We start from the raw sequence: 72,089 nt of genomic DNA on the forward strand, positions 1-72,089 counted from the left end.
AATTTAATTAGTGCCTAGGGGGTCCTCTGAGGTTGAGGGCTGGTTGATTAGACCATAGTTCAGTGGATTTTAGCACTGCAGTGTTATAAGAAGAAGAGAAACAATGGAGAATTCACACCATCAGGGTGGTGATGTAAAATTACATGTTCTAATGCTGAGCAAGGCATCTAACCAGCCCTCTGCTGTGTTGCAACTGAGCTTTCTACTCCTCCTTGATGTCACAGTCTTCTGCTGCTGCTACCACTTATAGTTGAAAGGATACAAGTTGAGAGATTTGAAACTGAACACCTAGAAGATGGCAAGCCCCTATAATTGGCATTTGTTGTCAAAACTGCTAAAGGACTTTTGGTAACAAGAAGCCCATAATGAATACCTTACTGAAACAGAAACCCTTCTTTTTTAGATTTTTATTGATTTTACAGCAACAATAATAATTGGCTAATTCACTATGTATACTTTTATACCTACCTAATGACACTGCTCAGCACAGTTGATTATATATAGTTCAAATCCCTTAAGTTTTGACTGCCACTTTGGTGGTGTGCTAGTGATTTACATACAAAATTATCATACATAAAACTTTTCATAATATTCCTGAGGTTTCCCACATTAGCCTGCATGAAGATGTTAAACTTTCTTTAACAATAAACACCCATATAAAATAAAGTTGACTTTATCGAAATATGCTCTTGTGTGAGCATCTATGTAACTGAGTCCTTAATCCACACTTTACCATCATTCTATAAAATGCTTCAAAAATTATACTGGAGTCATCAACATTCCTAGGTGGAAGAAAATATAAAATTTTTCTATTTTTGTTTATGTTGTAGATGAGTCCATTTGATCAGTGTGGCTGAAGGTTGTCTTCAGTCCTTTTTAATTTTTACTTTAATTTAATTTTGTTTTGTTTTTGGTAAAGGACTGAACTTTTCCCAAATGGGTGCAGAGGCCAAGTGTGTGTGTGTGTGTGTGTGTGTGTGTGTGTGTGTGTGTGTGTATATATATATATATATATATATATATATATACACACATGAAAGAAGTCCATTTCTTTCCAATAGATCCCTGGTAGGCATTGGGTTTTCACCCTTAAATCAATTTAGCCTTAAGTTCAATTTTCCTCACCTGAGTGATCATCTTGATAAACTCCTTAGGGCTTGATCCCCAGAGAATTTTGTTAAATCTAATTTTATTAAAACTTTTTTGAAAACCTTGTTTGCATAATTATCCATGTTAAACATGTCTACCTGTTTCTTCAGAGACTTTACGAGTAAATGCTACAGTTTTGGGACTTCACCATTTTTCCTTGTTTGTCAGAATTTTAGGCTTGCTTTTCACACCAGGAAATTCCACAGTAAGAAAACAGCTTTTTTAAAATTTTTTTAAAGTGAAATTAACCAAGGCTGCACATGACAGATACTATGATGGATAGAGAATCAGGGTGTGGGTTAGTGCCACATTAGGCTAGAAATTTCTCTTATACTAGTGACACCTGTGTTATGAAAGCATGCACAGTGCTAGATAATCAAGAGATGATTTCATCTGGAAATATTTCTAAATATCTGACATCACCTATATTTAAAATAGTATCGTGCTGTTGTTCCATATGCAGCAGAAATCTCAAGGATACTTTTCCTTTTTCACAACTTATTCATTACATATCCTGATTGAAGCCCCCTCCCTCAATTTCTCCCGATCCCACCCTGTTTCCCTCTTTCCTCCTATTCCCTTTCCCTAGTCCACTGAAAGGGGGAACTTGAGGCTGCTTTTCTAAGCCTGGAAATAATGAAGCATCTTCTCGCTTGCTATGTGACAAACACCGAGATCGGGTCTTTGTCTCAGCTTTCGTCAGAGCAAGTGGACCAGTTTGTGACTCATTTCCTGAACTTACCAATTTAAAACTCGATGACCTGAAAACTAGTATGTCAAGAAAACTAAGGTAAGCAGGAGTCACGTTCCTACCAAACCTTCTGACAATGCCCCCCATTGTACACAATGGTAGTCCTGTAGAAGGTTGTGGTGTAGGTAACTGTCAATGAAGGCTACCATGTTTAGTTGCCTAGGAGGTAGCCGAGGCCCATCTCTGTCTGTGCCTGTGCCTGTATTTCCAGAAAGGATTGAGATGACGGGGAAAGGACTGAGGCGGGGAAAGACATGCCCTGAATGTGGGATATAGTAGGTAAGAGTGGATGTCCATGTGTAGCCATAGGAAGAGAGAAGGACCTCTGAGCAGAATCATTTCCAGCTGTGCTTCTCAGCTGCGGTGTAAGGCATTCCGTGGTGCTTTCCCTGCCGTGCTAAATCCAGTCCTCAGAAATGGTGCAAAAACAATCTTTCAAGCATTCAGTTGGTTCTGTCTAGTATTTTGATTGCAGCAATGAAAGCTAGCTAATCACATTATATAACTTTGGGACCAAGATAGAGTTTGGAAATTTTCAGGGTGGGACAGAAGACACACAAATTGACTGTGAATTCTTCTCTTTCTCATGTTGTTGAACTTTTTTGAAACATGAGAGCCACAGAACACAAATTCTATTGTATCTTCTCTGATGTCAGAGAAATGTCTCCCTTTGTGTAGAGAAACTGAAGTGAAGATACTTACGGCTAGTGTTTCTGGATATACACTCTAAATATCTTACCAAATGACAAGAATAGAATTATATAAATTATATTATATATAATACCATTGAGAGATGACTGAGAAGTGATGGAAATTGCAATATTTGAAGAAACACTGCTTAAACAATGTCTAGTAAGCCAATTGCCCTGGATAGATACTGATGCTTTATTATCTCTGAGCTCCATGCAGTGTGCCTTTCCTGATACCACAACATTGGTGTGAGGCACTTCTGGAGTCCCACAACAGTATTCTCAGGTATTCATTAACAATATTCAACTGCCACATTTTTAGCAGTTACACTGAAGGCCATGACATCCCTGCCAAATATCCTTCTATTCCTTTAGAGAGCAACGCCTGCCCCAGATCCAAACAAACTGTCACTATCACCACTGTGTATTGGCCCAAACCTTTCCAGGTGTCAGTTATCTGCTTTGAGATGTAAGATTCCATTAGGCCAGGAGTTCTTAAACTGTGAGTCATAATCTCCTTAGGGTCAAATAGCCCTTTCACAAGTGTTACCTAGCACAAACAGAAAACACAGACAGATGTTTATACTATGATTCATAACAGTAGCAAAAGTACAGTTATAAAGCAGAAACAATAACTTTATGGTTGAGGGTCAGCACAACATGAGGAACTATGTGGAAGGGTCACAGCATTAGGAATTTTGAGAACCACTGTACTAGAAAAAATGTCTTTGGTCACTGGTGATTTCCTGGGTACAACTATCTTTGCAGAGCATTTTGATCCTATCAGCTACTGTGATTTCCCATACCCAAGTGGTTTTCTGAACAATTCTTAACATTTTGGCATCACAGTTTATGATACAGGATTATATTTAAAATACCTTTTAATGAAACGTGCATGTTTGGTTTTCCAGAGTGCATGGCTAGTCTCTCCAAATTGTTCAACATCTGAAGAATTAAATGATGTTAGATTTTGGTTATAGGTCAAAATACTTTTCTTCAAAAGTGTGTACATGTCATTGCATGCACTTCTTTATTAGGAGAGTGCAGTGCTTTCTGGTGGATGAGTTGGAGTGAGCCTGTTCTAGCATTCAAATCTATTCTTGGACTAAGTAACTGAAGAACTATGAATTAACCCTCTCATACCTTTGAAATTCCTTGTTTTTTGATCTGCAAATTTAGGATTGTACATACCTTGAAAAGTCATCTTGACCATCTCTTAAGAGAATATACATCAAGGACAATTCTGTATAATGACTAACAACAACTTACATTGTTATTGTTGTTATAAGCTGGGTTTCCCTGAAGCATTTTATAGACCAGTTTCTGCTTGAAAGCAGATTTTCTGACTGCAAAGCAAGCAGATAGAATGGACATGTTCACAAAAATGCTCTCGCTTACTAGTATGGAGCTCCTTGGTAGCAAAACAAGATAGCAGTGGTAGAAAAACGTTCACTTTGAGGAATAAATAGCAGTGGCAGTAATCTGTGGCTCTGGCCCCTTCGGTCAGTTGGGTTTTAATAACATAGCTGATGTGATCCCTGGATGCTTTATTTGAGTAAGCTCAGCCTCAGAATCCAATTAGCCATCCCCTACCCCATCTCACCAGCCAGCATGGAAATGGGCCATTTTATTATAAACTAATTACTATTCACTTTTTATCAGCCAACAAATCGATTTGTGCAGCACCTTTTAAAATTCAGGAACTGCTCTATGAATTTGTTGAAACAAAGAGGGTCATTACCAAGTCCTATCACCCATCTTCAGCTCTCTCTTGGGTTTTAATTATTCCAGCCACAAGTAGATAGTGAAAGAAGGCAGGTCAATGGGGTCTCGCCAGTTTGAGTCCTCTGTACTTGGTCTTCCTAAACCTCTGTCAGCCACATGGTCTTTCTTCCTCTGGCAGGAGACCTGGAAACACTCTTCTCCTCCAGTCATCCTCAATTAACCATGGGTATACTCTCCTCTGCGCAGCGTGTAAAATCAGAGAACCTCTGGGGATAGATGCTTTGCTCTAGACCCAGCAGAAAAAAACTACTCCAGAACCTCTGAAGGCCAGACCTTGGGTTTATACCTGTTTGGTACCTCAGAAATAGAGGCTGGTTCCACCAGCACAAAAGGATTAGTGCACTTTCTATAAAGAAACCTGTAGGTGTTAAGATGCCACCCACCACTTGTAATATATAACTGCTTTATTGTCACTCGTGTTCATTCCTTCTCTTTTGTACTAGCATATAAAGACAAAAGGGAAAATGCATATCTTGTATTTTCCGGTATTTCTGCTAAGTGTCTGTAGGAGTGCCAAGGATTGTAATTTTGTTAAAAACTCAACTCAGCAATGAAAAATAAGGAAATCATGAAATTTGCAGGTAAATGGTGGGACCTGGAAAGGATCATCCTGAGTGAGTTGTCCCAGAAGCAAAAAGACACACACGGTATATACTCACGCATATAAACATACAACATAGAATAAACCCATTAAAATCTGTACATCTAAACAAACTAAGCAAAAGAGAGGACCCTAACTAAAAATGCTCAATCCCCATCCTGAAAGGCAAAGAGGATGGACATTAGAAGAAAAAGAAAACAGGAAACAACCTAGGAACCTGCTACAGAGAGCCTCTGAAAGCCAGAAGAAGAAAACAGGAAACAACCTAGGAACCTGACACACTGGGCCTCTGAAAGCCTCTGCTGTGCAGACTGTCAAAGCAGATGCTGAGCCTGATGGCCAACTGTTGGGCAGAGTGAATGGAATTTTATGTAAGAAGTGAGAAATAGTAAGAGCTGGAGAGGACAGAAACTCCACAAGGAGAGCAACAGAACAAGATTTTTGAACACAAGGAACTTCCCAGAGACTCATACTCCAACCAAGGACTATCCGTGGAGATAACCTAGAACCCTGACAATGCAGCCACTTCTGATGAGAACTGATAGACTAAGATCAGAAAGAAGGAGAGGAGACACCTCCCCTAGCAGTGGACTTGGGGAGGGGCATGCATGCAAAAAGGGGGGAGGGTGGGACCGGGAGGGGAGGAGGGAGGGGCTTATGGGGGGTACAAAATGAATAAAGTGTAATTAATAAAAGTTAAAAAAATAAAAAAACAGTAAAAAAAAAAAACCTCAAATACTCTTTTTAGATATGAATACTTCCCACTGTTCAAAACAATCAAGCCATTTAGTTATCTCCTCTTCTCTATTTTCCAAGTCTGTGGTTTATCATCTCTACACCCTTTATTGCAATGTCAATATAATAATGAAACATTACAATAATATTTGTACATCTGTCCACAAAACTATTTTCTTAAATGAAGAGTTTAATTTCCTCTCTATTTCCATCTTTATGGAGAGCCAAGGGCTGTGAACTTGCCATCTTAACTCTCTCTGACCTCTAGTCATTCTGATCATGTCCCTTTCTCATATTTGTAAGAACACCCTGTTGAGTGGAAGGTGCTTATCTTTGCCCATAAATGTCTGGATTATTCCTGTTGAAGTCAATGCCTTTCCTTTCTTTCGTTTATCTCTTCTCAGTTTTTCAGAAAACCATAGATTTCTCAGCCTGTAGCTTGAGCATATGTTTGCATTATCTTACTTAAGAGAATGTTCTAAGGATGTGGCAGTCAAGGCTGGGTAGAGGATGGAAGATTCTGCAGGGACTTCCTTGTAACGCCAAAGCTTCTGTCTTTTGAGGGCAGTGCACCTTTTCACACACAGAAGCACAGTGACTATGGAAAGAAAAGGCATGCTATTTTCTCAGTTGTGATTCTTTCTTAAAGGGACAGAAAACAATGGGAGTCTTTCCCTGCTGAACCTATTTGACCACCAGCGACTTGTTAATTTCAGAAACTGTATTTTCAGTTATTTCCAGATGAGTTGAACTCTTTAACTTTTAATGTTTTCTTGGAATTTCTATTATTTACATTTATTTAATGCAAAAATACTCTTACCGATGATCTCTGATAATCATTGAACAAAATGAAGACTCATTGTATTCCCTGCTTTTGAGTCTACATGTGTATTATTGGAGAGTCTAAGTCCTCAAATATTATATATAAATTGTATATGTAATACACATATTTATATATATATTGTATACATGTGTACAAATACATAGTACACACAGACCCCTATGTCATATGAAAAAATGTTGTTTTTTATTATATTTTACATGTTTGATTATTTACCTTTCTTTTAATTTTAGTAATTAATATGTATATTTATAGTAACAACACATTTTTGTTTCACTTATATTTTCCATTATTTTCCTATTAATACATATAAAGATAACTGTCTCTTAAGTAAAGAACAATACTAGACACTTTGTATTTTTAAAAGAAACTTAAGAATAGATTAGTTCTAAGACTTTATATTTCTCTCAATGGATAATAGAGTCTCTAAATGTTCAATTTATTAGATTTTTCAAGTGCTTAAAATTATTATTTTCAAATTATAGCTATTATGATAAAGTTAAGTCCTTCAGGAGTCTTAAACCATCAAAACACCTTGGATATGCATGCTGTCCTGCCATCCATATTTTAGGTGTTGTTTTGATTTGGGTTGTGTTTGGGTTTTTGAGACAGCTTGCGTGTGTGTGTGTGTGTGCACATGTGCATGCACGTGTATTCTTGGCTCACTTGGACTCGATTTGTAGACCAGGCTGGGCTCAAACTCACAGAAATCTGTCTGCTTCTGCCTCCCTGAGTGCTGGTATTACAGGCATGTGCCACCACTCTGCCTGGCTGCATATTTTAGTTTCAATTAAGTGCAATCAGACGCCTTCATTGTACAGTGGTTCAGTCTCTTCACAAAACTCTGTGGCAACTTTTTGAGTTGATTGCTACCATAAAGTGATCTGAGGATATATGTGAGTTGTGGTATAGATTGATTATGACAACCCTAATAATCTTCAGTGACTCAGATGCCATTGACTTAATTTTACATCTCATCCAATTTGGGAATGAAATGTAACTTGGTACTTCTGAAGTTTGGAATTAATGCAAGAGGAATACGAGCCTGCCTAGCAGTCAGAATGCTCATGAAATGGCTGGGTCTAGTAAGCTTTCTTGGACTGTGTGTGTTTCCTATGAACCAAAGAGAAGTTAAAGGTTCTATGCCACCTTTACTTTTCTGCCTGGACTCTCATGCCTTACCCTATCAATAGCCATTTGAGTTAGCTTTCTGTTACTGTGATATAACATCAAGGGGCTCAATTTATAGGGAGTAAAGGTACATTTTAGCTCTCTGTGTCATATTTAATTTTTGGTTTCCTGGCCCCAATGTTGTTGGGTTTTGGAAGCCAAAAGAGAGCAAGAGACTGGGTTATGTTGTAACACCCACTTCAAGGGAATGCCTCTGCTGGTCTTCCACTTGCCTTGAAGTCTGAAGGCTCCGCTGCCTTCTAACAGTGCCACAGGCTGGAACCAAGCCTGGAGCTCTGGGAAACAATACTAAACCAAAAGGACAGAATGCTTTTCTTTAGTGGGAAAATAACTACTGGCACAATTGAATTAACTAACCCTCTTTCTTGTTTTAGGTTTGTGGTAGAGCTGACAGTTTTTTTTTTTTTTTTTTTTTTTTTTTTTTTCTGTCTCCTAGAGGTTTTATAGTCATGCCTCTGGATATGCTGAATCCACTGACTTTAGATTTTGATTGTTTCCAAAAGTCCAGTGGAAGAATAAGAAACTAGTAGAGAATGTAGCAAAGCATAAGACTTTCTAATAATACGAGGATAGGACCTTACTCCTGTGGGGAGTTAAGTGGAGTGTGGTAACTATAGGGCAGGAACACTAAAGATTGTGTCCATAAACTGCGAGAACAGATTTGAAATCAAAAAATAGTATTTGTCCATTCATGTCATAGTCACTATGGATTATTTTTTTTTTCTCTGAGATCCTTCTAGGTCACTGGACTTAGGAAAGAAACTGTTCTTTGGATTTAAGCAAGAGCTTCAAGTATTATTCATTATATCCAGCAATACATGTTTTATGGTTCTCTTTATAAAATTATTCATGCAGACTTCTCTGTTTATATATAGCATGAATTTTAACAACAATATATTAATCATAAACTTATTGACTCAGTAGCTGTGCTGTGCTAGATTTTGTGCTAGCTACATTATGTTGGCTACTTAAAATTTTAGGGAAACTATTTTTTAATTTGTATTTTAATTCACTTTACACCCTGGTTGTAGCTCCATTCCACCTTGCCTCCCAGTTTCCCCTCCCTCCATCCCTTCCTTCCTTCCCCTTTTCCTAGTCCTCACAAAAGGAAAGTCCCTCTTTCCATCCACCCCAGTTCATCAAGTCACTTCCTCTAACTAGACAAGTCTCCTAATAGAAGGAGATAACCAACATACATACAAAACCTTTGACCCAAATATTACCCTGTCTACAAGATGTGCAAGGATAAAGATAGAGCATAGATGGAGGGAATGCCCAACCAATGCCTGGCCCAACCAAAGACTTCCTTAATGGAGAGTGCCAGCCCCTGAAAGTATGAATGATACTCAGGTAAGCGTGCAGATAGGAGCTTATCAGAGTTGTCCTCTGAGAGGCTCTATCCAGCAGTGCATAAAAACAGATGCTGAGATTCACAGCCACACACTGGGCAATGCATAGAGAATCTTGTGGAAAAGTGGGAGGACAAAGATAAGGACCTGGAGATGACAGAAGCTCCACAAGATGAATAGAGCCAACTGATTAGGGCCCAGATGTTCTGGCTGAGGGTGAAGAATCAAACAAGTACCATGTATGGACCAGATCTAGTCCCCCACATAAAATGTTCAATGGGCAGCTTAGGCTTTACGTGGGTCCTCAAGTAAGGAATGTGGGGATTGCATCTGACAAGGACTTTCCTGCCAGCTGTTTGACCAAATCCTCTTGGCAGGACTGCCTTGTCAGGCCACAGGGGGGAAGGACACACTCAGGAAAACTATTTTAAAATGGAAATATTTTCAAGTCTATATTAATTATACTAAAACATTATAATGCAAACTGTCCTGGTTACATTTTTTTTATCAACTTGCCATAACCAAAGTCATCTGGTAAGTGAAACTTGAATTGAGAAAATGTCTCCATCACATTGCTTATGGACAAAACTGTAGGGTGTTTTTCTTGAAAGGTGATTGGTGTTGGGAAGGACATCTCACAGTGGTCACTGCCATGACTGAGAAGGTTTTCTTGAGCTGTGTAATAAAACAGTCTGACCAATCCATGAGGAATAACCCATTAACCGGCATAACCCATAGACTCTTCTTTAATGTCTGCCTCCAGGTTTCTGCCTTGAATTCTTGTTTCCAAGTCCCTCAGTGATGGACCATTACCTGAAAGTATCGGATGTATAAACACTTTCCTCTCCAAGATGCTTTTGATCATAGTGACCACAGCAACAGAAACCTTAACTAGGACACCAGTGAACACACATGTAAGTTTGAGAAGCTATAGTTATCTCTAGGTTTTTCTTGCACACTTTCCTTGCCAGCACAACCTCAAAGAATTAGATAACTGCATCTTTATGAGAGCAAGTAAGAAAGGGCGTACATTAGGGTGGGTGGAGAATGGAAGAATATCTGAAAGGAGTTGGAGGAGGAAAAATATGATCAAATGTATTTTATTAAAACATTTTCAAGTAATAAAATGAGTAATATTTGTTCACATTTGATTCAAGTCTCTTTAGTGGTTGTTACATGGTAAATGACTAGATTTTTACAGTCTCCTCTAACAACGTATTGTAGGATAGTTTACTTTATGAGGTACATGTGTATGTGGACAAAGCTATCAGTACCCAGTGCGTGTGAAGGTAAATACATGTTTTAAAAATGAAATGTATTACCATGACCTTTGTATATGGTTGTATACATACATACATGTATGTTCATAAATATATAAGTATATGCATATAGTCATGTACATACACATGTGCAGACTCATATATACAAATATACAAATATGTATATGCATACATACGTACTGCCACAACCTAGCTAGTTGTAGTTTCTGAAAAACGGGATGCAAAATGGATTATGAAACCACACCAATAAGATTTGCATACTGGATCATTTAATTAGTGATTAACAAATAGATTCTTTTCAAATCATTTGCTTACGCCTGATTTTGTAACATTATATTTCAATCACTTGGGAAAATGTCTCCTTATTGAGCTTTTTGAATTACCAAAACACTGTCACCACTGATAGAACTACTTCTTCTCAGAAAAATCACTAAATACAGGGAAGCTATTTAATCCATGATGTCAGTTGTAAGCATTACAAAATTTTATTTTTTTTCTCAAAGCTTCAAATTTATTCAATGTCCAAATATATACTCTCAATTGTTTTCTTTAAAATATCAAGCTCCTGTCCTTTCCAGGTCTTTCTTCTCCTCTTTCTTTCATCATATACCCTGCACTGTGCCCAAAGTTTGGCTATGAGTCTCAGCATCTGCTTTAATACCCTGCTGAGCTGAGTCTTTCAGAGGTCCTCTGTGGTAGTCTCCTGTCTTTGTTTTCTCTACAAGGAGAACAACAGAAGCAAAAAAATCTGGGCACAGGGGTCTTTTCTGAGACTGATACTCCAACCAAGGACCATTTATGGAGATAACCTAGAACCCCAGCACAGATGTACCCCATAGCAGCTCAGCGTCCAAGTGGGTACCCTAGTAAGAAGAACAGGGGCTGTCTCTGACATGAACTCAGTGGCTGGCTCTTTGATCACCTTCCCCTGAGGCGGAGGTGGGGAGGCAGATTTACCAGGCCACAGAGGAAGACAATTCAGCCAGTCCTAATGAGACCTGAAAGGCTAGGGTCAGATGGAAGGGGAGGAGGACTATACTTACCAGTGGACTGGAGGAGGGGCACAGGAGGAGAAAAGGGAGGGAGGGCAGGATTGGGAGAGGACTTGGGAGGGGCTATAGCTGGGATAAGACATGAATAAATTTTAACTAATAAAAAGATAAATTAATTCAAAATAACAAGCTCATAACTGGATTTTGGCTTCTAAATAAGAGCAATTACACCTCCAGAGGACCCAAGTTTGGTTCACAAGGGTTATTTAGCACAGCTCACAGATAACCGCTTATAACTCCAACTCCAGGGTATCTGGTGCCTTCTTCTGGACACTACATGTGTGCACTTCCATGTATCATGCATATGGATTTCTGGGAAAAGATCCACTAAATATCTATGTTTGAATCACCACTGTTATTTATAGATGGTACAAATATTTTCTAAAAATAACATTCTACTTGAAAAAGCCTGATCACCTTCCCACTGAAGCAGTAGTAAAGGTTTTGTTGGTCAGGCAGCACGGTGTTTGCAGAGCAGATGAGGGATTGTGGGTTCATCTTTTCTCTTGGAATGGTGAGAAGATGCATGCACAAGCTGGAATTCAATACAATTATTATTTTAAAAATTTTTATATATGTTCTTCTTTGTTTTTTTGAGAATGAACATCTCTATGTATCCCTGGCTGTCCTGAAACTCACTCTCTAGATAAGGCTGGCCTCAAAGTCAGAGATCTGTCTGCCTCTGCCTCCAGATTCCTGGGATTAACGTTGTGTGCTAACACCTTGCTTTCCTTTGTACATTCTTAAGCTAATGATCTCTCCCTGGCAAATGTTTTGGGAAATTACACAAGCAGTTTGCCAGTCGTCATTCACACATCATTGGTATAAAACAAAACAAAGTTAAAAAACAAATATAATTTTAAAAGATACTAGTGCAAAGAGCTTTATTCTTCACTTTCATGGTAAAAGGCCTTAAGAACTTTTTGTGAGGGGTAGGGATATAATGTTTCAGCCAGCTTCCATTTTGCACAGTTACTTGTCCAAGGCCTATTGTGGCTTTTTTGATTTGGGTATTATATAACCATTGGTTAAACTTTATTTTTATTCATGATCTACTGTGAAATTATATAAGTCAAATTCTCATGGCATGCAGGCATCAAAGCTGCTCTGGGTGAGAGTTATCAGAAGCATGAAAACCCCAGAATTTCCTTACCCCTAAAAATAATTTCCAAATTTCTATTCAATGACAGCAGCTTCTGCCCATGACTGCTTTCTCCCTAAATTAGTTTCCCAAATGTAATAAATGCTTAATATTTTAAGGTTTGAATCATATAGGTTTGTTTATATCCAGAAAACTAGATTATTAAACATTTGGCTAAATTCTTTAAATAACAGATTTGCACTTTATTATTTTTAGTTTTTCTAAACATTTTCAATAGACCTAGATGAAAAGAGAATATGAGAGTTGGCTGACTTGGGAGATACGCACACTCTTTCCCATGAATACATTTTGGCTGAAAGGAATACAATTTTTTCAGAAGTTTCTTAAGGGATAGGTACATTAAAAAAAAAATGTCTATTTTGTTTTGCATTTTTTGGGAAAGGGAGTGTTTTGGCACTTTTCATAAAGAAACATATTTCTGTGGTTACCTGAAAGTTATGACATTTCTTAATTCCTATGAATTTCAACTGAAAATTAAACCAATTCTTTTTTATTTATTACAATTTATTCACTTTGTATCCCATCTGTAGCCCCCTTTCCCTTCCCCTTCCCCTCCCACACCCAACCTTTTTCCCTCTTCTCCTCCCATGCCCCTTCACCAGTCCACTAATAGTGGAGGTCCTCCTCCTCCCCTTCCATCTGACCCTAGCCTATCAGGTCTCATCAGGACTGGCTGCATTGTCTTCCTCTGTGGCCTGGTAAGGCTGCTCCCTCCTCAGGTGGAGGTGATCAAAGAGCCAGCCAAGATGTTTTTTAGATTCATTCATGCTGAACCTCTGCATATATTTCCTTCATATTACTTAGCTCCATCTTTATGTAAGTGAATAGATCCTACAAGGAATTTATTTTCTAAGAGATAACCACTCCAAATGCTTCCTGATTTCCTGGCTTTGCATAGCCTTCCATTAATCTTATTTCACCCCCTCCCACCTTCCTTCCCTCTATCTCCTCCTTTTTTTTCCTTGTGGCCTCCCTCTTTAAAATTAGTAATAACTTTAACACTTGTTCCAGTTTTATTTTCACTACTATGATATTATCCTAACAAAAAGCAACATAGGAAGAAAAGCATTGATTTGGCTTACAATCCTAGGTTAGAGTCCATCAACTCAAGGAAGTCAAGGCAGGAGTTTAAGTAGCTAATCACCTCACACCCACAGTCAAGATCAAAACGAATCAATGCAATTTTGATTCCTTGCTATGTTTGGGTCTATCTCTCTGCTATTACACAGTTTATCAAGGACTGACAAGGGCTGTGAGCAGCCCACTTACTGCTCACAGTGGGCTGGCTCCTCCCAGACAGGTTAAATTTAAGAATAATCCCTGTTGAAATACCCATAGAAAACCTAAAGTATTTAAAGGCTCATTGCCACTCTCTCCCCAGGTGATTCTAGGTTGTGCTAAATTGACAATAAAAGCTAACAATAACAATTTGATTATCCAAAACTTTTAAAAATTGAACCCATAACTTTTTCATAAAAATATGACTGTGTCTTAGAGTAGTCAACTGAACATAGAGAGTTATATTTCCCACCTACCCTGGCAAAGTTGTATACACTGGCACTATTTGTGAACTCGTGCCGAGGTTGGTTAATCTCCTTAGTATGGTTAAACCACTGAGTTCTGTCAGAAAATCGTTCAATTCCCTTCCTCATAAGATAGTAACATTATTTGGCGGGGGGGGGGGGGAATATGTGACACCCAGCCTGAGAGCTTTATAGCAAGCTATTATTTTTTTAATACATTCAGTTTGAGATGAGGCTGGGGACCCATTAATTATTACCTTCCTTCTCTCACCAAACATGATCAAATAAATAAATAAATAAATAAATAAATAAATAAATAAATAAAATGAAACAAAAACCATAGAAGCATCAGCACAGGTGCATATTTCACATTCAGGAGCTATTTATTCATAAGCAGTTACAATACAACTCAATTCCACAGTGGAGAAGCAAATTTCTTCCCGAGACTACCTTTCCTGTCTATTTGGTTGTTTACATTTTTAGCTTTCAGAAGAAAAAAAAAAACTGTCAGAATAAAACAAAAGGGGAACACATTTGTCTCTAAAACACACACATTTGTTACTTTGTCTTACTTATTCAGAACAGGTTGGCTGCCAATGTTCAGGAACCTGCTTCATCTTCATACAGGCCTTCAGCATTTCATTTTATTCTTGACATCCACACTGAACTCAGAAGAATCCCTTATTTATTTTAATGTGATTTTAAACACTGCTGTGCTCAGCATCTAAATTCGTATCAATCAAAGCATCAGAGTTAAAGTCTTAGCATGAAAGCATGTGCAAACATACACATATCTATCTATCTGTCACCTATAAATCGATCGGTCCATGCATCTATCTGTCACCTATCATCTTGACATCCACACAAGCATGCATGCATATGTATATGTATATATATGCATACATATAAGTGCATGTTTACATATGCTCATACACACATAGACATGCATATGTACCCTTGAGTTTGTGTATATCTACACACACATTGACATAAATATGCTAATTCACACATAATCATGCATGCATATATAAATATACATATACATGCACATATACATATATAAGCACATTTACATATGTATGTGTGTATGCATCTCCTTTTAGACATACATGAATTCACATGCAAATATACAAATTGATATGAGGCATTTGTTTTCATATATCCACATATACATATACATTTATATACACACATAAACATGTATATGTATGCCTATACTTATATGTCTGCATAAATTTCTGCATGTATCTTCATACATACTTAGACTATTATATATATGTACAAACACATAGATATGCATTCATAAATATGCCCTCATATATAGACATGTATGCATATGTATATTCCACATACACACTTACCCACATGTACACGTATGTATATATCTTCTCTTACTCAAATACATGGATAAATACACACATATACACTCATATACACATTGAACAGGCATGCATATACACTCACACAGGCATCCATATAAACACAAACATATAAATCTGCATACACATGAATACATGTATATGTCCAAGTGCACACACAGACAAGTATGCATATATATGTGTGTGTGTACATATACTTACATACATGCATATACATACCCACCTGAACATATATATGCACACATGAGCACAGAAATGAGCATATTTATAAATGTTTATGTATGTCTACACATATACATAAACATGCATCTGGGTATATGTCCACATGCACGCAGAAGAATCCCTTATTTTTTTTGATGTGATTTTAAACTATACTGTGCTCAGCATCTAAATCCGTATCAATCAGAACATCAGAGTGAAAGTCTCAGTATAAAAGCATGTATGTGTGCATATACATCTTCCACTTTATAGGGCTATGAATTTGTGGAGTTTAAAATTTCACATCATTCCCAGGTCCTTTGTGGTAAAAAACTATTTGTTACTGTGAGAAAATACAAGAGAAATATAAACTTAAAAGAAGCATAATTTTTTTTGGGCTCATAGACAGAAACTCTTGAGGCACAGATCACTTCTCTGAATTTCTTTCAATCCTCTGGCAACAAAGAAATGCCGTAGCAGAAGAAAGTGGTGGATAAGTATCTCATAACAGTCAGAAATGAGAAGAGAGGGAGAACTAAAGAGGGGTGGGGCAAATAGAGACAGACACGGAGAGTGATGTGACAGACACTGAGGACCAGAGACACCACGTGATTGAAAGCCATGCACTCAGCAACCCTACTCCAACTCCACCAGGCTTTCTGATGTTTCACTCAGCTCCAAACTCACCAAGAGACTGTGTTGGAAGCATTAGTATCTTAGCATTCTTAGGATTCAACCACCTCCAAAAAGCTCTACCAGCTGGAGGCTTTCCACATGTGGACCTGTGGTGACCCTGCATATACAAACTTTAATTCTACCCAATAAAACTATGTGAACTGTGTTCCAAATATCTTGTGAACATATTCACTTTCCTCACACTGAAAAGATGTGTGTCCAGAGAAGAACATGGCCTGACAATAACTTCAGGAGACATGGTCCTTGCTGTTTGGGTACCCCTGTGAATGCCACTCATGCTCCCTACCATTGGTTTGCAGTCACGGAGTGACAGAAGTTGCAGAATCTCACATGGACTCGTGGTACTGTCTTTGACTTCAAAGCTTTCTTATTAAGATAACCATCTCTGCACTTTAAACCGGCACTGTTGTTTTGAAACCTGGTCATAAGCTCATGTCTGGAAGGTTATTTACTCTCTGGGACAACAGACAAGTTGTTTATTTTCATTTCTCAGATTCTTCTCCCTTACAAACTCTTCCACTCTGCATTCTCAGCACACTTGTCTTTTTCTCAGTATTTCTCTTCACAACTTTTTATTTTTTCCTTCCAGACAAATCTTCCTTTCTTTTGAATTTAAACCTAGCACTCAACTTGTTCATCTCTTTCTACTCTCTGACGATGGACTCAGCTCTCTGTAGTCAAAGTTACTTATAGAAACTGCTTCCAAGGCTCATTCTTCCATTTCATTAGCAAAACTGAGTTACGGAAGGTTGTCTATGAGGCTGATCAAGAACATAATATTTCATACACAAACACTTAATGTCCTCAGCAGTTTTAGAGAGTTCATTAAAATAATAAATGCATATTGTTTAACACATTTAGAGGCATTAGGAAAATCAATCCTAGTCACTTTACATTGGAACCATGGCTACTGCTCTGCTGTCCATACCCCAATAGATATTCACACACACTTGCACATATGGGCTGCAATTAAAGTAGAACAGAAGATTGGGAGGGAGATGGACTGGGGGGGGGGGTACTAGGGAAAGTTGGAATGATATATATATATATATATATATATACATATATATGTATATATATAATCAAAATTCATTGTATAAGTATAGAAATTCTGAAAAAAAATATAGTGTTTAAAAGCATATTAAAATTCTCTCCCTCTTCAGAAGAATCTTGGTTAACTCTGTATCATTGCTTCCCTAAGTCCTAGCTCTGGTCAATATATTATAAACTGTTTCATGAAATTCTATTTACATATCAGAAGTTGATATTCATACTTCAAAATTTCACAGTGTCTCTAGGCTAACAGCTTTATCCACAGTCTTCTAAATCTCTTTTCACCCACAGCCCCTGCTGGGACTGTCTATATTATTTCTTCCTCTCTGTTCATTGAGTCCTTTTTTAAGGTCCAGCCCAAGTCTCCATATCAGGAGGAAGAGGCTGGTTCTGAATGGCTGTTTGAGTTTGGAGAATGGATATTAAGAGTAGACGTACTTTTGTCTTTCATGCTAGCTTTATGCAACTAGAAAGATGACCCCCTTTTTTACATAACTGGAAAGACGCTAAGGGCAGCATCACTATTTCTCGTGTCCACATATACAGTAAAGACATGGAAGTTTATGGAAATGTTTATTGGTTGAGACTCTCAAATTGGAAAACATGAACTTGTGTAACTTTTAAAATAATAATTCGTTATTATTCAACAGTGTGTCTACGAAACCACAACATTTGTTTGACAGTTCCTCATTTTTTTTTATGTCTTTGCACCTGTGTGATTTTATGGGCACCATGTGTGTGCACTGTCCAGAAGGTGACATCCAATCAGGTCCCTGGATCTGGCATTATAGGTGGTTGTGGGCCACCCTGTGGGTAGCTGCTGGGACTAGAATGTGGAAGAGCAATAAATGTTCTTAACTAGTGAGCCATTTCTGCAGACTCAACATAGCATGTATTTGAGCAAACAAGAAAGTTTAATTCTATTATAAAAAATAAAAAGTTAAGGTTATAAAACTTTCTCTATGATAAAAAAAATAATTTTGTTTAAGTTTGGCTAGGAAACTGAACTGAAATCTTGCCTCCTGAGTTATGGAGGAATGGAAAGGTAAGAGCATTAGTAAGTACTTAGGAGTTAAAGGTAAAGGGTAAAAAAATAGCTGAGATAATTTCTCAAGTTTTACATTGTTATTAATAAATATTTTGCGTGTTTGTTATCCGACAAGTATGCTTGGGTGGTAGGTGTGTAACATATAGTTTTAAGCAAATATTTGGAAAAAGTAGCCTCGTTTATTACTTCCCTTTTTGGAATCAGAGTATTGTTATCCAGTGTACATTAACCATTAACAGGCTAAGCAGCCGAAGCTGGCCTCAGATTCTAGAAGGACACCACAGTGTCCTTCTCTTTTTTTCTTTAGTATGTTTTTTCAAGTTTTATTTATGTGTATGTATGGATTTGTGTATGGGATTGCAAGTGCATGCTGATACCAGAGGCATATAATCTGGAGCTGGATTTAGAGGCAATTCTCTGTGCTGGAAATTTAACTCTGTCATTCTGCAAGAAGACATTCTGAGATGTATCATGTTGTTACCTATGAAAATAATTTTATAAGTATAACCTTGTAACTCATTGTTAGAGCTCCTGGAATTCTGAAATGACTCATTCCAGTTAGTCACAATTAGACAATTAATCCTTGAACATGGAGAAATGTGTTTGAAGGAAAGATGAAAGTAAAAAAAGAGAAGTATCATGGGGAAATGCAGGAGAAAGCTGAAGGGCTGAAGGGCTATGGAAAATAGAAAATGTTCTTGGGCACAGTGGCAAGTGATGATGAGGACTTTAAGGAAATACAGCTGGTGTTTACTATTAAAGAGTTATTGCCCTTCTGGGAAGAATAGATTTCTAAGCTCAGAGCAGGACCTGATAAATGATACTGTCAGAGATAAAGTGAATGCCAGACTTCACCTCCCATTTACCAAGCCAGTGACCAAAGCAAGGAAAATTACAGATTGAAAAGTGAAGGAGATTTGAGAATATTAAAAGTTGTAAGTCATTTCCACTATTAAGGGTCTGCCATACATTTGTGTTTGGAATAGTATTAACATGAAGAGAATTAAACGTCTGACATTGCAATGGGGCTGCTGAGAGACAAAGTTTCCTAACTGGATAGATTGTGTTGAAACTATAAGTGGACCACAAGCAGACTAATCATCCTTGCCAATTGAGAGGCAGTGTGATATCAAAATTACTGGCTAAAAGTAAACTACAAAGAGAGAAAGGAATAACAATGGGTCAAAGAAGAAAGTCACTCAGGGGTGGGGGGCAGGTGAGCATGTCAAACCACAGAGAGAGTGGGTGTTTTCCTCACATAAAGAATGCTTCGAAAAACTTTCATGCCTCACAATATTTCTTCAATTCCTCAGGCAGTTTATCCAAGGTGCTGCCTTTTTGAGGGATGGCAACATGGCTGATTATAGAGGAACTTCTCACAGAAGCCAAGGATTGTCCTCTTTCTCTCAGCCACACGCTATGTGTGACTCATTGTGGCCTAAAAGACACCTCTAGTTCTTTGACTTCCATAGTGAAGTTAGTTATTAGTTTTTATTTCTTTTTTGTTTTTAGATGTTAAAAAAACAAAACAAAACAAACAAACAAAAAAACAGAATAGAAACATTCAAAAATTCCACCAAGCCATGAAAGATTCTATTTTTCAGGCAAACTCTTTTTTTTTTTTTTTTTCCAGGCAGGACACATAAAGTTTAATTTCCTGACCTCTTCTACTGATGTATAACAGTCATTTTTCCACAACATTAGACTAGGTAATCTATTCTTAGAGGAAACTTGTCAAGCCTGACTGATACTCTGCATTTTTCTTTCTTTTTTTCAATTTTCAATTTTATTTTTTTTTCTCTTTTCCCTCCTTCATAGTTTCTGTTATGGAAATATGGCAATAATAATACAACATCTATGGAGAATGGAATGCTTTTGGCAGCCCATGATGCTAAGATGAAGCAAGAGAGAAAGGTCAGACTTGAAAATGAAATAAAATAGTACATTTGCATCGTGAGAAAATTCCATGGACTCGGTGACTAAGTTCCATCTGTAGAATACTTTGAGTCAGATTTTCTACTGGAAGATGAATGTTGCTGTCAGAGAAAAGTGCTGGCAGTGACAGCCACAGAGACTACTGCTCGTGCAAGAAAGACTGAGATATAGCTGGGTTTCAAGTCTCTTTTTTATCTTTAGTTTTTATTATTATGATTTATTACAATTTATTCAATTTGTATCCCCACTGTGACCCCCTCCCTCATCTCTTCCCAATCCCACCCTCCCCCTTCTCCTCCTATGCTCCTCCCCTAGTTCACTGATAGGGGAGGTCCTCCTCCCCTTCTAGTTGACCCTAGCCTATCAGGTCTCATCAGGACTGGTTGCATTGTCTTCCTCTGTGGCCTGGCAAGGCTGCACCCCACCCCACAGGGGGAGGTGATCAGAGAGCCTGCCGCTGAGTTCATGCCAGATACAGCCCCTGCTCCCTTTGCTAGGGACCCCACTTGGAGACTGAGTCTATGGGATACATCTGAGCAGGGGTTTTAGGTCCTCTCCATGCATAGTCCTTGATTGGGGTATCATTCTCTTCAGGGACCCCAGGGCTTAGTGTTTTTTGGATTGCTTGTTTGTTTTTCCCTGTTCAGTTTTTGGACTCCTGTTCCTTCCTCTATCCCCCCCTCTCCTTCTTTCATAAGATTCCCTGCACTCTGCCCAAAGTTTGGCTATGAGTCTCAACCTCTGCTTCAATACCTTGATAAGTAGAGTCTTTCAGAGGCCGTCTGTGGTAGACTCCTGAACTGTTCCCTGTCTTCTGCTTCTGATGTCTATCACATTTGTCCTTCTAAATGAGGGTTGAACATCTTCCTTGTTGTTTAACTTCCTTAGGAGTATAGATTTTAGTATGTTTATCTTGAATTATATGGCTAATATCTACTTATGATTTAGTATACACCATATGTGTCTTTCTGTTTCTGGATTACCTCATTCAAGATTATCTTTTCTATTTCCCACCATTTGCCTGCAAATTTCATGATTTCCTCATTTTTAATAGCTGAGTAGTATTTCATTATAAAAATTTGCCACAATTCACTTTTGCTTGTTTTGAATAATCGGAAGAAAACTGCCTCATTTCCTCAGGGCTGAGCTTAGTGCCAAGGTTAGACTAAACACAATCCTTATTGTCCCAGCAATGTTTCACTTCCTGTTTCCTCCACTTTTCATCCAGTGGTCAATCAGAAAAAAGACAGAGTCAACATGTTCTTATTTTCTCTCTGGACAAACAAGAGACCAGGCAGCTGTCAAATTGAAAACCTACTCACAATCAATTTATGTGTGGTTAAAACAACTCAGCTGGGAATGCAATGAAAATGTTCAGGTTGGCTGCAGAAGGCCTGGGCTATATCAGGCCAGAAGGGGAAGAGCCAAAAACTGACTCAGATAACTTTTATAGAGCGTTTATCTTACTAGGACTTTGTTAAGTAAAACAAAACAGTTATCAGGTTTTTGTTTTTTTTTTTTTTTTTTTTTTTTTACAATAACTCAGGGTAGGGCTCTGGTACCCTTTAAAGAATACCTTCCTATAAAACTTAACCCCAAATTATGCACTGTTGTTTTCAGAGTGGTGATGACATTGTAATAAACATAATGTCATGGTATAGAGAGCACAGCCAGTGCTTGGAGATTGTTATCAAAGTCCTCAGAGCTTTCAATATCTGGGAGAGAAGTTGTGCTTGTGATGATGAAGGGGCCTTACAGAGAGCAAAGTGGCCCCTGCATGCGAAGAAGACAGTGAGGCCACAGGAACAACTGACAGGATTCAGTAGGCAGGTCCCTCTTCTCAGTCTATGCAGTTCCCAATTCTGTGAGGGCATATGCTTATAACCCTGCCTCTGAATCACTTGTATTGCCACAGGTGACTTTTGATCCTTCATGGGGGTACAGTTAGAGTAATTTGGTTCAATGAGATAAGATACTTTCCCCTGGGAGGCAGGCTATGTACTGCCCTTTTTTATTTTTAATTCTCTAAGATATTGTTTTAAATTTTGCATAAATATGTAACACTACATAACCAAATCATTTGTAAAATTCAAGTGCATTTATTATTTCATTGGGTGAATAGAATTACAGCAATTAAATAGTCTTCATGAGGATTCAGTATTCAGTGACAAAACTCAGTGATAAAACTGCCTGAAATGCTTGCTGCAGGATACATGGCAGTGCTGAAAATGTTTGGGTCTTAAGAAAAAGGTTAGATACACAAAATATTAAAATTTATTTAGCAAAATAATTGACAATACTTTACATATTGTACAAACATAGACAACGACCCCATTTCACATTATCCTTAAGTCCTGCTGATTCACTTATTTTCAATATAATTAAAATGAATATCTCCTTACAACTAATAATAATCCCAAGTTAATGCTCCCTTTTTTTCTGAGTTGTTTTAACAGAAGTAACAATCATTTGTTCCATGATTGAACCTGAGTGTTCATGTGTTAAACTCTGAGCTTGGTTCTTCAGAGTTAACAAACATCTTAACCAATTAAAATATTCAGAGAACAAACATCATCCTTTCTGGTCTGATTGCTTGCTCTCCCTGAGTGAACAGCTCCTAACTTGTTTTGATATTTTAGTTCCATTAGATTGTGCCTTGTTCTCTGCCAATTTTCATCTCTCTCTCTTTTTTTTAAATTAATGACAGATCTTCTCACATATCTGTTTTCACTGCCTCCACTCCTCTTAGCTCTTTCTACCTCATCTCCTCAGCAGACTCACTCCTTCTCTATCTCCTCTTCAGAAAAGAGCAGGCCTCCAAGAGACAACAGCCAAATGGCACAAACACACAATACAATAAGACAAGGTGAAAGCCCTCATACAGAGGCTGGACAAGGCAACCCAAAAGTAGGAAAAACAGTCTCAAGGTCAAGCAAAAGAGTGAGAAACACACCCACTCCCACTGTTAGGCATCTTACAAGAACACCAAGATAACAAACATAACATATTTGCAGAGGACCTGGTGCAGACACATGCAGACTCCATAATTACCATTTCAGTCTCTGTGAGCCCATGTGAATTCTGCTTATTTAATTCCGTGGGTCATGGTCTCCTGGTGTCTTCCATCCCCCTGACTCCTACTATCTTCCTTCCCTCTCTTCCATGAGGTTTTCCAGTCTCTGATGAGTATACCATACACACAAATTCTCTCATGTGCCCAAAGCTGCCCTGATCTTTTTTATCCAGTGCTAAACTTTGTCTTTTTTTTCCATCCTTTCTCATCTCTCTCACCTTCCCTATCTTCCTTCCTTTTTCTTTCTTTTCTTTTCTTTTCTCTTTCCTTCCTTCCTTCCTTCCTTCCTTCCTTCCTTCCTTCCTTCCTTCCTTCCTTCCTTCCTTCCTTCCTTTCTTTCTTTCTTTCTTTCTTTCTTTCTTTCTTTCTTTCTTTCTTTTAAATAAGGGACTCACCCTATAATTCAGGCTGACCAGAAACTCACTAGCATGGGTTGCTCTCAAACATACCATGACCAACCTCACTCAGCCTTCTATTTGCTAGGATCACCAAACTCAATGATACTTCAGCCTGGGTATTGGGTAAATTGCATCTGAGTTCTTGCAAACACTCACAAGGCAGTTATAGCACCATCCTTAGTAAAGGCTTGTGTAAGAATGATTGATGGACTCATTGGTCATAGATAGCCAAATCATTTCATTACCTCTCTAATATCTGCAGAGGTAAGGAGGGCTGGAGTGAGGACAATGTTATAATTCGTTCATCTCACAGTCATTCCTGTGGTTACCAGCTGCATGTTACAAACTTTGACTCCTTAGGTTAAAACTGGGTATGGGAATTATGGAGAAGGATCCATCATGAATTAGATAAAGGATTTTCCTCTAACAGTTATGAAGTTACGATCATTTTAAAAATTCCATGCCAAGAACCAGGAACTAAGACCTAATGCCTTTTATATCACAATCTCAGAAAGATCACAAATGCTGGTTTTGTTCTCCTTTACTTCCATGTTCTTTCATTCCCTTCTTTGTGCTTTGTCTTCATTTCTTTTCCTTTCTCTATCCCTTGTTGCCTTCCTTTCTTCTATTATCTCTTTCTTCCTTTCTTTCTTTTCTTCCTATATTTCTTTTATTTCTTCCTTCTTTCTTTTCTTCTAAAATTTTTTCCCAGGTACCACATATCCATGAAACTCAAGTAAATATTTATCCCAAGTCTATTTTCATACATATTTATCTTTATCCTGACAAAGATAATGATCAAAGGTTGCACTTTGGGAAAAGATGAGCTAGAATTTTTTTTTAAATCCTTTAACTGAACTATAGATGTTTTCTCCTTTGAAATGACTGTTGCTGAAATAAATTCCTGAATCATCTCAACAAAAATTAGAAAACGAGAATGCACAATACATATTCTGTTATACAAGGCTAGTATTGCTTTCTGAATTTTTGAATGGATGGATGGATGGATGGATGGATGGATGGATGGATGGATAAAATCCCAGTTACAATTAATTTTTCTTGGCCCAAAACCACAAATAACTTCAGGGTTTTTCAAAAGTACCTTTATTTCAGCACTTTACCTCACTGCAGCCAGTAATTACAATTGTAAGTCAACACATTGTCTAAAAAGACACTGGAGAAAATGAGATTTAAAAAGAAATTTTAGATAGTAATATATTGTATTCAATTCCATGGAAAGAACATTCTTGTACCTATGTCAAATTCCAGCTTCTGCACAAACTAACCAAAGAGAAGGCATGTCCAAAAATGATGCCATAATGGTGAGTATGGTTATCAACTTGACAGTGTCTGGAATCACCAAGAGATAAGACTCTGGTCCTGTTTGTGAAGACATTTCTAAATTAGCTTAGCTAATTTACATTAACTAAAGACACAGTTATCCCATGGGCTGGGGATAAGGATAGACAACACACAGAGAAAGGGAGCTGAACAACACCATTCAGTTTCTTCTGCTTTCTGCCATAGGGACAACACGACCTGCTACTTCAAGTTCCTGCCACCATGACTATCCCTCCATGATGCTCTGTACCCCAAACTGTGAGCCAAATCTTCTTTCTTATGTTACTTTTGTCAGATATAATTTTCACAATGGCAAGTAATTAATACAGATTCATTGATGAATAATACTAAAGGCTTTTTCCTTTAAGTCACATATGCAGGAAGAACCAACTTGTGGAAGGATTGTAGCTATAGGAAGAATGTCAGAGTTTAGACTTAACCTACCATGCCTGCAAGTATGAGATATCAACAGGACATGAACTCTCTCTCCCATCTTTAACTATGTGGAATTGTCCCTCTGTCTGTAGACAGCCAGACACAGGAAAGAGAGAGAGCTATCGAGAGAGCGAGAGAGAGAGAGAGAGAGAGAGAGAGAGAGAGAGAGAGAGAGAGAGAAAGAGAGAGAGAGAGAGAGAGAGAGAGAGAGAGAGAGAGAAAGCTGTTCTGTGGTTTTTCATTAGTGGAAGGAACATATTCTTTTAAGGAGACACAGAAGCTACTCTCCTAGGCTACCGCTGTGCTATTCTGCATGTAGGATGATTCACTCATTCGGAGAGAGGCTGGCAAAGGTGGTTAGAGACTGTTTTAGCACTTTATTTGTCCCAATTATCTTCTCTGCCTATTAGGGTGAATGGAACATCACAGGCATTGCTTATCACAGGCTTTGTATTCACTAATAACGCTGTTGTTTATTACAGCAAGCATGCTGCATGCAGTCAGCTCTGCTTCTGTTAATCCCCATGGCGCCAACTTCTTTTTTTCCTTTATCTTTTTTTTCCTACTCAAAACAAATTAGATCCCACTGAACAGACCAGGTTTTCCACAGCTTGTGATTCTTAGGATGCCTTCTTGAATTGGGCTTGGAGTTGATTGGTTTCAGTCTGAAAACCCTAAAGAACATAGCAGGGCATACCCACCTGCAAGAAGGTCTCTCCAGCCATATTTCAATGGCAAATTCCTGACTGAGCCCTAGCTATCAGGTGCTAGCAGCCTGAACCACACACGTTCCTAAAACCATCAGAGAACAGAATGCAGCAAAAATAGTTACATCATTTAGCCTTCCCAAGAGTCCTCTTCCTGAACCCACTATTTTACGGAAGCATGCTACGAGAATCTATAGGGCCTGAGGCCAGATGAATGTGTTGTTTGAAAAAAAAAAAAAAGTCTCTCATTTAGGCCAGTAGGAAAGATAGTATCTTGTAGTCTATTATTCCTAAGACACAGGAAACTGTGAGAGCTCTTTCTGAGTTCCGTTTCCTTAATGGACTTACTGTAGCCCTGTGTCCTTAGCTTTGTTTAAAATACAAATATTGAAAGAGAAGAGGAATATCTTAGTTTTGTACCTAGTCATCTACTGCCTCCAAGCAATCCCTCTATTGTGTGGCATTCAAAATTATGGTGACTCAGAGATCTTCGGGTTACAAGGTAGAGTATGACAATTAGGGTGGGTACATTCTCTTCAGATTAGGAAGATTAGAAATAGCCAAAGGAAACCACTTGAAGAAAAAGAGGTACTAATTCACTACTGAGGATCAAGGACTTTCATGTTTCAAGATGTACCAGAACCCAGGTCAAAATGAGCACAAAAGACTATTGTATTTTAGATGATTACATGTCAGATTTGTTTGCTATAGGCAGAGAAGGATCCTAAGAGAATTAGGGACAGGTAGATCTACGTTTTGGATTCATGAAGGGTGCACATGCATGCACATGTGCAGAGGCCAAAAGACAACCTCTGGTGTCATTCCTCAGGTGCTACCCACTTTTTTATGAGACAAGGCTTACGGTTTGTGCGATTAAAGTCGGCTGGCTTGCCAGTGAGTTTTAGGTGTCTGTCTGTCTCTGTCTCCCCCAAGATGAAACTATAAGCACACACTGCTACAGGGGGTATTGTCTTTTTGCCCTTATAACATTAGTTCCAGAGATCAAACTTAGTTCTCCAACCTTGTCAAGGCTGGGATGCAAGCACTTTATTGGTAGAACCATCTTCCTAGACCCTTAACTTCTTTCTGAGTTGCAGTTTCTTGAGTATTATTTATTAAGTGAATAGCAGTGGGTAGAAATGTCAATATTGAAGACATAGTAGAAACCCTCTGTGAATCCTGCCACTTTACATACTAGAAGCATAGGTGTGAAAACAGGACTTATTTCTGGTATACCATTTATGTGTTTTAACGGTGGGAGCCAGTTCTCTTACCTTGTGTTTAAATTATCTCTGCTTTACTTGTTTGACATTGTAAAATAAATATAAAATAAAGTCAAGTCAAGTTTATGGGGAAGCATAAGGAGTTCTTAGTGGACAAAGAAACTATACAGGAAGGAGATAAGAATGTTAGATAAAATTCCAAATCCCCAGGGATGTGGGAAGAACAATTAAGGAGACCTCAGGGAAGGACAGAATTCCAGATGACCTCACCCAGAGACAGCAATGATACAACATAAAAATGGTATATCTATTGAGAGGTTTGGAGGCAGCATCTCTTTTAGAGAGAGCTGCCCTAATCTTATACGAGTATGGCCTTGGAGTTTTGACACCCTCCTCCACTATGCCCAATTTATTGGTATAATGGGTCAAAATCAGGGATGACAAGGAAGCGCTAGACAACTGAGCTGCATTCCCAGTCACAGAAAATGTATTCTAAAAACAGCTAAGCACAGAAATTGAAATGGTCTCATGTGAAATCTTGATGCATTATTGGAGTTTTGTCTGTTTTGGGTTTTTTGTTTGTTTGTTTCCTGTACTGGTAGAAACTTCATTTTCCCAAATTGAGAGGTGGGGTACTTTAAATTTTTGAGCACGGGGTAGGAGGCTGGTAGAAAAGTCCAGTAGTTAGCAGTTGCTTTTTGGGGGCACTAAAAAGCTAAAGGTATGTTTCTCAAAATATAAATATGAAAATCAATGTAAATTTTCAGAGTACACTATGCCTGAGAGGGAGTAGAGGATTCCCAGAGAGATCCAGGAATGGAAGTTGTGAACAATCATGTAATGGTTCACAGGAAAGGACTATGTTCTAAAAATGTCATGGGTTTTAACAAGAAAACCATGGATTCAAGGAAAAATTACATTATTCAAAACCTCTAAATAATGTGTGTTATCTAAAAACAAAATGAAAAGAACAAATTTTTTTCCCCAAAACAGGAGACCCAAGAAGAAAACAAGAAAATAACACATCCATTTTTTATACTTAGAAAGAATGACTACAAGAGAAATTAATATTATAAATAACAGATGAGATTACAAAAAAAGAAAGTCACAACTTAATTATGTCTAAAGTTAAAAAAAAAAGTATGTACCCATGTGTCTATGTGTTTCTATGAGTGCATATACAAATGAAGATATGAACACGGGAATAGAAAGGAAAAAATTAAAACAAGAAAACATGGTAACTAAAACTTCGAATTTTCTAGTTGTGATTAAGAGCAAATTTGAAATGGGAAAGAAGAGAAGAGAATTATCTGAAATTCTATTAAGGAGGCAGTATACAAATACGGAGAACAGGGAGAGAGAGAGAGAGAGAGAGAGAGAGAGAGAGAGAGAGAGAGAGAGAAAGAGAGAGAATTCCGTCACAGTGATGAAGACACTTATTCCTGCAGAGGCCTGAGGCTTGGATCTCAGCCCCAGTGTGGCAGTTCATACCCATCTATGACTCCAGGACCAGGGGATCTAACACCTTTTCCTAACACCCGGAAGCACTGGGTACATAAGTGGTAAACTTACACACATGCGAGCAAAACATTTATACATTTAAAGTGATATAAATGTGTCTTAAAGATTGTGTGTGTGTGTGTGTGTGTATGTATGTATGCCATCTTCACAGGCAATCCATTGGGGGAAAAAAACCAAACAAACAAACTAGTGCACCCTTCCCAGAAGATATAAATTGCAAATAGATTCTTGGTTAGGAAGTTGAGTCAACACTCCCTTTTCAGTTCTGGCATTTTGTCTGGCTTGAATCTATAGAGGCCCTGTGTATGCTACCACAGTCTTGGTGAGTTTACACATATAGCAGTCCTAGTATGTATTGAAGACATTGTTTCCTTGGGGACTTACACTATTTCTGCCTCTTCTTTGTCCTCTATTCCTGAGCTTTGAGGGTAGGAATTTGTTAAGGATTCCCCATATAGGACGGAGTGCACAGAGTGGCAGTTTCAATGGTAATGGCCCCGAAGCCTAATATATTTGAAGGCTTTTCTATTTAGCAGAACAGATTAGGAAGGCTTAAGAGGTGTGGGCTTGTTGGAGGAGGTGTGCCACTGAAGGTAGCCTTTGAGATTCCAAAAGCCCATGGCAGTCTCTTAGCTCAATCCTGTTTGTAGATCAAGCTGGAAGCGCTCACCTACTGCTCCAGTGCCATGCCATGCCTGCCTGCTCTCATTTCTCTTACCCTGATGCTCATGCACTCACTATCTGATGGATGATAACTAAGCTACAAGATGCATCATTGTCATAGACCAAACTGGTCCTTTCCCACTGCAAGCCCCTAGGTGCAAGACATCATTTGTATGAGGCCTTCCTGGGTGGCTGGAGCTGGAATGCCTCCATCATTCTGAAAATAGGTATGGTCTGGCAGAGAACGTTCTGCTTGTCAGACCATAAGAATGTCTGAAATTTCAGAGACAGTGACTCATCCTGTGGCTGGATTGTAATCAAGAGTATTTGACAACACAAAATGAGCTTCCTAAAACAATGTTTATTATTTATTTTATATTTTGAAATTATAATATAGTTACATCATTCCTCTTTTCTCTTTCATCTCTTTTTTTGTGGGATTTTTGCTTTTGTTTTGTTATCAAATATTTTGTTTTGTTGTTAGGTCTTATTTGTTTATTGTTTATTAGTTTGTTTTTGTTCATTTTTGATAGCGAACGGGGAGAAGGTGGAAGAGAAAGATTAAATATGAAGTCATCATGGATTGAGGTGAAGAAGTGGGGTAAACAGTGTCGAAGTGTGCGATCAAATACACAGTGTGAAACAAAATTTTAAAAAAACGAAAAAAAATTAACAAATATGAGAAGAGACGGTAGCAGAGAGAGGGGAAGATTGTGTTTGCAGGAAATGTGAGATAACGTTCTATACCCTAGTAAATATGGAATCAAATTTGTAAAATAAGAGAGCCCAGCAAAGGCTGGTAAAAGCACTGATGCCAAAAGACTAACACTTGATTATATTAGTAGAACAGGTGACAGACACCTCTAGAATAGAAAAGCTGAACAATTCCAATGCATGGAATAAAGAGAGAAATTCAATCCTTAGGAGCAACTCAATCCTGGGGAATATAAACAAAAATTGAAAAATTGGAAGTCAGTCCCCAAAATTGACAACCCATAGAGAAAATGAATTACCATTAAGCATCAATAGTCACTTCAGAGTCAAGGAAGAGATAAGTTAATTTGAATATGAAGCAATGACATAACAAAGAAAATAATCTTAGCATTCTTGTGTGTGTGTGTATATGTGTTGGGCGGGGGGGGGGTCACCTTTAATCCCAACACACAAGGCAGATACAGACAGATCCTTATAAGTTTTGGGGCCAACTGAGGTCACAGTGAGACAGACTCTGTTTCGAGAACAATATGAGAGAAAAGACCAGATGATGTACACACCTGGAGTCCTAGCGCTTGAAGATAAATATCCCAACAAACCCAACTAACCTGGACCAAGGGGCTTGTGGAGACTGAAGAACAAACCAAGGACCATGCATAAACTGGACCTAGACCCCCTACACAGATGTAACCTATGGTCACCTTGGTCCTCATGTGGGTGTTCAAGCAAGGGGAGTGTGGGCTGTCTCTGATAAGGACTCTGTTGCCTGCTTTTTTATCTCTTCCCCTGGCAGGGCTACCTCCCCATGCCACAGGGGAAGAGGATGCACTGAGCCCTGATGTGGTGTGATGCGATGGGTGGGTTGGTAGAGGGGGAACTCCCCTTTTCTGAGGAGTAAAGGGTAAAGGGAGAGCAGAGAGGGAGAGTGAGACCAGGAGAAGAGGAGAGAAGGGGTCAAGTTCAGGATGTAAAATGAATTAAAAAATTTCTCAGTGAGTGTGAAGGTTGTTTTTGGATGCTGAGTAAGCTGGGGCCAGGTCAGGACAGCTTGTATGCACGCAGGTGTGAGCCAGGTTATTGAAGTAAAAATGTCCAGAAAATTCCTTGGCAGTTCTGTGATAGAGATGCAAAGAAATGAAGTGACACAAATCATTTGTGAATTGATTAAAGAAAAACCCATTCATCCCTATGTGAACTGGATCTACATAGTTATGACTCAGGCATAGAGAATTAATTGCTACGCCATCAAAGACCAGGTCACCAAGGATGCTGCAGAGATTATAAAGAAATACAACATTGGCATCAAGTTTGCTACCATCAATCCAATAAAAAAGGGTCGAGGAGTTCAAGTTGAAACAAATGTGGAAATCACCAAATGACGCCATCCGAAATATTCTGGGTGCTGCTGTTTCCAGGAAAGCTATTATGTGCAAAAATATCCCCTGCTGGTAACAGACTGGGTAAAATCCATCATCACTAATCTCCATGCTTATGGGGACCAATACAGAGCAAATGATTTTGTTTTTCCTGAGTCTGGTAAAAGTAGAAATAACCAACACACCAAAAGATGGGAGTCAAAAGGTGACATACATGGTACATAACTTTGAAGAAGGTGGTGGTGTTACCATGAGCATGTACAACCAGGAAAAGTCAATTGAAGATTTTACACACAGTTCCTTCCAAATGGCTCTATCGAAGGGCTGGCCTTTGTACTTCAGCACCGAAAACAAAATTCTGAAAAAGTCTGATAGACCTTTCAATGACATCTTTCAGGAGATCTATGACAAGCAATACAAATCCCAGTTTGAAGCTCAGAAGGTCTGGTATGAGCATAGGTTCATTGATGACATGGTGGCCCAGGCTATGGAATCCGAGGGAGCTACCTCTGGGTCTGTAAAAAGTATGATGGCAATATGCAGTCAGACTCCATTGCACAAGGTTATGGCTCTCTTGGCATGATAAGCCAGTGTTGTAGGTTTCATATGCTGCTAATGTGGTATATGCAAATGCCACAAACAGCAGCAATACATAGAATTATGTTGTAGAAGATACTTCTAAAATTCACAGTGTGTTTATTCTGAAAGATTGTTCTAAATTTATACTTACTCTAATTTTAAGACAATCACTTACAATGCCAAAGGATTTAAGAGCTATAGGTTCAGCTAACCTATTATTATTTAATTTGAGAGCTTTGCTTTTCAATTTGAGAGCATTCGATTTCTATGTTCTCAAGCTTAGAGATTCTTCCTTCAGCGCTGTCTACCCTTGTTACAGCCCTATCAAGTCAAACACATTTCTGTTACAGGTTTTATTTTTTTCTATCTGGCATTTTTGGTTATTCCTTTTCAGGACTCTTAGTCTTCTTCTGACAGTGTCAATAGGTTTTATGTTTGTTTGTTTTGCATTCTATTTGCTTTACCCAAGAGTGTCATTAGAATTCATACCAGATACCTTAAATTCCTTTTGTGGAGACAAGCTTAGTACAGCTGCTTTCTGCTTGCTTTTTCTCTTCAGTCTGTAGTTTTACCATATGATTGGTTTCTCAAACAGTGATATAAGGCATATACTATGTAAAAAGTACTGCTTTAACAAGCCTATTAATAATGAAGAGGTAAGGGTATTGGCCATTAATGTGTTCTGATATCCCTTGTCTAAATCCTGGACCTTTAATATGCTTAAGTCCAATAATGTGAATCTCCAATAAACTTTAAAGAATATTGCAAGTTAGAATTTATATGAAATAGTAGAAGCTATTTTCTGCAATGGCATGAGGAAGAATAAAATGATGCTTACAACATAAACAAATTAGACAAACTTAAAGGCCTTTTATAACAATGCTTGGGTGGCCTAATTTAGCATTAAAGGCATCAGCAGCATTAAAAAATACTCCTCATAATATACATTGCCTCATTGTTTTCAATTAAAAATAATTATTTTAAAATATGCATAGATAAAACATGTTTGCAAATTAAAAAGAAAAAAAAATCTTTCGAGAAAGTGTAGACTCATTTATATTTACTGCAGATTAACTTAACCTCCTTTGTCATTAAATACTGCCCTTCAGAGAACTGAGTGGATTTGCAGGAGAAGCAATAAATTAATATTGGTTATCTATGAAGAGGTTAGAAGGAGGGAAAAGAACACAGGTGTCCTGGGAATCAAATTGATTTTCACAAAAGAAAACAAGATCAGAAAAGATGAAATCGTGAAAACACTACAAAATCTTTGTGAATTTTACTCTGTGTGTTGCTTTTCTAATATATTTTTTATCTTATTTTATTTTATTTTTTTTGGTGCTGAAGATTTGAACGTGGTCAAGAGCTTTTCCACTGAGCTACATCACCAACCTTATTGCTGTAAATCTTCACAAGGAGTCTGTGATTGATTTAAAAAATACCCAGGTAGTCTGGTGAGCTACAGTTTCAATTCAGTATCATTGTGGATGACTTCAGCAGACTCTGGTGGAACACAAGTTTGAGAAGGTCAGAGAATTAAGCTACCCCTCTATTTGTGTTCGCATATCTGACTCTATGATCATGATGGAGATGTTAAATTTCATAGAGTTCATAAACTATGAGAATGTTATCAGAGCACAATAGTAAAAACTGTACAGTCCCTAGTGCTGTGTTTACTGCTAATAGAAACCATTCCATCTAATTGTAAAAATGAAATACTGCCTACATTTAACCTGTTCCGTTTTCTAAAACAATTTATTTTACTTATTTTTAATTATATGTGTATGTTTTGGGGTGGACAAATTTGAGTGCAGGTACCTCTGAAGGCCAATAGAGGGGGTCAGATGCCCTGTAGCTGGAGGGTTGAGAGCTACCCAATATGGGTGTTGAGAGCCACATTCAGACCCCTGAAAGAGTAGCAAGTACTTTTAACCACTGATCCTCTATCCTATTCACTAAATATGATTGATTACTTGGAAGAACAAGCAACTGGTAAATAATTCTATTTTAAAGAAAATATCAATCATATTGGCTTATGATGATGATCACTTAATTCATGTTTTACTCTTCTTTGTATTGGTTATCACAAGTCAGAATATTGTGTTTGTCTTTAACTACTCACTTCTAAGAAAGTGTACACATGCCAACAGAGGTTTCTCAGAAGTTTACCCTGCTATTATCTCTCAAAAAAGGAAAGGGAGGAGGGAGCTCTAACAGTGGTGGTCTGATATTTTATATCTAATATGACATGCATATGATGAGGTTTCTACCCATGTATATAACCTCTTTGGTTCAATTCACAAAGACAGTGTGATTCTAGTTTAATACAAGAAGGATTTCAGTAAGGTCTAATATGTAATATAGTTCCCCAAAAAGGGAATAGTTTCTTTAAGCTTTTCCAACCTCTTTGCAGATTGAATGAATTTTACCAGTGATGTCGACGTAGACAGAAAGACCTCAGTGGGGTGAATGTCAAAGGAAAGAGAGAAAACTTTAGAAAATTTCTACTATGTCTCTGATCTTAGCCATTTTACAGGTTTTCTACCAAGAATCTCAGTATGTAAGGAAGAGGCAAGGAAGCACATAGTCACTGTATCATAAATGCTGAAATAGAAGTGTATAGTGTACTTCTATCTACCAAGTAATATAAAAACCTTGATCTATGGTGCCTTTGGACTTCTAGTTGTTAACTTAAAGGAAATGTATGGCTGGGGTTAATACCAATAAATTAGTCCACTAAGTACTGAACTAATACATCTGATTTGACTTTGAAATGTAGAGCTACTTTCTTCCTGCAAAGACTAATATACTGGGAAGCAAATTAATGACTCCTGAATTTGACTACAATTCTGAATGCAGACTTTCTTAGCTGGTGATGTATTCTATATGCTTGGTAAGTGAAAAGAGTGATTCTGGCCATTTTAAATAAAGTGACTCACACTAGCAATGTATTAGGCATGATGCGGCTGCAGAAAGTAAAATTCCAATATATACAAATATAGATGGGGCCCATCTGGCCTGAAAAAAAACCTGAACTATTTCAACACTTAAGAGAAGAGCAGTCCTGATGTCCACCAGTCACTAGCATATGGACATGTAATTAAGAACCACTTAGCTTTTGTAAAGAGATAAGATGCACATAGTCCACAAAACAGCAATTCTAATACCTTGTTATTTCTCATAACATTGTTAACAATCAGGACTTCAGATAAACATTGAAAAGTGTTTCAAAAACTATTGACTACATCTACTTCAAGAGAATTCCTGGTAGCTCCTCATCCTTATTATTTAAACATACCTTGAATTAGAGACAATATATAAAAATCTTGCTAGCCTTTCTTATAACTAACATAGACGTGGCTACCCCATCTTATTCATGGGGAAATGCCCTGTTCAGTTGGCAAGGATATTTCTGTACATCCCTGCCAGAAAATTGGGTTCCAGAAGTGATCTCATAAATATGCCTACTATACAAAGGGTCCATTTTTTTATTTTTTAAGGCTTCAAAGGTGTGTTAGCATTTTATTTTTATTTTTTATTTTTCTGTTTTGAGAAAATATTCTAGTAAAATTAATTTAACGAACATAGGTCTCAATTCAAGGTATTTTTTTTATGTTAGCATATGGTACCATCATATCCACAATTTTAAAACAGAGGGGTGAATGTGTGTTAAATTCTAATTAATATTCTCTTATGTAGTCCAGTGTGAATGGGCATGTTTTACACTTAATGTGATCCAAACGTTCCTCCTCAGGCATGTGTTAAGGCCGGTCATAAAGATGATCCTTGATTTTGCCAAGTGGACAACTCCACCCTTAAACAATTTGACACCCACACAGTTTTAAGTCATATAACCTACCACCCCTCTTCCTGATAGGCTCATGAATATGCCATGATATAATGTGTTTATTCTAAACCTAACAGTCCCTGTCGTCTTTAAAACTGACAACAGTTTAGAAGACCAATGTCTCTTAACTGTGAGTCTACAAAATCAAAAACTTGTTGCAAACTTTCTACTTATCATGGTAAAGGTAAGTCATATATGGAAGAACTGGGGAAAAGAACAAAATGATTAGACCAAATGAAAAGCAAAATCAGCAGGCAAAACAGGAAATACTGAAGTTGCATATCCAACTTTTACAGCTTATGATGAAATTGGCTGAACTGCAAAGAAGTTCTGTCCATTAAATCGTGATTCTTTTTCATAGTGTCCTGTTTTACTTCTGGGTGTGGGAAATTTTAAGATCTTATATCTTTGTGTTTTTACTTAATTTGAATCTGAGACTGCTTCTCTGATGACTGGTTACGGACTTGAAACCATAGTGGCTAGGCCTTGGAGAAGTGGTGGAGGATAATTATGATATGTATTTTGGAATGATTTTTGTCCAGCAAACAGACTTTGTGTTCTACCCATGTCTACATATCCCCCTCACAGGAAACTTAATGATATTATGGAATAATTTGATAACTTTCCTCTGACCTGTACCCAGTTTTATGTTTACCAAGACACCCATCCTGAATGAGAGTACACTTTACCATGTAGATCAAAACACAAAACTCCTTTCAATTTGTATTTTCTCTACTCCCAAAATCTAATTTCTACAGTATAAAAAATATTTTCCAACATTATCTACACAATTCCCTTCATTTAGTCCATAACATAAATTACAAAAAGATAGTTTGTATGAACCTTAGATACAATTAGAAACAAATATTGATTGCATATGATAGCAGAAAGAAAACAGCAGATAATACTGATTATTCAATGATCTCCATGAAGTGTGGCTTGGATCTTGCAGTCACTGATCTAACTTTGTTCATCTACCTAGTTCTGAGCTTCCTAGTGCTGAGCAGTGCTGAGTACTATGGGCCTTTATAGGATGGTCTGTTATGGAATGTGATTAGACATAAACTTAACATATAAAAATTCCTGGGAACAACTGTAGAAGTTGATTGTACATAATAGGAAATGTTATAAATTGCAGACATCATGAAAAGCAATAGGAATAAAAGTGCATTTACTATTAGAGGCAAATTTTGAAATGGGTGAAATTAAAATGAAAATCAAACAAATGAGCTCAATGTTCGTTGTTATTTATAGCAACAGTACTTCAAGAGCTATCTTCCTACTAGAGACTTATTTGCAATCTCTTACCTACTTTGAAATACTTGATGATATGTATGTATTTGTACATTTATATTCTATACTAAAATATTAATTATCTGAAAATAGTTAATAACATTTGTATGTTACGAATTTTCCTGGAATTGTATGAATGAGAAATTTCTGTACTCAAGGAGAATGGGATATTTTTTGCTGTCTGTCATGGGAAGTACTGATGGCAGCCCCACCAGCACCACACAAAGCTCAGCTCTTGATGAAGGTTGATAGGATTGGGTTTTATGTGTCTCCAGAAATCAGATTACTAAACAGCAACAAAGCACAACAAATTCTAAACAGACACAACAAATATAAAGCATGATAATCTACCCAGGAGGCATAAAAGCCATCCTAGTTCAAATAAATTTAAACATTTTTTATCTTAAATTGTAGTTTATTCAAGATAAATAATCATGTAAGAAGTAAGCGTTTTCTAAGAAAGGAAGTATTAATTATTCTCTGTAAATATGTCTCATTCTATGGCCCAAAAAGAATATAGTCAGTGAAAACTGTTAATATTTTTCTGGTTTTGTAGTTGAGGGAGGAGATATTATTTTAGTGAAAATTTTGAAAAAAAAAAAGTACAATTCTGTTTGGTAAAATCACTCATTACTGCTGCCACAAAAGCTCTTGGCCTGTTGATTTGAGGTGCTTTTTCTTGCATTGTGACTAGAATCACAATGACTGACTCCACACAATGAGCAGAGGGAAAAGTTCTCTCTCTGGCTCCCTCCTTCTTGCCAATCAATATGCTGGCAGAAAATGTCACAGACTCCATTGAAAGTAATAGGTTTAGATCACCATTGTGCTTTCTATTCAATGAGCTGGGGCTGTTTGGGGCATTTCTGTTAGAAAATTCACCTGTTTGAAAAGATTCATTTTATTCAACGCAGTAGAAGGAAACAGCAGAACCATGAGCCTGCTACTCCTCCAGCTCCTGCTGTCCCTTTTTCTCTGCTGTGAATTCCTTCCCTTTGAACAGATGCAAAGCACATCTAATTGTAATCTATGGAGATTCCAGAAGCAGAGCCATTTGTGACAGGTGTAACACACAGTTTAGCAGGACAATTCTTTTGGTGATCTTCCTGCTGTTTCAGGCCTGCTTTTCCTCTGAGGCTTCTCTGAAACCTTCTATAGTTCTCTGTCTCTGCCATCTGCAGGAAGGTCCAACCTGAAGTCTTTAACCTGGGATAAGCTGCAAGATTAGGAAATGTGTTGGGTCATTAAATTATGCTGACCCTAAATTCAGATGATTATGCAAATATTGGAATGCTGGTTTAGTGCTTCCAGACAAATTGGTAGACTAGAAAGTTGTTCCTGGGGATACACAGAGAAAGATATAATTTCCCCAAACAGGAAACCAATAATAGATTGATTGAAACAGAGATAGTACTAAAGTCCAGCTTTGTGAACCAATGGATTAGTTGAGGTTATAGGAATATGGGTAACAGGATACTTATGGTGAAAGAAATGACTCAAAGACAAAAGGCCATCCCAGCACCGACGACACATCACAAAAGATGGTAACATGAAGCTCTCTTCTTGGGTTGCAGGCAACTCACCAGATTGGAAACTGTCCTTTCCTGGTATCTAAGTTGGCCAAGCCTCTTCCAGGCAGTTGAGCTGCTCTCTGTTTCTTCCATGCATCTCAACTTGTCTAATAATGTATCTCATTAGTCCTTACTGTTTATATAAGCTTCAGAATTGAGAGGTTGAGATTCTGAAAAATTTTGGATATTGATTTAAAGTTTAAAGCACTAGCCTGAACAAAGGCTAGCCAGGTGTAGACATGTCCAACTACAGGGGGAAAGGAGCTAGCTTTACCGTATTCTTTTCCTGCCCACTAGAGATAAAGTTGCTAGAAAAACAGCCCAGATGGCCAGGCCAGAACAGTCTTGGCATCTAAAGTAAACCAATCATTTCAAAAGTCAATTTCCTTTACCCAAACACGTAACTCCAAGGCATGTAACTCCCTGCTTGTGTTTTTTTTGTTTGTTTGTTTTAGCCTTAAAAATCTGTGTATCCAAGCATATGCTGAGACTCATAACCAAACTTTGGGCAGAGTGCAGGGAATCCTATGAAAGAAGGGGGAGATAGGTCCAGATAGGGGGACCTGGAGAGGACAGGAGCTCCACAAGGAGAGCAACAGAACCAAAATATCTGGGCACAGGCGTCTATTCTGAGACTGATACTCCAACCAAGGACCATTCAGGATATAACCTAGAACCCCTGCACAGATGTAGCTCATGGCAGCTCAGTCTCCAAGTGGGTTCCCTAGTAATGGGAGCAGGGACAAGACCTGATAAGCTAGGGTCAGATGGAAGTGGAGGATGACCTCTACTATCAGTGGACTTGGAGAAGGGAATGGGAGGAGATGAGGGAGGGAGTGTGGGATAGGGAGAGAATAAGGGAGGGGGCTATAGCTGGAATACAAAGTGAATAGACTGTAATTAATATTAAAAAAATGAAAATGTAATTTAAAAAAAAACTTGATTCCCTAGACCACAGGGCAGCATTCCTTTCCTTTTTCCGCAGGAAATTTTGTGTCCTGGGCTTGAGTATGAACTCAATAAACTCTCATGTATTTGCAGCAGATTTGATTGCTGGTGGTTTTTGGTGTTCTCAGGAACTGGGCATAACAGGGTCTATTCAATCCTGTCTGTTCCAGTGGCTTCCTGTACATACTGAGTTATTTATTTCTGGAGTTTAAGATGCTTCCCTGCCAGATGGAAAACTCCACCTCCTCTTAAAACATCCTGTTGCTTTTATTCTACTTTAACATCTTCTTTCTTAATAAGCTTTCCTCCAAAATGGAAGGTTTTAATCAGAGAGGAGACTTCTGCACAACACCATCTTATCTTTAATGAATGTTGTGTCCAACAGGCTTCAGACTAGACAATTTTGGGAGAAGAGGATTATCTACTCCACCTTTTTTTTTATTTTTTTATTTGTGAGCAATCAAAAACGTTAGTTGTTTTATTTTTATGTGGTTCATCGGAAGGTATGTTACTCCGGAATGAATATCCCTCACTCTGAGTTTCATTTTTTTCATATATATATATGTGTGTGTGTGTGTGTCATGCTAACTAACACCTGAAGCCAGTCTGAGGGTTCTGGATCTCAGTTTGCTGGCTTACTCGAAGTATGACCATGAAAAATTAGCTCTTCTGCTCAGTCCTCTACTCAGCAAATATCCGGAAACATATTTAGGGAGGTAATGTCTACTGCAGTTTATTGAATTTCAGAAACAAATTATTTTAAGTAAAGCATTTAATCAAGCTACTACATATTTTTCCATGTAAATAAATCTTTTGTATTCCTTTACTACTGTTGAATAATTAATTATGAGGACCCAGACAGTACAACCTTTAGTTTTGTCGGGGTTCTTCCATCTGCTGCATAGCAGTCACTTTGCAGTTTGAACTTATTATGTTAAAGAGCACTAACAAAGTAGTGAGAATGTGGAGAGATGCTCACAGCCTCACTAACCCCTATTGTCTCCGAGGATTGACAGTAATAGCATATATTTGAAAAACATTCCAACCATTAAAAATTGCCCAAAACTTGCTTATTAATAAACACTTTGACATTATCATCTTTTGAGTGATGTTTATTCTAGGTAATAAATCATTAAAAGTTCTGATTCCAAAACTCTGGGCAGCCTTGGGTCTTCAAATAATTTAGTCAAGCAAAGATAATTCTCATGCTAATGGGGGCAAAAAATTGGATTCCCTAGTTTACAGAGAAAACCAAACTGAGCAAAATTGTCAGCATAACATTTAAATTACTTTTTTGATAAGCTTGGCTATTTACAAATCATCAGACAATTACATCTTCCAAAAACTATTTAGCATCAATTCACTCTGCCTTTTCAACAGTGCATTTGACTAATTCCAAATAAATTGAAAAAATTACCTTGCAGATTGCAAGAAACTGACCAAAAACAATCACTAGGGCTTTACATTATATATTCTTAAACAAAAGATGTATTTTTGCTTTAACACGTATGGTACAGATATTAACCCTTTAGAAGATTCAGAAAAACAATGAATATTGTATCTAAGACCAACCTCTTATTTCAGGATTCCTAGGAAGTCATTGTCATGCCACTGTATAAGTTTCATTTAGTGGTAGGCATAAGGTCTGTTTCTGACATACAGTATCCCTGTATTGTTTGTTGAATAGCCATGATACTCCAGTTAACAGAGAACTAGTAAATAAAGTTGCCAGTGAATTATGGTTAAGGTACAAAGACTTTGAACTAGTCAAACTGCTGAGACTAGTGATTTAATTGTTTTTATTGGTAACCCTTAAAGGGTACATCTATATCAAGCCCCAGTGAAGTCCAAGGACCACCACATAAGAAGATGGAGAATGAATGCAAGTTCTATGAGAGACTGTTTTCTAGCTATGGCACATCCTTGTAACCATTTACTCACAGCAGTTATATTTGTCCAAATAAGAAGACCTGAATAAGATAGAGTCCATTGTTAGACTATCAAATGTGAAGAATGAACTTATGAAACTTTGACCCTAGCTCAGAAGCTATTGGCAGTGAAGGGTTGTTTGAGGTGTAATATCACTTTTTGTACTGGTATAGGGACTAGCAGTTGAAAATGTTCTAGCAAATAGCCTCCAACTGTGTTCATATAACTACTAAATAAAGTTAATGTACTCTTTTAGGATGACAAGAAAGTAGGAGAGGGACTAGTTGGAAAGAACAGTTTATCAGGAGGGGCAGGCAAACATGAAAGAGTAGTGGAAGGTGATGAGGATTATTAACCATTGTGGACACATTATGCAAATTTACAAACATAAGGGTATCCACATTAGGGGATCAAAACCTAGACCAAAACAGGTAAGATACTCTGTCACAGAACAATGAAATCAAGGGCTATTCCTCTCCTAAGACACTCTCAGAGATTTCTTCATGCTTACAATGTTGTTTGGTAAAATGCATCCTAAGCCTCAGGTATAAAAGGGATGTTGTAAGGTTAGCCCAATAGCTCCTCAAAACATTCCCAGGCTGGCAAGGTCAACAACAGTACTGGCTTCTGGAGATCACGCTTGGTCAAGAGCTTTAAAATGTTAGACCTCGGGTATATATTTAAGAATGTATATGGGCTATTTTGTATTATAATATAGGCAACATTTTTATTCAAATATATTTTTTCCACTTGATGCAAACAGAGTTTACACAGAGAATGTTTTATTTATTATATAAACTCCAGAATTATTGAGAAGAAAAATGTGACTAATAACTTAAAAGTGCATACTCAACACTTACAATTTTATCCCTGGGGGAGCTTATGGCAAAATAATCATGAGTTTGAAGATAGCGTGAAAAGATCTGTACCAAAGCCAATAAATATATAATTTTATCTCAAGTCCCATGCTTTATATTTGGTATAAAATTCTCTTCTACCACTCTCAATTATCCTTTGCAATGTGTCATGAAGCACAAGTTGACTATATTTGTAAGTCTTCATGCATGTGACTCAGCTCTCTGCCCACAGTGTGGCCTTAGCGGAGCAGTCAACTTCTTATAAGCTCAAGCAGATTGGTGCAGTGGTTGGTATAAGCCACCTGTATAATGAATTACTCTTGACCAAATTGACAGGAATGCCAAAATCTTGGTGGGTATAGTGCTATCAAGTATGCCTGTAACCCAGACAAGAAGTTGAATTTCTCTAGAAGCTGGAAGCAGAGAGTCATACTAAGTTTGTATCCAGTATTGACATTTCTGGCTACTGCTCTGCTCCCAAGGCAATAAAAGAAACTCAAGAAGTTGGTGTTCTTTGGTTGAGTGATACACAATTCTGTCTTCTTATAAATCAGAGTCTTGTAGAACTTCGGGAAAGGTGAGGAGATTGCTATTGCATCACTTATCAGGGGATGGCATTATAGGACAGTGATTAAGTAAAGAAGTATTAACAATCCAGTGGCTAAAAAACCTCCACCGAGGACAGTTTGGGGAAAAAGTAATTAATTTGATTTACAACAGCTACTGGTCTGAGAATTCACGGGAGTTGGCTGTCTTTCTGTAATTGTTGAGAGAGAGAGAGAGAGAGAGAGAGAGCTAAAGAGGGCAGAGGGCACAGAGCCAGTGTTAACCCTTTGTTATTTGTATGGCAGTCTTATCTGTGAATCTGTTGGATACACTGTATGGTCTTAGGTTTAATTTCATCGAAAAGTCATAATGGCCCTTAGCTGAGTGCTTATAACTGATCATTAATTTAGCTTTAGGGCATGAATACGAAAGGAAAAAGGATACCAATTAAATTTCAATTGGCTATTTTTTAAAGCTGCAAATGGCAGAATCTCCATTTCAGTTTAATTAACTGGGTGAGTTAGAAAAAAAAAAACTTGTGCTTTCATATTTTGTACTTATACGCACAATACAAACTTTTCAAAGAAATTTCTTTTTTAGTTTAACAGGAAATGAGAGCATAGAGAACAATAAGAAAACAGATAGTACTGACTACAGAAGACTATTATGGTTGCCCTTATTATAAATTTGTATTGTATTTTACTACAAACCGAAACAATAGTCTGCATGATAAAAAGGCATACAGTATTTCCTTTCTCTTTTATTCTCTGACCACCTAGGTTAGCAGAGGTTCAAACATCCAATACAACTTAAAATTTTGTCAAACGATCCCAGAGAGAAACTGAAAAATGGCATTTTATCCAGTGAATAAAAGGTACTATTTCTCATAGAGGAAAGAATATACCTTTTTTGATAGCATAGTGAAGCGGTAGAGTCAGAAAGAGAACTATTTTTCTTCAAGCTGTAGAATTCATTCTTTCCCTTTCACATCCATTGCTCTGCCAGGTCAAAGCCAGCATCATCTTTAGATGGCGAATTCTCAAGGGTATCTTATTGAATCTGAAACAGTCCTGTAACTCAGCCAGTAGAACTGTTCCTGAAGGATTTATCAAATGCAAACTTTTACTAGAAACATGGAATTTAATGACATTTAAAACCAGGCACCTAATAAAGATTAGTTGAAATGAGAGGTTGCTGTAAAGGGTAAGTGGGTGAGCACTTAGAAGGTCTGCTGCTGTTCTACGGAGTGAGAAGAGCGACTCTGAGTTAGAGAAGAGAATTCTAGCCATGGTACCATTCACAGGACTATGTATGAATGCACACAGCACACAAGCATGCATTTATCTATATATCTGAAAAAAGTTTCTGCTACGCTGGGCATCAGGATGGTACAAAATGCTGGAGGAATGGATTATTAAGAGTGTGGACCCATTCTCAACAGCTTTAGACTGTTTACGTTTGTTAGAATTTCATTTTACAGACAAAGGCTTAGTTATGATGATTTTGCTTTACTTGCCTGCTCTGACAAGCTCTTTCTTCTTTGAATAGTGCTCAGAAATACAGTGTCTGAGTGTTCTTTCATGTCTGTGTGGCTGTACTGAGGCAACCCCAGTGTTCTCCAACTCTTGCTTAATTCATTGGCATGTTATTTAAATGTTTCTTGTTACTGATTTTGTGCTGTATTCTTCTTTAAAGCTTAGGATACATAAGTAAACAACAACAACAACAACAAGAGTTTTTGTTGGTAGAAGTGATGAAACCAACTAGTTAACCTCAAGGGGTAAAGAAGCTGAGCAATGAAATGTCTGCCTACCTCAGTTTGAAGTCCTTTTTTTTTTTTCCTTTTTTTTTTTTTTTAAGATATTAACTCAGGCCTTTCTGACAATGTTTGGCAAAGGAAGTAATTAAGTATTTAATGGTATCAGAATGTTTGTTGTCTTAAAACCACCAATGCCTCAGTAGAAAGAAACCTTAAGTCTTTTACAGTATACCCAAATTCCAATTAGCAATGAAGAGAGATAGTAGCTAAAGATAGAATGGGATGAGTGGGAGTGTCTAATGGTACAGTGGGCATGAGAAATGATTGAAAGGGAAGGGTAGCACCTAGAAGGGGAAGATCAGAACTACCCATTGATCATGCATTCACTCTAAGATCTCTGCTGTTACTGGGCGCAGGAAGAAATTTTAGCAAATTTTTACCTTGGTACAATGGATTCTACTCATATCAGCTGTAACATGACTGATACATCTATTCCCCTGGAAGAATGCTATAAAAATTAGGTGAAACTTTGCCCGGAATACAAGCACTGTCAGATGGGTAGAGCAGCTCTTGCCACAACTAAATATGTCAGTCACAAAGTTTGTTCTTTAAGCTTTTCTCCTTACTAGTATTGCCCTCTATGATCTACAGCAAACCTGTAGACTCCATGAAAATAATACCTCATTGTGTTCTCCACATCCAATAGCCTAAGTGTGTTTGTTATCTCACTTAAGGTTGTTAGTCATTCATAACTAATATAAATGTTTGATATAATCACCATTCTTTTGTACAGAAAGATATGCAAGTGAGGTGGGGGGGGAGTCTTCGTGGGGAATTCTGGCATTTTAAGTCTGGGACATTCACTCAATGTCTTAAAACCTTATTTTTTGCAAAGAATTGCATTTAATTTTCAGCGATATGATATAAATTGTTTAATGGACTAGCACATGTTATGATACATGTTTACCTCTTAGTGTAAATATTTCTTTTGATTTCTGGTTTACCCCATTTTAAAACATTTGTGCTCACACATTTGTTTACAGCTGTCAGAAGGAAGTGACTGTTGGTGAAAGGGTTAGACTAACTTTGTAACCTATATGTCTTTTAAAGCCTATAGTTTTGAGTTTTAGGTTTAGGTTAAACTAAAGCCTCTTAGTACCTTTCCAGAGAATGGAAAAATGTGATCTTATCTATGAGGACAGATAGAAAAAAAAAAGGCAAGCAAGCAATGGCCTTCACTCAGCAAAAAGAAAAACTCCTGTCTTTGAGATAGCATTTCTTAGCAACAAACCTAGACTTCTTCTGAGTAGCTTTTGACCTCCAGCCAAAAGTCTGTAGCCCCTAATCTTCAAGGATGAGCTAACCACCCCCCACCTTCAATTGCAGCTGCATCCACACTTGGCAGGACTGGCCAAGCTTGAGCACCTAAGACTAACCAATTATCTTACTTTATAGCTTCCTCGTCCAATCCTAGATTGCCAAGACTGCAACTTCAAATCTCCCGCAATTTTTCTTTTAAAAACCTAAAGGCCTTTGTCTCCCGGTGCCACTCTTTGCTGACCAGCAGGGGTGACCCCATTGCGCAATGGTTAATAAACGTCTTGCTTTTGCAACGAGTCTTGGTCTGGGGGAGTTTCTGGGAAGGGCGCGATCTTGAACTCCTGAGCTGTGAGACCCCAGGTCTTACATTGGTACCTTCATACAAAACTCTACACCTTCTTTTTGACTCAGGGATCCTCATTGAATCTAGCACTAGCCATCTTAGCTAGACGGGCTGGACAGGGAGTCGCTAGGATCTCCCTTCCTCCACCTTCCTACAGATGGTATTACAGATATACACTGATACCCTCAACTTTTACATGAGTTCTGGGTATCCAAACTCATGTCCTTATTTTACTCAACAGAGCACTTGAGCCACTGAGACATCTCACTGTCCCCTAACTAATGTTTCTGTCAGAAACGTCTCTTCCTAATTCAGGTTAATGTAGTTTTTGTGTATCGACAATGTTTTCAGAAGAGCTGAGAAGCTGTGGATGGCCACCGTTTCTCTATAGTTTTTATGTCACAGTGGACAGAACAGTGGATACGGTTGCAGCTTCAGTACCTTGGGCATGAAGACCTAGGAAGCTCCTCAGCACTGGATTCTTTCAATTACAGCTCATAACTGTTGTATCAAGGATTCAGATAATGAACCAGGACATGCATAAAGCCCTTTACATTGCCTCCATGAGTCAGCTGGTTGCCAGCTAGAAACTTTCAAATCTCTTATAATTGGGTAAACAAAAATAGAGGGCAGTGAATAATGCTGTTTTATAAAAGAAGAAAATGATTACTATGTACTATGGTGACCAGGGAAAACCGCTTGCAGCAGAGTTTAAAAGATACTGTAGAGACATGTCTTTCCATTTCATAGGCGGGTGGTAAATGGCATAGGCTTTTTTCCTAAGTGTTTTATTATTCATTCTGTAAAAAGTGTGCAAAATCATGAACTTTATTATGACCTTTTACTATACACATATTTTGTTCATACTTTTGTTCTTCCCTTGTTCATGCTTCCACTCCCACAAGCAGACCACTCCTTAGTTTTAATTTAATGGCTCAGTTTATCTTCATCTTCTGTTTTGTACCTTTTGATATCACAGATTCATATTATGTTCTCTTTCCTTTGGTAACTTAGTCAAGAGAACCTTACTGGTGTTACTACTTATTTCTCATACCCCGACCCTAGACAACCCAATTCCTAATTTTTTTCCTCATAAATTTCCCTTTAGAAATTCAGCCAGGACGCTCTGCTTATATGAGTCACCTCAGGTAGCCATTTTACACTTCACGCTTCCCTCATTAATGTGCTGGGAATGTAGCTGATTGCCTCTGTGGCCCCTTAATTAAAGACAATTAAAAGTTGCTGAGTTTCCATGGGGATGACTGATTACCCAGCGGAGTTCACATTTGAGAAGATGAGCCCTCAATAGTCCTCTTGCATGAGAAGCAAGGACTCAGCCCTAAGGCCCCTTTAATTCATTCCTACAGTGCTTGCAAGTTAGCTGAGTTTTTATTAAAGTTGAGACCCAGATCCCTCATTTAATGAAGTCATATTACAAAACAAATTTTCAATGTCTTTTTTTCCCTCTTTTTTTTTTTTTCAGACGTCTTCTTCAAATTTTTATCTCCAAATGGTTGAGATAGAAGGATCCTTACGAAGCTGACGTGGTTAAGCAAGGTAACATGCTTCCCAGATGTGGGGACTGTGCCTCCTGTTACATGTCAACTTGCTCACAGACAGAATGAATTAGCTAGGACTTCAAATATTGCCAAGACCATGACTCTTCTGCAGCCTCATTGACAAATACGGGTAGAGGAAATTTCTGTGTTGCTCTTTCTGCCCATGGTAGGGTAATTTTTTTCCCCCTGATATCTCCTGGGGCTTTGATAATTGGCCACAGCAGGAGGAGGATGAAGAATGGAGAAAAGTTAATATTTAGTCAGATCCTTGAGAATGCCAACAAGCATGTTGATTTTTATATCCTCCTTTATATTAACACATTATTCCCTTTCATTTTCCTCTGGAGAGCACCCCAATGTTATACTCGGTCCCAATTTCTTTCAAAATTTTTACGGAAGATAGCATTTTATGAAAATTTATTGTAACTGTGCTTTGAAGTTTTGGTAATGCCCATGTTGCAAATATCTTCAGTGAATAATTTTTTTATGAGAGAGTTTTTTGGTGGCGCAGGGGAAGTGGTCCCAAATTACACTTGTAGGATGGAGAAACAGGTGGTCTGAGATGTAGTATAAAGGTGACTGGATGCAGGAGAGCTGGAGGTAAAAGCTAGATGATGAACAGCTGCAGTTGTATGTCTGTGCCCACATCACCAAGATTCAGTCTCTTCATGTGGACTGTGTTCAGAAATTGACTGTGCTACCATGACTTATGGATGTCTTGGACCTCTAGTGTAATCATAACACTTCTAAACCATATATTCAGGCCCCAGGCAGAGGGTAAGTGACTGTCAGCAGTTTGGAATGGGCACATTGTAATTTAAATGTAAAATCCTTCAGTCCTTGAAAGGCTCATCTGTGGAAGACTTGGTTCCCAACAGATGACAGATAACACTGAGAAGTGATGAGTTCATGGAGTAGCTTTAGCAGTGTGCTAACAATTTGGTTAGTTCATAGTTAAATGACCTTATAAGAAAAAGGGCATACACGGATGAAGGGGAGAACGAGGGATGTAACTTGACCTTGTAGATATTGTTCCTGGGTATTTCTTTGATTGTTTGGTTCTCGACTTCCATCAAGCAAATATTTCTACCCTAAAACATTTCTTACCATGATGCTTGTACTCACTGTGGAAAAAAACCAATGAAGCTACCTGACCATGAACTGCAACCCCTGACACCATGAGCCTGAACAAATATTTCCTTGTTTAAGTAGATTGTCTCATGTCTGACATCCCAGTAACACCTCCAAATTCTACAAAAATAAAAGTATTGCCAGGTAGAGCATATGTCCCCTGTGTAATCTATAGCAAACCCAATAGTGCTGCTTTACCCCATTGTTCAGTCAATAGACTAAAAGCAATGTTTAAATCCAGCAGCTAAGCAAATGAAGCTTGATGGTCTATCCAGACATGTTCTCAATCTCAAAGAAAAAAAAATCTGCACTTTGCTTTGTAAACTTTATCTAGAGAAGGGAATAAGACTTCAAAAAATGAGAAAATCTACATTGCTTTCATAATGGACAGTCAGTTTCAAATATTATCCCTTGAGTTGACAATACACTCACACAGTATCTTAATTCCTACTGCGAATTATTTGCCCCAGTGTTCTGTGATCTGCTGGGCTGCTGAAGTTTCAGCATAGTGGAGCTTACTCTACTCCATTCCTTGCTCTGGCTTCCACTCACTCATGAAATTTGGAACCTGCTGCAGGAGGCTGACCATACCTAGGAAACTCGCAATAAGTTTTCACCTTCATTCAGCTGCTGAAAAGGGGTTCTACTACTCTCACTTTACAAAACAATTATCCCCTTGATGTGCACAGATGTAACTCCTACATCTGTGCGCATCATATATTCTTCTTCATTCCGAAGGACATATCTTTGTAGTAGACACTATTTTCAGGAGTTCTGGCTTGTGTATTGTCATAATGGATGTCTAGAAAAAAATTGGTCAAGGTATCTCCCATGTCCCATTTTTTCCCTGACACTTGTAAGAGGATTAGTTATCTATTAGCCAAATCTTTCTAGAGAATTTTGGAGTTGGTATTGGAACATGGGACAACCCTACATATGAGGGAAGAACTCATTAATCTAACGGGAAGTATTGCATTTGGTAAAATGAACCACTAAGTCAAATCTTCCAATAAACACTAAAACCTGAAACATTATTCTCTCTCCTTTTCAATCATTTATTTTTTTAAATTTTGCAATGCTTATCATCTAAAATTTTTTGTTTTAAAATGTCTGAATGTAGATAATAATTCATAACTACTTTTAATTCAAGGGGGATGATTGTGAAATGTGTTGAACATATCCCCCGTTCATCAACCACATGAGCGATTCACTGAAGCTGGCTCTTTAGGATTCTGAAAGAAACCTGTTTGTAATTATGGCAGGTTTCTCCAGCATGCTTTGCATACAACACCCTGGCCATCTGTGATTGGCCACCCTAAATATGAAACAGTCTTAATTTTTTTTTTAAAGCAGTATCATGAACTCGTTTTAAAGGCTTGCTTTGTAGAGATTCAGCACAAAGTACTTAGTGTTTTACTTGGATAATGGAGGCGTAATAGTTGTGAAAGGCTGACAATTTGGCCCTCGTAGGTGGCCGAGAGCAGGTCACTCGTGGGTCCACCAGTTCTTTGTTCATATGCACCACAGACATGTTTCAAGCAGTCCCTGGGCAAGAAGCCCCCACGCTGTGCTCTCTGCAGGAGGTGAACCTGACCTATGGAGACCACCTCTGAGAGTGTGTGTAGTTCACTTTGCAGGATCCACTCTGTCCTTGATCTTCGTGCTGTGAGTGACATCAAGGTGACCAATTAGTGGGCACCGAGATGGTGTTTTCTGTGATGTTGTAAGGGCACATAGGTCACAGGCGATTCAAGCCCAGTGGAATCCCAGGAGGCTGCATAAAGCCAGGCCTCTGAAGTACGACTTCAACCCAGCATCCCGCAAATGAAGCTGTGGCTTCTTTCTGAACTTGACCGGGAACCCTCTCACTGAGCAGGTACAGGCAAGGCAGCAGCTACAGCAATTCTGAATAGCAACGACTTTCACTGATTGCCAAAACCAGGCTTTACCCTGTGACAAGGTAAACTGGGTCATTCTCAAGGGGAGATGAAGGCAGAATAACTAGCAAGAAAAACAGAGTCACAGAGCCAACAGTGTGGGACTAACCTGTGCAGTCACTCTGTAAGGGTACATAAACATTTCCTCTTCACTTCTTTTCCAATACTAAGTTTGTCCAGATTATTTCACATAAAGGTAATTGTCATGCTGTCTTTGCTTTTCTGAAAAATTTGTGAATTAAGGAGATTATCTTTACCTGTTCTATGAAACAAAGGAATTCTGGAAGTTCAGGCTATTCTTCTGCATTGGTACTTTCTGCTCTGTTTAGTTGACAAAAGAACAATACCAGGGCCATAAACCCAGAACAAAGAACAATCATATGAAGCTGGTCCATGTCTGTGTATTTACTTCTCTCCTTGTTGCTCCCGAATTTCTTCCCTCACTTTCTTGTTCTCTCCATGAATGTGCTTGTGTGTGTGTGTGTATGTGTGTGTGTGTTAATAAAACTGGCAAAACATTTTCAGTGTACTAAGAATTAAAGATTGGGGTAAATAAAAAAAATCTGAAAATTTCAGAAACATTTTATATCACATAGTATTGATGACATGGTTTGTATCTGCAGTGCAAAGAATAAAAAGGCTTTAGATTTCTTTTATCAGGTGGGAACTTCCCAATATTTGAATATACATATTGAGGTATCTTAGGAAAGAGACCTGAACTTAAACATGGAATTCATTTACAATCAACACATAGTTTAAAAGTAAATTTATGTACTGTTTAAAATGAGTTATATTTCAATAGCTACCTATCCCATGAGCTGTGATGTGATAATGTCCACTTCTGGTTTTGTGTGTTTATGTAAGTGGTTAATAAGACTGTAGAGCTTTTTATTAACTATATTTCAGATTGCAGATGTTTAATTTGTATTTTATTTGTCTCCTAGTCTATTTCTTAATGAAAAGCACATAAAGAAACATATGTAATTATATGTCACGTATTGTAGTTATGATCTCGTCAAAGCCGATTTCATTAACTCCTGATTCTTTTTTTTTTTTTTTTTTCTATCCTGGTGATCAATACTCTCACGGTTATTGTTGGAGACATAACTCTCCAGACATGCTTTGAATGTATGTCACCCTACCACAACACGCAGTGAGATATAGACCCACTCGCACAGACCCACAGACAAAGACACAGACATACTCACACAAACACATATGTATACATACAGAGCCATACAGAGCCACAGAGGCACTCATGGGCATACATATAGACAGACAGGCACACAAGCACACAGAGATGCACAAAACATACACACACACATAGATACACACTCAAAATTCACATATAAACACAAAGGCACAAATTTGAAATCTGTTCATATCCACTATGTGTTTCAATGTGGTATTTTCTAAATTATGTTCACCTGTTAAGTGGGATTGGGCAAAGGGCCAGCAGATATGATTAGAGCCCTCATGGACTTATCTTGATTTATAAGCTAACTGTATTTCTTTGTTGTTTTGTTGTTGTTTTTCAGTCCAACAACCTTTAAATTTCATGGGAGCAGAGCTGGATCCACCATCATGGATTGGCAAGGTCTGTGGAACTGAGGTGATGTAGAGGCTGATTGCCGAGCAAAGGTATCTGGTCTCATAAGGAGGCAGCACATTGGTATGACCTACTCTCTTCCTTTGACCGATGTTATAAACTTTGACCTGTGCATTCATCAGATTCAGAGGCTGTCTCTTTTCCCAGTGGGAATCTTTTATTTATCCTAATGACAGAACTCTAAGTTATCACATTCTCTTTAGGAAAACCAAAAATAGAATGCTGGGAAAGAATACTTGTTGATACATACCTCAAACAACCCACACACAAATCCAGTGATGTCATAAACACAGCCTCATGATTTTCAGCTGAGAAAGACTATAAAATGCGCAAATGTCGAATGTCATTACAATCACAGAGTTCATCTTTCTAAAGCTCGTAATTTTCAGACATTTACAACAGCTCTGTCTGCCCCCGCAGAGATGAGTTATAATCAGATACAACTACAAGCCATTGTCTCTGAGCCAAACTCAAAAGCAACCTCCATTAAAAATACCAACATTATTCATTTGTCTTTATTTGTGCGATGCTTGTATCTAGGGAGCGAGACACAGAGCAGAACACTGTGTGGCTTGTGAGGCTCCAGTGCTGCTTCATTTTAATCCAAGCAACCGCCACCTTGATTGACATTTGTACACACAAAGGAACAATAATCTTCTACAGCTGGTGCCTTTCTTTCTTTCCCTATTTGCCTTTTCTGTTTTCTGATTTTCTCTACCTAGATTTTTCTTCCTACATTACCCCGCTGCCTGTCTTTGCAGTGTTAGTGCACCTGGTCTTCCTTCACTCTTCATTTCTTACTTTCTGTCCTCTCACACTGTGACCATCATTGGTCATGCCAGTGAAGTGCTTTGAACTGATAACTAAACAGCCATGAATTTGCCAGAGCTCTGATTTATTTACATTCAGGGTTGTTCTGGTAGGATTTCAAACTGTGTTTTCTAAAGCAGAGAAAAAATGAGACCATTAATTTCCTTTGTTTCTCATTCTAGCTTGCTCTATTTCTTTAAACTGTATTTTACCCTTTCTCTGAAATAGACTTTGAAATTACACTTTGGCACCAATAATATGGTGTCAGATGGAATTCCAAGATGTGCATGGTGCACCCCCAGTCTGTTTCCCTCAAGTGGCTGGTCTGGTACCTCCCATTCAAAGAAGAACTTCTTGAAAGGTGAAACACCAGTTGTGTTGCAGACACCGTTTCTGGCAGGAGATTTCTCCGTGGTCCCACCCTCATGTTTCTGAAGGCTGGAAATTTGTTTTCCCTTAACCCTACCATTTAAAGACTAATTCTTATATGTTACCCTTATTCTTCTTTTCCTTTTGAGTTATTTCCATCAGTCTCAGGCTGCAAGATGATTTTACAGAAAATAAGCTACAGAAAGTAAGGCTTCCTGTCAACCAGAGGATGCTTTGACAATTTCTCCAATAACTACCCACCTAGTTCTTCTCCTTTTAGAGCAGGGCTTTTCAGTGTTCAGGTCCATAACACCTTTGTCTGCAAACTTGTATTTGTACTTCAGAAAGTTGACAGCTGTGCTCAACAAACTGAGTCCTACACTTGTCAGGGTTACCACCAAGCTTTTACTAATCCTGGTGTTTTAATCTGTATGGATATACCTTAGAGCAAACAGATGCAGACTGGTGACACGAAGACCAAGCATTTTATTGGTAAGAAGTTGCAAATCAGCCATAATGATTCAGGGCTAAAATGAGGAGAGTAGAAGATATAAATCTTAACCATGGTCTATCTTTGTTCCATTGAGAATTAAAACCATGGTTGCAAGATTACAAAACTAGAAAAATTCAGCAGGTAAAAGAATAATCTTCGTGGAATTATTATGATTATTAGGTATGTACTGTGGAATGGAGAAAGTATGGCATTAGAGATTCCACCTTTCTACTGTCTACATTGTTAGCATTTGAACATAGTTGCAGGAATATTGGAGGAAATAGAATTCAGATGTGTTCATCACCAGACAGAATAATTTGCCATTTGGAGGCAGGTATGGGGCATGTAATCTACTTTTTAGCCAAACCTATTTCTTAAAAGATTGGATACTAGGTTGACACTGGAAGAAAGATGCTGTCTTCAGGGCTGCTGAATTATTTGGTATACCCTCAACCATGCCCACAGCCCTGTACTGTTGAACTTAGGAACCTGTCTCCACCCCCCCTCCTTTCTCACTTCTGCTGTTATTTTGTGTAACTATTAACCGAGTAATCAATGTGCCTAATTCCTTATGAGCAGAGAAAAAAAAATCAAATGTACTTATATTGTATCTCAGATAAAACCAAAGAGAATCTGATTGAAGATTCTGTCTGGGTATTGGCTAGTTTGTAAAGAAAAAGAATTTAGTTATGGCAGTTCTTGAGGCAAAGCCCAAATAATATGGGGATAGACATTATGAAACTATGGAAGGGATCTATCTCTTCTGACAAGATGGATTCTTGAAGGTTGCATCTTCTGGAGTGAAAAGATTCCAGCATCACATGGCACAACTTAGAAAGGCAAATGGCAAGCATAATTATAGGGGTACCCAACTTGTCCAAGATAATGGAACCACAATGACTCAGTCAGTTCAAAAGCTATAATTCTCACTGCATTTGTGTTGGGAATTAAGAATTCCTATAAACCTTCAAAGTACCATGAGAATGGCAAAAGAGTACCTTGAGAATTATAGAAGCAGCTATGGTTTTTTAAGACTTACAACTTCTCCTGATTAGCCAGTAAAAACCACCAAAACAGAGGCGGAGACTCGCAGCCAAACACTGGGCAAAAAGTAGGGACTCTTGTGGAAAATTGGGAGGAAGGATAGAAGGACCTGGATATGCCAGTAACTCCACAAAAAGACCAAAGAGACAACTGTCCAGGGCCCAGAGGGGCTTGTGGAGATTAAAACACCAACCAAGAACCACACATAAACTGGACCCTCCACAGATGTAGCAGATGGGCAGCTCAGGCATCATTTTCATGTGGGTACTCTATTAAGGGGAGTGGGAACTGTCTCTGAGATGGATTCTGTTGCATGATTTCTGATCACTTCCCCTTGACAGTGCTGCCTTACCAAGCCACAGGAAAGGACACACTTAGTCCTGATGTCACCTAATGACCTGGGTGGAGGGGCTTCCCTTATTTGAGGAATAGAGGAAGAGGGATAGTTGAAGAGGAAGGTAGGTGGGACTGGAAGGAGAGGGGGGGAGGGCTACATTTGAGATGTAAAGTGAATAAATAAATTTATTTCAAAAACCACCCAAACAGATTCATTATATGAATTGTCATATAGGACTTCCAGTCCTAAGTGTGATGAAATACCTCAAGATGCTGTACTGAGAAGGGGATGTTCTCTGATAATTAATTTTCTTGGGGTCTTATAACTCAGTTCAATCTCCCAACCTCTCAAATACTATTTTAAAATCTCTATTCTGTATTGTCATTTAAGTCCATATTCCTTATATCTCTATCTTTAACTAAACTTACATGGACTCCTCAAGAAATGTACAGGCACCCTGAGGTCAAAAACTAGTTTCAACTCATTTTGCCTTACTTTATTTGTTTTAAGGATTTACATTCACGTTTGTTTGAAAAATTGGGATTTACAGTGATGAACAGATTCCAGTTCTGCAAGGTCACACACAAAAGAATAAAAAATTAGGAAGGCAGATCAGTGTTTAAAAAAAAAAAAAGAGGAAGCCATGGGTCCGATTAGTAGATGAAAATGCTTGCTAAGAATCTTCCTTTAATGCTTTGGATAGATTGCTCAGCGTCTTTCTTTGCTACCAGGAAGCCCAAATGTGAATTCATGAGAAGGTCCTGGATTTATTCTTGGTGTAACACAGATCAGCAAATAAAGAAAACATTCAATTGCTAAACAAAAGCCAATATATCCCTCACACTGAAGGAAAAAATATCTCCAGGGTCTTTATAAACCTGCTGTTATGTCAAGTAGTAAACAAAGTTTTTAATGCTATCTCACATAATTATGAAGCCAAGGGGCTTCATCTGGCTATTTTGTGTAAAATCTTTCAGCTCTGGCTGAAGCACCTGATCAAAAATTGGGTTTTCTACATTGTTACACACCCGGTGATTCTAGCCATTGATATAAACAATATTCAAAGGGGGGGGGGGAAGCTTCAGTGTTCCCTGGAAGAAGCCAACACAGAAATTGAACACATCTCTACCTACACCCAGTGAATGTTCGTTTTAGATTAGTTTGTGCTTTTATTTGGCTCTAGGAGGAAATGGGACATTTCTAATGAGTGCTCATCATTGTGGCAGCCAGACACTGCACAGATGATATGAGCCACTAATCGCCAGGGACAATGTTTGCCCAGATGTGGCTCTATCTATGCTACAAAGCATCGTAAATGTCAAACCCTGGTTGAGATGCAGTTGTGCATTTACCATACACAAAGCCGGCTGGAGAACAAAAGGTGCCAGATAGGGACAAATAAATCATTACTATGGGACCAACAGATCAACAGCATCGCCCCAAGAAATAGGATGGCCCCAGGTCACGCTTCTTAGATCACCAGTCCCTTCACAAAATGCCCTTTTTTGTTTGTCCTGTTTTTTTCAAGAGGCACCATGGGCTTTTTGTAATTAAAGTTCTATTGATTTTGTATTTTTAAAAAAGGATTATAAAGGAGACAGCATGAACCAGAACAAAGGCAGATAATGGATAGTAAACATGAGGAAACCTAACAGTCCACAAATGTGAGGATAAGCGTTCCTGCGTACCTGGTTCCCAGAGTTGATTCAAACACTTTGGTTCAAAAGCCCCGTCCTGCGTATCGCCTTTACTAGTACTGGTCCTAGCATTGACTTATATTGTTTACAACAATTACGTTTGTAGTCTTTTGATTTCCAAATCTTTAATTTATCTTAAATGAAATGTTTGTTCCTGGATTGCAAATGCAGTGGATGAAGCCTAGGGCACAATGATAAAAGGCATCTTTAGAACTTCAGGAGTCCCTTTGTTGGGCACCGAAGCCCACCCACAGGCCAAGCAGGCTGGTATAGCCTCAGGAGGCACATTAACTTCAGAATTCACTCAGCTTCACAGGGTCAGAGATATTTGGGAGCATTAGGGAATATAACTTGACTGCTTCTGTAGTTCAGCCTGGGTGTGGTGTCCAGCATCTTTTAGTCCCTGTGGAGACATTAATTCTACAGGGTCATGCAACTGTAAAAGTCTTTCAAATGTGTGGCCAGATGCTGTGATCAAAATTGTGGCACCAGCAATTTTTCCAATTATTAAGTGATACACACACACACACACACACACACACACACACACACAAACACGCCAACGTGTGTGTGTGTGTGTGTGTGTGTGTGTGTGTGTGTGTGTGTGTGTTCCAGGACATCTGTTTGTAATCTTTTTGCAGGGGAAACATGGCTGTGGCTGCATGTGCATTTTGTGGTCAGAGATCAGTTTCAGTTGTCTCCATGTGTTTGCTTATTTGTTTGTTTGTTTGTTTTTGAGACAGGAGCCTGATTGCATGTGAGACTCCTTGGTTTAGTAAGGCCAACTGACCAGTGAGTCTCAGAGATCCTCTTTACTCTAGCTCCCCAGCATTCTAATTACAAATGGAGAATACTGTACCTGTCTATCTTTTTAATATATGATTTCTGGGTCTTGAATTCAGGTCCTCACTTTTGCATTGCAGTTTATCAACTGAGCAATCTCTTCAGTCCTAGCCATGCAATTCTATTGAGAATATCGTCTCTAGTCTTCACAATCTACTCACTGAGAAGAAGGTGCAACATCTGGCCTTTCTGCCTTGCTGAAACTCAGTTACCCAATTCTTGAAGAGCAGTGGAGGGAAGTCAGCACCCTGTGAATACCAAGTATACAACAATACCACAGCTGAGCCAGTAAGGCATCCTCTAGCAAACACCCAAAGCCATTTATTACCTTTCATGGTTCTCAAAATGGATGGTTACCCAAGAGGCTGAGGAAGTGGTTCCTCTCTGACAGGTTGATGATTTTTTTTTTATTTTGGCCTCCCCAGTGATGCTGGTCATTCATGTGAAATTAGTACCTTTACTGCCGGTTCATCTTTGGGTATCAGGCTCCTTAGCTGAACCCAGGATGAAGCCTATGCTACTTCCCTCACCCCTACCTCTGGGCTCTACCCAAGCATTACTACGCACAAACACCCTCTTCTATTTCAGTCAAAACCTAAAGTCCTTTGCAATCAAGTCAGATTGTTGTTATTTGAGTTTATGTAGGAGATTGAAACTAAAGAGAAAAAGGAGATGTTAGGAGAGCAGCTTCCATGAGGCTCTGTGTAGGTTACTGGCTAGCATGCATAATGATGGGGCTGAGACAATCAGATAGGGATCTGGAAAAGCGAAGCAAAATGTGATTGATGTGATACTTGTGAAAATCACATGGGAAAGATTCAGAATTTCAGTCAGAAAGACTGTGATCTGGTTAGAGCTCCATGACTACCTACATGCTGAATCCTAAGGAATGTAATTAAAGTGTCTGACCCAGCACCTTCTTCTTTCATTAAATGTAAGAATATACACACGCATTAAGTTACTTTCAGCTTTGTCCTTCTGGGGAATAAATTTCTGTACTGGCAGTTTGGTACCAAAAGTTGATGTATTTTCTACTTACATACTTGAAACCTTACTAGGTCCTAAACAGAAAGTCTATAAATAATCACTAAACCAGCATTTACAGGGTGCCTGCTTCAAGCACAGCTTTACATAAAGAGGGATGAAATTAAAAAAAAAAATCTAAAAGTGCTAAAACACAGACATTTCAAAAATGTGCTATTAAAACATAAAAGTTCTTCAGATATAAATGATGTCCATGGGTGACTTTTGGACATAAAGGGACAGAGGACAATCACCATGCACCATGTGCTGTGACATGAGGAGTTCTGGGACTTCACATGAATATGGAGATTTTAGGAGAGGAAAACCCTGGGCCTAGGTGTTCTCAAACAAAAACCAACAGGTGAAAGTAACCTCCTGTCTGGAGGACAGGTGAGGGCAGTGGAGGAGTGGGTGAAGCTCTCCGTCTTGATTGCGATCAATCGTGTAATTCCAAGGCAAAGCGTTGGGCTATCATCCCATCTTTTGCAGAGAGCAAGGTAACACTTTCTGCTTTTATCAGGTGAAGGAAGTGTATTATCAAGATAAAGATTTCCCTGTGAAGGCTGAAATGTTGATTCCGTATTAACCTTTAAATTCTGTGGTGAACCTGGAAAAAAGCCAACTGAGGAATAAAAGGAATGACATCACCAGAAGCTTTAAAAACATCTATGATGTTGCCAGAGAAAGCTCATGGGGGACTGTTCTCAGGCAGGAAGAGATGAAGAAACAAACATGAATACAAAGTCTACATTTGGTTTGTGCCTTGAAGCCACCAGCATTAATTAAGATTCTACAGCTTCCAAACAATTATGACATAATTAAAGTAAGATTCTTTCTACAGTAAAACGATAAGAAATGACTTTTAGAAACCATGGGAACCATTAAAACAGCACATCGGCATCAAAATGAGCAATATTTACTAGTATTAACACTATTAAAACGCCTTTGAAGACAAACTCGGGCAATTATTACGCAGAACAACTCACATGTGGAGACAGAGAGCAGTGATAATTAAATCCCACACTCTATATATCTCTCTTTTTTGTATTTGACAGAACAGTCTTTAAGAGAATCTATTTTAATGGCATTGAATTAGCAAGACATTCAAATAGAGAAAGGGCACTTAGCAGGAGGTCTGTATTCAAGGAGACACAGCCTCCATCATCATTGTTATTTTTTATTATTCTTACTCTTTTTGAGTCACTAAAGCTCCACTGTGGGCTGGTACATGCACAGATAAGTTCAGGGTTTGGGCTATAAACTTTCTCTAATGGTGTAGCACGTCTTTAATTACAGGGGACAATGTGCAGCTAAGTCTGATGAATTATGCAGGGCTAATAGATGGAGCACGTGAGACTTGGACCCAAGTCTTGGCTTGAATCAGATGGCAAGCCTGTGTCCAGTTGATCAAAAGCAACTTGGAAAAGCAGTGGGTTTCCCAGAAGGCCATGAAAGTTAGCTGGACAAAAGGATCACTCCAATTAAAGGCAATCTTAATACAAAGTGAAGATCGCTTATTTTCTTTCTAGTGTATGTGTGTTTAAGAGCACACACAGGGAAATCACCTTGATAGTATGGTATGTTCAGAGGAAGAAAGAGAAAGAGAGTGAAGAGCCTGTGTTACCATTATGTTGTACTTGGGAGTTACATCAACCAGCTACTTATAAGGTATTTATAAGTGAAAAAATGGGGAATGCCAGAGACACTAGCAGTTCCTAAACAGGTGTCAACACTTACTTTAAAGATTGTGAGATTGTTTTTTTTTTTAAAGTAACCAAACTATTGATGATCTAGAATGAATAAGGAACATGCAAGAAACATATGAACAAAAGGAATGAGGAGAAGCCCAAAGCCTTACATCTTGAATGGGATCTGGCTACCTTCCTTCAAACTCGTGTGGATGAAAAGACAGCACTGTCTCCAATCAACGAGTTATGTCAGAATTCAGGGAATTGTTTTGGTATTTTAAATATTGCTAACTGCTGTCTCAGGAGTCCACATTTCTTAGAGAATGTAAGTCACAGAGAAACTTTCTATCTTCAGGTTCTAGGAGGGATGACAGGAAAGGCAGCTGGGAGCAAGGGCACTGGGGTACCTTTAGAAGGGAACATGATTGAGGGATTAATTTTCCTTCTGAGTACTAACTGAAATATCTCACTCATTCATGTCTTGAATGGTTGTAGCTGGCACACTCAGTGTAAACATGTTTTTATGATCAGATTGTGAGTTAGTTCCTAGGACCTGGAAGATGTATGTATACCAACCAAACTGCTCAGGAGGTGAAATAGGATTGTATGCTCGATGCCTGAATGGACTTGTGAGTGAGTTTGGGGTTGGGCAAACTGGTTAAGAGCCTGTGACAAAATAAGAAGTGTAAAGAGAGCTGGACATGGAGTTTATTGATACCCTGGGTCCGATCCACAGCACTGACAAAAATATGTAATATTTGACACTGGTATGTTCTAATTTGATGTTTTCTAATTTTTATAGTGGTTACAACTGTCTAATGAGGCATCTTGAAGATGAGGCTCTGCATACATGTAAGCTTCATGTGCTTCATAAATACTTTGCAAATGCAACCTAAATGTAAGTTTATACATTAATTTTGATTAGTTTTGTGCATATTGATTGAGACCCACCACATAAGGTAACAGTTAGAATTTTCATCTGTGCTATTCTGCCATCATTCAAAAAGCTTTGGATTTTGGATTTTCATAGCAGAGGTACTTTATCTGCACTAGGGAACATCCTAGGCCTCCAAAGCTCCAGCTGGAGCTCTATAGAGCTAGAGCAGTTGCTGATACGGATATTGCTGGCTGCGTATGGAACCATGAACCTGATCTATAATAATTCCCAGCTTCTTGTGGGACAAAAATGGTCTAGAGAAAAAAAAACAAATGGAGACCAATGAACATCAGCTAACTAGCCCTTACTGGTTTCAATGAAACCTCTCTGCCTGCTGGCTCGTGAGTCACCCTTCTGCTTTTTGACATGTGTCTAATACCGTCTTATTTACTGTGACCCTCTCGTTCCATCTTTCTTTCCTGTTCTTTGCTTGCTTGTATCATGTGACACCCTCCTCTTTTTCTTTCTCCTACATTATTTAGAATCTATACTCAGTTGTTTCACCACACGGTCACCTGACATATTTTCTAATCCCTTTAGGATAATAGATTTCTCTCCTTTGTGAGTTTAAAATTAAGAGATGAGTTCTTCTTATTCTTACCTTGTAGTTTGGCTTAAGATGGACATATGATATCTACAACTTTTGGAGTGCAACTGAATATTTTTGCAGAATAATCATAATATGGAGTCTTAATAAGACCATGGTGAAATAGATGCCCAATTATGAGAAGATATGAGAAATATAAAGTGACCTTTAAATTTTTAAATTGTAAATATATATTTTTTTAAAGACTAAATAGTCAAGATACATGTTTTATTCATCCAAAGTTTCCTGAATATTCTAAGTCTCCAGAAGACTTATGGTCCGTGACCACCTCCCTAGTGCCTAAGGCAGAAAAAAAAGATTATTTAAGACAGTCAAGTATTTCCATTATCTGTCCTTATGATTCATGGATCCACTTATATCATGGAAAGAAGTTACACTGAAGAGAACAGAAAAGAAACCAGATATTGTCAGACTCAAGACAAGGTACTATGACATTAATAGGCCATTTTACTATACTTATAAAGAATATTGTCAGGAACCTAAGCAAGGGAAAAGCACAAGATTTTTCTCAGATACATCAGGCAAACTGAGAAAAATATTCCAAAGACATGATTTGAAGGAAGAGAAAAATGTATATACAATTAATATTCAATAATCAAAGTTAAATAATGCTATATTTTTAGAAAAAAATCTCATTAAAAAAAGCAAAGCCAAACTGATTACTATTACATTGAAGAAGGATCACAGATTAGGAACTGATATATCAAAAGCATATGAATAAAAGCAAAGCTTTTATTCGTTAAAAACATGTTAACAAACAAAATAAGTGTGATATTTTATAAAGGCAAAGCTGGTTTCAAATTAAATTTACAAAAAAGACAGGTTTATGTGAAAGCAAAGTTAAAAAAAAGAAGTCTAATTAGATGGTGACATAGACTATGGATGAGCAGCATCTGACAAGGAAAGATAAGCAAACACCTTGAATTATTGAGTGTATACAAATCAGCATGTCTCCACTCACTCTCGTCAAGGTTACCAGGAGCCAGACAAAGAGATGAATGACACACACCTTCATTATTTAGGCCAATTCTCCAGTCTGTCTGGAGGTGATTGGGTTGCCCAGATAAACCATTTAACGTTTATCCCCAAGCAGTGGGTCAGATAGCAATTTATCTCATTTGGTCTCTAAAGAAACTTAAAAGAAAGAAGGACCATAAAATTGCCAGCTCTCTTATTCAACCGTCTTAACTCTGAGTCTGATTGATCTCTGACCATTTGCTTGATTGAACTGTTGCTCACCCTAGTACACTGAAAATGTTAAAGACATTTTAATATATGCAGATTTGGTCAGAAAGAATGTCTAAACCAGGGGGATGTGTCTCTAAGACAGTAGCAAACCATTCCATGTGGTTGTTTTGACAACAGATAGCATGTCTGGGATACATTAGATGTAGACCATTTAAAACAGAAATGTGGGTACCCAGGGCACACCTGGGAAAAGTGAGACTGAGCACACAGAACATTTCCATAGCAGAGTCCAGCAGAAGTAATGTTTCTGAGTCACTAGACAGTAGAGTAAAGATGTCTGAAGTCTGAGTATATTTTGTGCCTCACTTATTTCTACTACCATTTGAGACACCCCCAACTGAGATTGGCATTTCTCCCTCCCATCTTAACCTTTTTTAAATGTCGACCTATCTATAGCTTTTGAATGACAAAAATATTGAAGGAGTTTTACTGTCTGTTTCCTCCAACCATCATATTTACGTTTGATTTTTAAATTAGTCATGTTTTACTTACATCAGCATTTTTGTTTCTTATGCTTCTTTGTCAGTTTGGCGGGGAAATATGGTGAAGACAAAGTTTTCTCTGTGCCCTGAACATGGTGTGGTATCTCTTAAGTAGATTCTACAACTTGGATATTTCATGAACATTTGAATGTGTTTTGGAAGACAATGAAATTCAATTCCACCATGAATGAAGCCTTTTCCTCAGGGTTGCATGCCATCATTAAAGCTTTCTTTGCAAGACCAATATTTCTGAACTTTATGGCCATCTCTCCACCTGTTTGCCTTCATTTCCCCCAAACATACCATCGTGGTATCAATACAGAATTCTCACTACTGTTTTGTAGTTTGAGCATGGAATTTTTCACAGTTTTAAATCACAACACATACATATACAAACACTCACAACATACATACACAATGATGTATGTAGTTCATACCATGTTATAAATACCAAGACCTTCAATGAAGAAAGAAATCCTAGTGAACACAGACTGTTCACATCCTAGTGGTCACAGAGCTAAAAGCCTTGCCATGGAAAATTTCAGCCACTTGTTCAGACTTAAACTTAGGTGTCCAGCCATGTCCAAATAAATGAAAAATTAACACTGGCAACAACATTCAACATGAGCAGGTTAACCAAGTATTTCGAAAACTACTGCACTAGAAGACTTAAGGGAAACTACAGAAGGCTCCTATATCTCCACAATTTATGTTCTTTTTTTTACAAAGTACTTGCTCATCTGTGGTTCTCACATTAATCCAAACTCTCATCTACTGTCCTTAGAAATCTAAATACAAAGCCAAGCAGAATAATGAAGGGCAGCTTTCAGAAAGGATTCTATCGGAGATTAATCCAGAAATCCCAATAGGATCTTCCTCTCTCTTCCTCCCACAGAACCAGCAGAGTGAAAATGATATAAGGTCTGACTGTATTCTTTTGTCCCCAGATTCTGAAAATTAACATTTAAGTTTTCTTGTAACTGTTTTTAAAACAGAATTTTTTAGAGACCCCCATCATAGTTTACAGAACAAATCTTGGTATTACTGAACTAATAAATACGATCCCCAACCTCAAGTTTAATGAAGGAAGTGTTGTTGTTTTTTTTTTAAATTATAGTTTCTTTTCATAATTAGGCAAAAGATAGTGTACTTACCTTTTATGGCTGTATTTATAACTAGATCTCCATTCCACTAAAATAACCATATGCAACATTTTATTTGTGCCTTTTAAGCAAAACAAATAGAACTCTATTTAAGTAAAATTATCTGTCTCCCTAACATTTTGTAGCATTCTGTATGCCTCCATTATCTCTGCTCAGAAGAGCCCTATGTGCTCATCTCATTCTCCTTCCTCATTGCAGGTGCTTCAAGGGTGTGGATGTTTAGGGGTTACCTATCCCTGTCTGCAACACTTTCCTACAGACGTACAGAGGGAACCCTTTCAAAATAAATTCATCCAAGGTGGCCCACTTCCTCCACTGATGAAAACCCGCAACTGGATTTCGTTTCTCTTCAAACATAAGCAGAAGAGAAGAAGCTGAAAGCATTGCTTTGAGGTGAAAAATGCCTGCAGCAGGGAAGACAAATTAAAAACTGAAATTATCACCATCCTTCCAGCCATTTCTTTCCCACTTATTATGAACTTTGGTTTAGAGAAAAGAAATGAAATGGAGTTCTGTGCTGTTAAGAGTGGCTGGAGCATGGGTTTCCTATGACCAGCTGCATGCTTTCATGGAATGGGATAACCATTTCCTCATTGAATGCCCCTTTTGGTTTATGCCCATTCTCTTGAGAACAAGCCTAGACTGTTCCTCCAAGTGACTCTTTCAATAACCCAGCAGTTTATAGCCATCACTTCTAGTCCCTCTGTACCACCAGTACTCAAGAGACTCTACTCTCTGGTCTTTTGCCTAATTTTAGACTCCTAGAGCTCAAATTACTGAAACTCGGTATCAGATTCAGCTTGTCCTGATGTATGTCAGATCAGATGTGGAAACACTTCTGTGCCACTCTGGCTACCCTTCTCCAGCAAATGTTGAATTTGACTTTCTGTGAGACCCCAACTCTTTCAACTGTCTGAAGAGCTTCAGGGTTGTAGGTAATAAAGGCCCATATAGGCTACAGGGATGTGGATATCACTCCCTTTTTGTTTTAATACGTGCTTTTGCATTTTGCTGCTTGCTTTCCTAGTGATGAGCCTCTCTGTGCCCTACTTAAGGGAATTTCTCCCGAGCACATTCCATTCCTCAGTTTGCATTCTTCATGGACTCATGGATAATTTTGTTATATGAGTCTAGGAGCCTCAGAATGAAGCCGACTATTTTATTTTCATAACTCATTTTATTAATTTCTGAAGAATCATTTGTACGAGAACAAACACAGAAAGAGAGGGAAAAGTAAAAAATAAAATGTGAACATATACTGGTTTTTGATCTGTTTTGAGACAGCAGTTTGCCAGCCCTGGCACACATCACCAGAACCAGGCAGCCTGTGTTTGTTTTTAATACCAGTGTGCTTGTCATATAATATAACAGCTTTTTATTTTCAACAATATTAACTGTCTGCAGGGAGAAAGAGGTAGCAGACCTCTCCAGGACCTGAGAGTCTTATAAATAAATGAGTTTTTTAACCTCTGCTGTAATACAGATATCTTTTCAATATAATATTAAGAACCTTTGTGACAAGATCTGTCATTTTAAATACAAAAAAATACTATGCCCATGGAATAAAAATACTTACTTGGCAGATGAAAAGTATTTATCCTCCATTTTTATTTCCTTGGCTCATAGTTTAGAATCCATTGATGCTCTGCCTGGCCATAATCACACAAAGACACTGAGAATGACTAGGCAAAACAGGGATAGGGAGATATCAATTGAGGATGGTCAGTCATGATGAAAAGGCTTTCCAATATCTTTTTTTTTTTTTAATTTTTCCTGAGATTCATTGATCTGCATCTTAAAGTTTGAACTAACTAGATACCTCTAGAAATATTGCAGACTTCTAGATAGTTCTCTGGAGATTATGAAAACAAGCACAAGAAATGTCATTATAACCTAGCATTTCCCAGGCTCCTCAATATCATTCTTATGCAGATGTAGAAAGCTAATTCACAAACTTCGAACAACAACATCGCATGCCGGGGTGTTGAAAAATCAAAAGTGGGTAATTGGGGCATCACTAATAACTGGACAGCTTAGAATATTTATCAGGGACGTGCAAAGTATCTTTGAACCAGAAGCAGCATCTGCACTGAAGAAGCTACGTTGTCCAATGGATATGTAATGTGATACCCTACCCTGACATTAAAAATACACCTTAAAAGCCATTAAACATGAAAAATAAAATACTGTATATGTTACACAAATATCAAATAGATAGTGAAAACATGTCCATGGATTTGTAGATAACTAAGATGATTATGTTCTATAACATTGCATCTGATTATGTAAGAAGCAGAAGAAACTGAAGGGCTAAATTATAAAGATTTGATGTGTTAACAGATAATAAATGACAGATACACTATAGAGTACAAATGACAAAGGTATAAATAAGCAGTTAGACAAATGGTAGATCACGATCATTCCAGATGGTCCAGCCACACCTGAGGTGCAGAAAGACATGACAGTATTGAGCAGTGCCATGTAAGTTTTGGCAGTTGTAACAATTATACTGTTTTATTAAAATTTAAAATAAAAGTGTATAGATTCAGTACCTTTTAACCTCTCTTCTTGCTTTTAAAGAAATATCTTATGTCTATCAGCTCTAAGACAGGACGTAATGAAATCTCTCCTTGGTTTGTTGTTTTTCACTGCCGTAGATCAGCACAAACACAACCTCTCCTTCATTGAAGAAGGACGTGATGGTCCAGCATTTGCAAAGGTTCCACTCAAAGACATGAAAAAATTTTTGATGCTTGTATCATTTAGCTTTATCTTTTAATTATTTTATTAATTACATTATTTTAAGGAACTTGCAAACCAAAACATCACCCAGTGAGATTAGCCAAACATAAACTTTATACATCACAATGAAAGCAACAAACACAACTTTACAATGTGTCTTACTGAATCACTCACTACAATTTTCTACCAAGGGAAAAAAAAAAAAGAGGGTGGGGGAAGATATGCATGGCTGAGTTAAAGCTAGAATAAAAAATTAGGCATATATTCTCTTTCAGGATATGTCTTTTATAGTGTTATAGTATAGTAACAAGCCCCTGAGATAATTCGTTTATAATGAATTAAATTTAGGGTCACATTTGTAGAGATTTCTTCCCAGGAATAAACTGCCCTGTTAGTTTGAAGCTGTGGTGACAGTGTGTCATGATAGGTGAGGTGGTTTGAGTTAGAGTGGCTCCACATAAATTCTGTTATTTGAATGCTCAGTCATCAGGGAGTGGAAGTATTTCAAAGAATTACAAGGATTGGGAGGTATGGTCTTGTTAGAGTGTTTGTGGCACAAGGGAGGTAGTGTGTTACTAAGGATAGGTTTCATAGTTTTCAAAAGCCCATGCTGGCCAACCCCCACCCCCACCCTTCTCTTCTACTGCTCTAGCATCACACCTGTCACAAGCAAGCTCTCAGTCAGGGTAATAATGGAAAGTACCTCTAAAACTGTCAGCAAGCCCTCATTTAAATTCTTTCTTTTATACGAGTTGTCTTGGTCATAGGTTCTCTTCACAAGAATAGAACCTTGGTTAAGACAGTGGGTATCCGAGACAGAGCAAACTATATACCTTATGACAACTGAAATGAGGCAGGGGTGGAGTCCAGCGACCTCCAAATTCCATTCAGGATCAATTTTCTCAGTGATATTAAGTATTCCCATAAGCCCATCCTACTAAAGACCCCACACCTCCCAACAGGGATATGTAGATATCAAGCAAGTGAACTATCTTTACTGGTCAATGCTGCTCAAAAGGTTGCTTCAAAATTAAAGTGGAGAAGAAAAGTAAGGAAATGATATGCTTTGACTATAAATCACTCTCCTTGTGGATGTGTTAACCAAAACCCCAAACCTAAGTTCTGCCTCAGAGTGCACTCTACAGCAAGAACCATCTTTCACGAACTTTCATAGTTCTAGATGTATCCTAACCCACTTCATCCTTTTCTCATTCTTTCCGCTTCACTCTCATTACCAACATTTTGCTGTGGAGCATATGAGATTTTAAATTATAACTTTGGAGGAAGGCCTGCCGTGGTGGCTGATATTTTGTACCGTATGCTTATATGAATATGGAAAGAATTTTTTTTCTTCCAATGACCTTTCCAAAGGTTTAGGTTATTAAGATGAATTTAAATATATTTCTTTTAATTACTGTACTCTTAGAATATGAAGCTCAGGTTTATTTTCAGTAACTACACTTGGAAAGATCCTTTAAACTTGTTGAATTTGGCCTTTGTAAAATTGATTTAAAAACCAAAGTAAAAAAAAAAAAAACAAAACAATCAGGCAACTGTCCATTATTCCTGGCTTGTGTTGGACTGAAGTTTTAAATCAAGTATTTGGATATGTCACTATGGAGAAGAGCTAAAACATCTGAACTAGTGGCATGGTAGCTACCTAGCTCCCTGCTCTTTCTCCTGTATAGAAGAGAAAGGGGGGCTTTCCCATAGGTCATATGCTTCAGATATCCATCTGTATGCAGACACTGCAAAAAGGAGCTGTGTAAAAGTAGTGTGTAACAATAGTTTATATGTTCTGTAAAGCTCATATTTTTGAGCGAACAGCCTGAGGGGGAAAAAAAAACAGAAAAAAATATACCAAACATAACATAACAACAAAAGCAAAAATACCAGAAGAATGTGGAGGGGAAGCATGTTTGCCTTTGGAGAGATGTGTGTGCAGGGTACCTTATTCAATGCACACTTGGGTATCAGCCTCTTCCAGGAACGCTTTTTCCACTCATGCCACTCTCCCTTGTATGGCTCCTCTAGCATTTTGATACTTCCAAACATCTCTCTCCACCATAATTATTAATACCTTTTTAAGCTGGGCATTGTGGCACACACTTTTAGTTCCAGAACTCGAGAGGCAGCGGCAGGCGGATCTCTGTGAGTTCGAGGCCAACCTTGTCTATGAAGGGAGTCCAAGAAAGCCAAAGCTACACAGGGAAACCCTCTTTTGAAAAATAAAAACAAAAAACAAAAAAAAAGAGATAAAAGAATAAAAACCCTCTAAAACCCTCTTTAAAATATTTCATCAGAGTCTTCCCAAAAGCAGCAGTAAAAGTTCTCTAGGAGTATCCAACCCAGTTATTATGTTCATATCAGAAACTGAAAATTTTCTGTAAGCACTCTTCTCTCTCTATTTCTGTGTCTGTCTGTCTGTCTGTCTGTCTGTCTGTCTCTCTCTCTCTCTCTCTCTCTTTCTGTCTATCTCTGTCTCTCTCATTGTTAGGTTTTCAGAAGTAGAAATGGGGAAAGTCAAGGAAAGAAAATTCTGTCGTGCTAGTCCTGTGCTATGTTTTCTGAAATTCAGTCCCTTCATCTTTTGCTCTACATGGTTTCTGTGATACCTGGTGGACAGAGGAATGAGCTTCTGTGGACTTTGTCCCTGGAGTTGTACAGGGTCACTTCAGTGTAAGAGACTTCAACTGAAAGCAAGCTGTCTCTGGCCTGCTCCAGGCCTTGCCATCATCCTCAGAGCCCTTCGTCAGAGTTTCACAGTCAGTGAACCATGCGCAGGCTGTGTTTTTGTCCTAAGTTTAACATAAGAAGCTGAGATCTATACAATTACTTCACAAAATAAAGACTGACTTCCATGGACAAGTAAAATAAAAAAAAATTAAAAAAAAAAAAAAAGGATTTCCGTGTTCTTATACATCAACCATATGCTCAGCAAATCCTGGAACTAAATGTCAGCCTAGGAATGTGCATGGAGGCAATTTCCTCCTCTATGAAGCGGAAGGATGAGAAATTACACCCTCCAGATTGCATGTTTTTTTGTGAGGAAACTCTCCCTAACATCTCACGTTTTTGGTCAGTCAAACAATGCTGGGTTTTAAAGTTGTACTAATTCATTAAACCAGACAGACCTTTCTGGGATGGAATGAGGGATATATGTTGATACCTGGCCACTGGGGAACCACCTTTTCTACCAGTTGTTCTATGGACATTATATCAAGTGAAAAGGGTTTTGGTTTTTTTTTTTTTTTGTTTTTTTTTTTTTTTTGGTTTTTTTTTTTTGTTTGTTTGTTTGTTTTCTTTTTGTCTCACTTTCTCATTTATCTTGGTGCAAAGTGCATCCAACCAGCCAGATCATTTTCACATCCCTCCCAGGTCTTCACAACAGCAGCCCCTTTGAATGGCTGGTAATGAGGAAACCTCACCACAGCTCTCCTTATTGTTCTTGTTTGGAAATGGGCAATAAAACTTTACCACCTCATCATTATACATCACTTTGAAAAATAA

The 72,089-nt window shown here is 38.1% G+C and overlaps 1 pseudogene; it reads left to right on the forward strand.

The window, feature by feature from the left end:
* Positions 1–31,580: 31,580 nt before the first annotated feature.
* LOC129690148 (isocitrate dehydrogenase [NADP] cytoplasmic-like) lies at positions 31,581–51,163 on the forward strand (annotated as a pseudogene).
* The last annotated feature ends 20,926 nt before the right edge of the window (positions 51,164–72,089 follow it).

The sequence above is a fragment of the Psammomys obesus genome, unplaced genomic scaffold (genome assembly GCF_907164565.1).
Source record: "Psammomys obesus unplaced genomic scaffold, mPsaObe1.curated_primary_1811, whole genome shotgun sequence".
NCBI classification, from domain to species: Eukaryota; Metazoa; Chordata; class Mammalia; order Rodentia; family Muridae; genus Psammomys; species Psammomys obesus.